At 38.9% G+C, this 60,948-nt stretch overlaps 1 protein-coding gene across 1 annotated transcript; it reads left to right on the top strand.

Moving 5' to 3' along the window:
• The first annotated feature begins 14,258 nt into the window (after positions 1 to 14,258).
• cotl1 (coactosin-like F-actin binding protein 1) lies at positions 14,259 to 37,737 on the top strand. Its single transcript, XM_073070335.1, has 4 exons — positions 14,259 to 14,597; positions 14,681 to 14,763; positions 16,329 to 16,486; positions 37,259 to 37,737. Exons 1-4 carry the CDS (start codon positions 14,521 to 14,523, stop codon positions 37,367 to 37,369), a joined length of 429 nt encoding a protein of 142 aa, XP_072926436.1. The 5' UTR covers positions 14,259 to 14,520; the 3' UTR covers positions 37,370 to 37,737.
• Positions 37,738 to 60,948: the final 23,211 nt, after the last annotated feature.

Below are 60,948 nucleotides of genomic sequence, written 5' to 3'. Positions count from 1 at the left end.
AAAAGTGAACAACTGACTGTTAATGTAAGCTTGCGAGAAATGTATATAACAGCCATATTTAAGGCGTCAGATTATAAGTTATACATCTAAAATTAAAAAGAAATACACAGCAGAAATAGATCAATTGGAAAAAGATATTATAAAGTTAGAAAAAGAATCTCAAAGCCATATGACAGAAGAAAAGCGAAGACAACTTGTTAATAAAAAACTACAATATAATACACTTCAGACATATCGTACAGAGAAAGTAATTATGAGAACTAAACAGAAATATTATGAATTAGGTGAAAGATTGCATAAAATTCTTGCTTGGCAGTTGAAAACAGAACAGGTTTCCAAAACAATAAATGCAATTAGAACAAGTGTAAATAAGGTTACTTATAAGCCTTTAGAAATTAATGAAACTTTAAAAAAATTTTATACTGAACTATATCAATCAGAATCACAAAATAAGATTGCTGAGATAGATAAATTTTTATCACAAATAACCCTTCCAAAATTAAATTTGGAAGAACAGAAAGGATTTGATATGCCCTTTACATTAAAAGAGGTTGAAGAAGCTTTAGGAGCACTTCAGAGTAATAAATCCCCAGGAGAAGATGGTTTTCCTCCTGAGTTTTATAAAAAATTTAAAGATTTATTAATTCCTCCTTTTATGGAATTAATATACCAAGTGGAAAGAATGCATAAACTTCCACAATCTTTTTTAACAGCGATCATAACTGTATTGCCAAAAAAAGATAGAGACCCTTTAAAACCAACAACATATAGGCCTATTTCTTTGTTGAATACAGATTATAAAATATTAGAAATTTTTTTATCTAATAGAATATCTAACTATTTACCAAAATTAATACATATGGATCAAACAGGTTTTATTAAAAATAGACAATCAATGGATAATATAACTCGGTTACTTAGTATAATTCATTTGGCAAAAAAAAGTGTGGCAGTTGCTTTAGATGCAGAAAAAGCATTTGATAGGTTGGAATGGGATTTTTTATTTAAGGTATTGGAAAAATATGAGTTAGGAAAATCTTTTATACAATGGATTAAAACTTTAAATACTAATCCTCAAGCTAAAGTAGTTACAAATGGTCGGATTTCAACACCATTTTGCTTAACAAGGTCAACTAGACAAGGCTGCCCATTATCACCTGCTTTATTTGTATTGGCAATAGAACCATTAGCAGAACTAATTAGAACAGATTCAGATATTGGGGGCTTTAGAGTTAATCAAGAAGAATATAAGATTAATTTATTTGCTGATGATGTTTTGATTTATTTAACAAACCCATTGCAATCCTTGCAAAGATTATCCTTTAGATTGGAAGAATATGGGAAAGTATCAGGTTATAAAGTAAATTGTGATAAAAGTGAAATTTTGCCCCTCACCAAAAGAAATTATAATCAATGTTGATTAGCAACTCAATTTCGATGGTCAATGAATGGGATAAAATATTTAGGTATTAGAGTTGATAACGATGTTAAAAATTTATATAAACAAAACTATTTGCCATTATTAAAAAAAATAAAAGAGGATCTAGATAAATGGATGATGTTAACAATAACATTAATAGGTAGAGTTAATGCTGTAAAAATGAATATATTTCCTAGATTGCAATATTTATTTCAAAATTTACCAATACAATTGCCTCAGAAGTTTTTTCAAGAACTGAATAAATATGTAAGGAAATTTCTTTGGAAAGGTAAGATGTTAAGAATATCATTGGAAAAATTGACATGTAAATTTGATTTAGGGGGTTACAACTTCCAAATTTTAAGAATTATTTTATGCAAATCAACTTAGATTTATTGCGTCTTTTTTTGATGAAGAAAAATCGGCATGGATTATAATAGAATTAGATAAGATAGGAGAAAATATACCAGAGGATTTTATATATAAATGGGAATCCAAATGGATACGGGAAAAAAAAGAATCTCCTATATTAAGACACTTGATTGATTTATGGAATAAGGTAAATATGGACGATGAGATAAAGAAATCTTTATTAGCAAAAAGAACTTTAATTCAAAATAGGCTTATTCCTTTTACAATGGATAATAAACTTTTACATAATTGGTTCCAAAAGGGGATTAAATATATAGGTGATTGTTTTGAAGGAGGTATATTGATGTCGTTTGATCAATTAAAAAATAAGTATAAAATATCAAATAATACTTTTCTGTTATTTTCAATTAAAAGCCTATTTACGAGAAAAGTTGGGACAAACAATGTTGATGCCAAAACCTAGTGAAGTAGAAATATTAATTCAGAAAGGAAAAATTTAAAAAATTATATCTTGTATGTATAATTTGATTCAAAAGCAAACAATTAAGTTAGGAATTCATAAATCTAGGCAAAAATGGGAATCTGATCTGAATGTTAAAATTGATGGAAAAAATTGGTCAAGATTATGTTCTGATAGTATGAGAAATACAATAAATGTTCGACTTAGATTAATACAATATAATTTTTTACATCAATTATATATAACACCACAGAAAATAAATAGATTTAATTTAAGTATGTCTGACCAATGTTTTCGATGTAGTCAAGAAATTGGTACTTTTTTACGTTCTACCTGGTCCTGTTTTAAAATTCAACCATTTTGGATAAATTTAAGACTTTTATTGGAACAAATTATTGGAGTACAACTCCCACATAGTCCATTATTATTTTTATTAGGAGACATTGAAGGGACAATACCGAAACTTAAATTGAACAAGTATCAGAAAAAATTTATAAAAATTGCATTGGCAGTAGCCAAAAAAGTTATCGCAGTTAGTTGGAAATCTGATTTATATTTAACTATGGATCATTGGAATAATGAAATACATAATTGTATTCCATTTGAAAAAATTACGTATAATCTAAGAAATGAATATGATATATTTTTGAAAATTTGGCTCCCATACTTACAAAAGATAGGATTAAATACACAGGTCCTTTGAAGATAAAATCATAGTAACTGGGGAAAGTAAAAATAAATATCAAAATTATTTTGAACTCCATGAAGCATGTGGGGGTCCGCCGATATCCAGGCAATCTTTTTCTTCTTTCTTTCTTTCTTTCTTTTTCTTTCTTTTCTTTAGATAAGGGTTGGGGGTGGGAGGGTTAAGGGGAGGGGGGAGGGTCAACATTATTTTTCTTACTATTTTATTATTACATTTATTCCTTGTAATTTCTTAAATTTAATAAATAAATAATAATAATCTTTAAAAAAAATAGAAATGTATTTAACAGCTTGAGAAAACTTTGAAAGTAATCACAGTCCGAAAAAAAATGAATGGAACAAACTAATCAGAAAGAGACCACAGGTGTTCACACTGTGCCCTTATAGAAAGAACTTAGGATTTGGCGGCCTATACCAAACTTCTTCAACCGTCTGAGGTTGTGCCATTTTCATCTCAGAGCCAGTATGTACAGACCTTGTGAGATCCCCAGTGATGTTTATACCAAGGAACTTAAAACTGTTCACCCTCTCAACCCCAGATCCATTGATGTCAATAGGGACTAGCCTGTCTCCATTCCTCCTGTAGTCCACAACCAGCTCCTTTGTTTTTGTGACAATTATATTATATTAATATAATTATATTAATTATTTTTCTTTAATATAATTTTTCAGTCAGATATACCTTTAGTAGGAGTCAAGTTTCTTGTTTCAAATGTGCAAGAAGATTTGGAGAGGTCAAGGATGGCTTCTTTGGCAGCAAAATCTAGGGCCTGGAGCAATCCACCGGTGCGGGATCCAGGTCCTAGAGTGAGGTTCGGGCTATTTATACGCCAGCCCATATAGTCTGGGGGCTCCTCTCTCTGTGACACTAATGCTGTGGGACTGCCCCCGGCTGCTATGCTTTGTGTCTGTGAACTTTGCTGCAATTTGTTCCGCTAATATGATAAACTGATTGCTGAGGCTTTGGGCCTACCCCAGGCTGCTCCGGAGATTAGGATCTGAAGACTCATTTTGGTTCAGAATGCTATTGTTGTTGCTTGCTTCTATTGCTTGCATGATTTGTTTGTGCTTTTTTTCTCTCTCTTTCTCTGTGGGCACTGGGGTTATTTTTTTAAATTGTGTTCTTTTGGGTTCCTTGCTTTGCAATTACTTGTAAGCAACAAGTCTCAGGGTTGTACATTTATACATTCTAAATGCACTTTGAAACTTTGAAAGCTGCTTACTAAAGCAGTGGACACAAATTTAGTAGAAACAGAAGTGTCTTTTTTACTTCATTAGCTGCTTCTTGTTTTGGAGTCCGAAGTTTTGCTTTATTTCTTTGTCTTGATTCCTATAAAGACACATAAAAAAACCTCAAAATCTCCCAGTACATACAGGTATGAGATACTAATCAATCTATCACTAAAGAATATCAACCAAAGTATTTACTACATGCTGTCTTAAAACTGTTTTTCTTTAACTTTAACATATCTGCTGTGATCCAATTGAAAACAGAATTTGGGGCTGAAATATGATATTCTGCATTCTTTCATTGATTTCTAAAACTTCTGGAAAACTGTTTGTTTGTAAGCAAGTCAGATATGCTCATCTGAATCCATTTTGACAACAGTTTACTGGTTCTATACCATGAATGGAGATCTCTTAATTTTATTCCTGATAGATTGAAATAAAAATCTAAAACTGTATAAAACACTGATTAGATTTCAAATGAAGAATTGTGTTCAGTTTTAGCTACCATGGTTTATGAATCATAGTATGAGCTTAGAGAAAGTTCAGAGTTATTAGCCACATTGATAACCAGGGATATCAATTATGAGGATAAACTGGAGAAACATCTTCATCTGCGGTAATGACATGTTTTTGAGAGGTTGGTTATGGCTAGAATTAACTCCGATCTTAGCAAGGATCTGGACCCACTGCAATTTGCCTATCTCCACAATAGGTCTACAACAGGTGTAATCTCACTGGCTCTTCACGCTGCTTTGGATGACCTGGACAATACAGATAACAACGTCAGGATGCTATTTATTTTCTACAGCTCAGCATTTAACACAATCATTCCTACAATTCTGATTGAGAAGCTCCAGAACCTGGGCCACTGTACCTCTCTCTGCAACAGGACCCTCGACTTCCTAACTGGTAGACCAAAATCTGTGTGGATCAGAAATAACATCTCTACCTCACTGAATATCGACACTGCCACACTTCAGGGATGCATGCTTAGCCCACTGCTCGATTCTCTCTACACCAGTGAGTGTGTGGCTAGGCTCAGCTCAAATGCCATCTATAAATTTGCTGAAGATACGACCATTGTTAGCAGAATTTCAGACAGTGACAAGCGGGCGTACAGAAGTGAGATATATCAGCTAGTTGAGTGGTGCCGTAGCAACAACATGCACTCAACGTCAGTAAGACCAAAGAACTGATTGTGGAGTTCAGAAAGGGTGAGATGAGGGAACACACACTGGTCCTCATAAAGGGATCAGAAGTGCAAAGAGTGAGAAATTTCAAATATATATATATATATATATTTACTGTAATTCACAGTTTTTTCCCTCTATTATTATGTATTGCATTGTACTGCTGCCACAAAGACAACAAATTTCATGACATATGCCAATGATATTAAACCTGATTCTGATTTTGAAACTGAACACGACAGGAAAGGTTGTAAGAAGATGTTAAAAAATATTCAAAAATCATTTATAAATCTGATACAAGAAAACAAAATGAAGCTGTTTTCATTACCACATGTATTGCTAAGATAAATCAATATTAAAGTGGAATTTAAAATGTTCTTTAATCTGCTACCTGAACTTGTATCAGAAGCTGATCCAATAGCGAATTATAAAAATGGATCAGGTAAATCGCTGAGCAGAAAGAAAAACAGGTTTGTGGGAAGAGAGCAGAGCAGAACAATTAATTGTTTACTTAACCATAGAGACAGCAAATGCATGATAAGCTAAATGTCTTCTTTCTGTAGTCCACCATTCAATGATTATATTATCATTAATTAGTATTGTCATGTAACTGCTTCTTATTGAAAATAGTACTTGGATCAATCTTTGAAGATTTCTCATATTTCACTGTTTCAATCATAGAGATTACCATAAATCTCTTTGTTCTTTTTAATGCCTGGAGATTAATTTTATTCATCACTGGGGAAATATTTGTTTTTATCCTGTTAACAAGACTGGAACTTGCATCTCAATCATTTAGCTTGAATTATTAAATAGTATGTCCCTATTTAAAATACATGTTATCTCCATGAATTTTGGAAGCAAATAATCACTTTATATTATTTTAAATAAAATGCATTGACTAGGTTATATATAATTTCATTGCATTGGTCATTTTTAACTCTGCTGACATCTTTTATAGCCAATACTTACTTACTTACTGCTGTTACACCACTTGTATTTAGGGCAGCAATGAAGGTCCTCCATCTCTGTCTGTCCATACTGTTACGAACCCCGTAACTGGGTCACTTACCAACAAAGATAGAGAGGTCTGTTGAAGTCTGATGGTACTATCTTTAACAGTATTTATTGGTAAAAATACACAAAAATAATATCAATGCAAACATACAGATAATATACGTTGTCAATACTAACTCTAAAAGTGCGGGTATAATAATAATCAATAAGAAATAAGCTCTATCGTTGTCTAGGGGATAATGTATTGTCCGATGGAAATATAAAAGTCACTCAGTTCATTCAGGCTGCAGCTTTTTGGTTGGAGAGAGATTTTTAGAACTTGCTGGGTTTTCCTTTTATGATTTTGATCCTTCCAGAGTTCCGTTGGTGTTGGTTTCTCCTTTAGCTAAAGCCGTTCTTCTGTGGTAAGGCCCCAATCCCGGCAAAGGGAAAGGACGCACGCGAGCCCCCCACCGGCTGTCGCTATTAAACGCTGTCACGGGATTTCTAGCGTCTCTCCTGGTGCGTCTGAAGGGGTTGTTCCCCAGACCCTCTTTTATCCTTACTCACGGGGTCTCAGATGTCAATCAGGTTGGGATGATGCAATCCCTCAACCAGCCCACTCTGGTCATTCCCTGAGGGCTTCAATGAATAGTACAGTACTCAATACACAATTCCGTCTCCAAGAGACAATAGTCGTTATCAATGGTTCTGCCTTTCTGGGGGCCAGGACACATTCCAAACCCTTGTGGATTCTGCGTGTCTCTCTCTCTCATTTCCTGGGTCCCAGGCCTGAATTAATAGTGATCTTGTGATTCTCAAAAAGGAGGGGGCTACTTTGTACCCTTCGGCCCCTCAGAGTTGTGGCACGTTCGTAACAATACACAGATAAAGAAGGATTCTTCATTGTTGTTTCCATGACAATTTTTTTGACCAATCACTGAAGCCCTGAACCTGGAGGACTGGTAGACCGTTCTTAGTCTGGCCTCTACCCTTTGACCTGTTTGGCATGGGTGACCTTGACAAAAATTAAAACACAAGGCCCTCTGGGTCATTGATGTATGCAAGCCTTCAAACTCTACGACAAGGTTGTGGTCCTCTTGGAGGTTTTAAAGTTATTGCATGCATTATATTCCTGAGCTAGAGATGACACAAAGAAATCAGCCAGGATTCTGTAAAATTGACTGATAAATCTTGCTGCATTGGGTTTGGTTGGACTGTTTCCTCATGGCAAGTCAGTCTGCTATCTGTTGGCATCCCTGTGGCTGAGATTGTGAGAGACTGTGGTGCAACCCTATAGAGGTCTGGCAAACTGCAACCATGGAAATAGAACAGTAGAACAGTGGTTATGTTGTTGGACTAGCAATCCAGACCAAGACACTGATGCAGAGATAAGCATTAGAATTCAGTTTTGAACAGAAACAGAATTAATCTTTAAGATTGAAATACATTCATCAGAACTCACCAATTCCTTCATAATGACCACTGATATTGATATGAATCCACCAATGCACCATAGCATTTCTCAATCAGAGCTATACTGTACGTGATTCTAGACCTGCAGCAAGGTAGTTGACCCTTAATACCTTACTGAAGTGGTCTAGATAGTGAATAATACATATTCATTGAATGAATGTAAAGAAATCTATTCTATTCGCAGGAAGATATGGTAGTCTTGGAGGCACTTTGGTGAGGGGTCACCAGCGCAATATCAGGAATGAGTTTGTTAAATCATGAGAATTAGTTGTAAGCTAGACATATTTCTTGAGTACGGAGTCTAAAAAAATGAACTTATTGAGGTTTTTATGACCACTGAAGGATTTAATAGAAAATGTTTTGTATTAAGAAAACACATTTCAAAACCTTAAGAAATCATCCTTAAAGAAATGTAGTGTATTTTCAGTTTGTAATCATGCTTTTATTCCCACCCAGCACCACAGATTTTTCATCCAAAAGGATTACATACCTGACATTGAAAATAGGTTAATAAAAAAAATGTGGGTCCCCAAAGTCAGAATTAGGGGAACTTATAATTGCCAACAAACAAATGGCAGATCAAATAAATAGATTGATTCTGTCATGAAAAAGAAGAACACAAATAGTGCCCGGTGAGAGGAAAATTGATGGGATTGAAGCCTATTCATTCCCTAGGGTGTAATAATCTACAGCTAGTATTATATAAAGAAGTGGCCCTTGAAATAACAGATGTGTTGCTGGTTAGACTCTAAAACAGTTTGAATGGCTGGATGGTACTAATGTAACCTCACTAGTACCTCACTAATGAAACTTCACTATTTATGAAGAGGTACAAAGCAGACAAGAAATTATAGTTCATTTAACCTGACATTGGTGATGGGAAAATACTACAGTCCATTATACATGATATAATAGCAGAATACCTGAAAACACTGTCAGTATCAGATAAAATCTGATGTTAATATATGATAGAGTATTTATGCCTGTCAAAATTACTAGATTTTTTTGAGGATGTATCCAGCATAATATATAAGAACATGATCTCACAAGAAGACATTAATATTCAGAATTAAAGCACATGAGATTTGGAAAAGGTACTAACGTGGATAGAAAACTGGTTGGCTAACAGAAAATAAGGAGTAGGAATAAACAAGTGTTTTGGAAGTGATGCGCATCAACTAGTGAGATACTGCAATATTTAATGTTGGGACTTTAGCTATTCACAATGTATATTAATGATTTGGATGAGGGAATTAAAAGTAATACTGTATATCTAAACTGCTGATGATGCAAAGTTAGGCAGGAGCATGAAGAAGATTGAATGAAGCTTCTTTTTGATTTGGTCAGGTTGATGGACTGGGTAAGTTGACATGTGGAAAAATGTGAGGGTTATCCACTTTGGTGACAAAAACAGTGAGATAGACTTTATTATCTGAAGAATGAAAGATTGAGAAAAGGGTCCAGAAAAGATAGCTGGGTGTTATTGTGTGCATTTGCTGAAAATAAGTCTGCAAATACAGCAGTCAGTTAAAAGAAGTGGAAATAGTATGTGTACTGTATGGATCTATTTCTTTTAGAGCAATGACCCCCCCCCCCCCACCTTAGCACAACTGATCTGTTGTCTGTGCATGTGCTGTTGTCTATACATGTGCATTGTTCTCTCTCTCTCTCTCGCTCGCTGCAATGTAAATACACCAGTTAAAGCCATCTCCCGCATATGTGCCTTTATTGATATGTTGTCATGCACAGACACAACAAATTGGCAACAAGTATGAACCTGAATGTCAGAGAATATCAAGAGCTGCACTGATAGTTGAGTGACGAAACAGCGAGAGTTAATCAGCACCAGAAAGTTGAAGGATGTGTGAGTAATAGTGAAGGACAGTCTGAATCTAAAGTGAAAATAACCTGATGATGGCTTTAGTCAGGAAAGTTGATGAATTTGATTTAATTAAGGCGAGGAGTTGTTTACTGAGAGGGTTGAACTGGATTGTAATGTGAACAACGTGGTGGAGCAAAAGAAAGCCCCTACACTTCTTAGCTAAATGGGCCCGAGAACGTAAGTCTCTTACGCAACTTCGCAACCCTTGCAAAGCCAGCAAGCAAGACATTTGATGAAATTGTCACAATTTTACAAAATCACTTCAGCCTTAAACTGCTAGTAATAGCTGGGAGATTTAGATTTTACAAAAAGAGCCAGTCAAAAGATGAAGGCCTTTCTGAACACACTGCAGAAAGGCACAAATTTTCTCAGTACCGTGACTTTAGGGATGGACATTCTGATGCATTAAGGGTCAGGCTTGTATGTGGCATGCATAGTCAAAGCATTCAAGAGAGGCTATTATCTGAAAGAGACTTAACCTTAGATTCGGGGTTGACCATTGCAATATCACATGCGTGTGTGGAGCTCTTGCCCCGAAGTCCAGTGCTGATGCCACAACGCCACCAGCCGGATAATATCATTGGAGACTACAGCAAAGGATGCAGTAGAACTACAGAAAAGGAGATTAGAATGTGAAATGCACAAAATATCCCTGAATCATGCAAATGCCAAAGAAGCATTCAATGTGGCAAATCCTCCCATGATGCAGATGTCTGTTGGTTCAAAGGAAATGTTTGCAGGGAGTGTCACAGACCAAGTCAAATAGAGAGAATATGCAAGCAGACAAAAGTACAACTGAATGAAAAGGCTCAAACACAAAACTAATCAAATGCATAAAGTTACTAAATGTAAAACAGCATCAGACAACATAGAGTCTGACAAAGGTGAACTGTCATGCCCTGAACTGCATAGTATTACTGAAGCATATTGCAATATAATATGGACCACGATGGATGTGCCTGGTGTAAAACTGAAAATGGAGCTGGATACAGGGTCAGCTTTGTCTATAACTCCAGAGGCTGACTTCAACAGACTGTTTTCCAAGATACCAATAGAGAAGACCTCAGTGATGCTAATGACTTAAACAGGAGAAAAAGTGTCTCCCAAAGTCAGCTGAAAGTGAATGTGACGTTTGGAGGTCAAACACAACTGTTATAGCTTTATATATTAAAGAAGTGGAGAGGGCCAGCACTTTATGGACATGAATAGTTGAGAAAAATCCAATTAGAATGGCACTCAATCAAAGCTCTCAGTGTGACATCAACAGGCAATGACAGCCCAGATGGTAGCACTAACTAGAGACGGGCACAGCTGTTCGATGATAATGAGAAGGTGTTTGAGAAGGGGATTGATAAACTCAAAGGCATTAAGGTCCAAATTGAACTGGATGAAACAGCTACACCAAGATTCCATAAAGTGTATCCGATGCTTTACATGCTATGTCCTAAAGTGAGCTGCTGAACTGCAGAGCTTGAAGGCGTCTGGAATTCTCTCCAAGGTTGAGTAGAGCGATTGGGCTAGGCCCTTTATCCCGGTGATCTAGAGAGGTAGAAAGGGAAGGCCAGAGCTGAGTACTGTGCAGTATTCCCTGCAATGAAAAGAAGACACTTCTGCATCTTTGTCCGGTGGGGAGAGGTTTTCAAAGATTGACTTGTCACTAGCCTATCTGCAAATGGAGATTGAGGAGTCAGGCAGGAAGTTCCTCACAAGGGGCTGTTGCAGTATAATTGTCTCATCTTTGGCATTGCATCAGCTCCAGCAATTTGACAAAGAGCAATGGACTAAGTGCTCCGAGGAACACAATGCTACTTTGATGACATCATCGTGACTAGCAAAAGTGATGAAGAGCACTTCCAGAACCTTGGTAAAGTGCTTACCAGGCTCAGTGAGTATGGTTTGCATGCAAAGAGAGAGAAATGTGAGTTTTTCAAGAATGAAATCTCGTATTATGGACATGTAATTGACAAGCCTGATAAGATTCAGGGAATCTGTAATTTAACAGAATGACACAAGAGCAGAACAAAAGCTGGAGCAGAACAAAATGCAGGTGCTGGAGGGACTCAGAGACCAGTTGACATCATGTGGATGCTCAACTGAAAAACATACCTGAGTTGACTGCATCCAACAAGTTAGACACATTACAGGTACCAGACTTCCCTCTCAGTGATGATGTCACTGACAGCAACGTGACACCGGAAATCGAGAACGTTGTCTTAGACAAGACACCTGCCTGACCTGATGCCACTCCACTGATCCAGAGATGCTATCCTGAAAGAAGCAAAGCGCCACCCAAAAGATTGAACCGTTCAAGCTGGGAAGTTAGTCATGGACTGTTACTGTGAAAGCATTTTTATTTGGAATACGGGTTTATGAAAGGGAAATTGAATGTTTATGTTGCATCAATCTAAAGGAGAAGCAAGTGTTATGTATGGATCTATTTCTTTTAGAGCAATGACCACCCCTCCCCTTAGCACTACATATTGATCTGTTGTCTACGTATACATATTGTTCTCTCTCACTGCAATGTAAATGCACCAGTTAAAGCCATCTCCCACCTGTGTGCCTTTATTTAATTGATATGTAGTTGTACACAGGGACAACAGTATGCTGACCATCATGGTGTGATAGTTTGAGCACAGCAGCAGAGATGCCTTTCTGGAAATTTATAGGGTCTCCGACTTTCAGTGGGACCATTCCTGGAGTATTATGCATGGTCTTGCCATTTTCCAAGGAAGCTTGTTCTTGCCATGGAAGGAACGCAACAAAGGTTCATCAGACTGATTCCTAGGCTGCCAGGGCTAACAGACAAGGAGGCATTGGGTGAATTAGGTTTATATTCACTAGGAGAATGAGATGATCTCTGCCCAAAATTCTAGCAGTACCTGTCAGGTAAGATACAGGAATGATGGTCCTGTATCAGGGAACACAGCAGTTTGGAGCCTAAGTATAAAGAATAAGCCATGTTGAACTGAAGTGTGGTGCAATTTTTCATCTAGAGAATGGCAAACCTGTGGGATTCTCTACCATAAATGTCAGTTTTCTACCATAAATATATGTAAAATTGAGTTAAATGTAAATGTTAGGGCTAAAGGGATTAAGCATTATGGGGTCTGTGTACTGAATTTGATGATCAGTCATGATTATATTGATGGTCATCAGGCTTGGAGGATTGAATGGCTTACTCCGCTTATTTTACATTTCTCTCAAAACAAAACAGTCTGTAGTACCTGTACTAAGTATCAGGAGAGAAATCTAGGTATGGCTTTGAATGTCTAACATTGTTAAAATACCTCATGATATTATTACAACTATAAGGATTTCTTAGATCCTGCTGCCGTCTGCAAGATGTTTGTACGTTCTCCCCATGATGTTGTGGGTTTCCTCTGGTTGCTTTGGTTTCCTCCCACGTTCTAAAGATACGCAAGTTAATAAGCTAATTGGTCACATGAGTGTAATTGTTGGTCCAGAAGAGCCCATTAACATGTAACTTAAAATAAAATTAAATTTGAACACATCTCTTCCTAAGGAAGAGCACTGTTGTGGAAACCACCTGCTGAGGCGTGGCATTCAGAATAAGGGGACATAACATTGATCAGCCCATTCCATGAAGGCAGAAAGCACTTCTTCACACAATGAATTGTAGAATCTGAAATTCTGTCCCTCTACAAAGCATTTGAGAGTCAATCCATTGAACATTTCAAACAGAGACTAATAGATTTTCTGAGACATTATTATCAGGGATATGGAACCTAGTCAGTTAAGATTCAGGGAATCTGTAATTTAACAGAATGACACAAGAGCAGAACAAAAGCTGGAGCAGAACAAAATGCAGGTGCTGGAGGGACTCAGAGACCAGGCAGTGTTTGTGGAGGGAAAGGGACAGCCAGCATTTTAGGTGGCTAGAGAGCTGCATGGTTTGCTCCTTTCTTCTACTTGGCCAATGTAGGTTTATTATCAGCACCAAAAAAAGAAGCTAATTATCTGGTCGATCTCACCTAGTTGACTGAAGGGGCTTGCAGAATGCAAATTGGCTGTCGTGTTCCCGACGTAACATCAGCAAATACATTGCAAAATGGTACAAATTGCATAAAGAGCTTCAGCATTAGTTTAGGCTTCTAAACCCCTTTTTTTTCTAGGAATCTGTAACCTAGCATTTAATATTCCACAGCTCGTCGAAAAAGTACTGTATTATCTGTCAAGCCATTAGGATTGTCCTTAAAGAGGTGATCGAGACAATACATGACAGCTCTTCTCTTCAAATTGAACGGGGCATCAAATGGTTGTTGGCATCAATAGAATTATAAATACGAGAAACCATATTTGGAGCAGAATTAAACAAAATGCCAAAAATATAGTGGAAACAAAATAGCCTACAACCTAACATCTTAACGCACAGCACCACCTCACAGCTGAACGGTTCTCCCTGCTGAATTCCTACAGGGGGAGACAATCCTTTTCCGCGGTCACTTCAGAGATCAGCCTTTCAAAAGCGAAGATCACGACAGACGGAAATACGACATCAACACGCCCAAAGCCGGTAAAAAAGCGGCTGAAATGCATCCGCTGAAGCTGCCTGCATTTATCTGCAGCTTCATAGTGGGTGCCTCCTAACGTATGCCTGCGGCTTGCTATTAGGAACTGTGGAAGCTGCCGTAAGCCGACCTCGAATAAAACCCCAGTCAACAGCCGTGCTGCAGACCGTTATTAATTTTGCCTCCGTTAGTCCATTGATTGTCGGATCAGGGATTTATTGCGCATACTTTCGCCAACCGATTTACCTATCGCTCAAATGGCCACGAAGATTGATAAAGAGGCATGCAGAGAGTCTTATAACATGGTCCGGGATGACAACACCGATGTGAATTGGTTAGTTTCACTACCAAATTTGCAAGTATATCATTCACATCTACTGTATATCTATCTAGAGTGTTTCTTTCTCTTTCTTTCAGGGTTGTTTTTAAATACGATGGGAGCACTATTGTTCCTGATTCACAAGGCACGTCGTACGATGAATTTAAACTCCAATGCACAAGTAAGGTTTGGGGCTTTTTATGACTGTAAGCGTTTTTGTTCCTTTATTTGATGTGTCGAGGACCCACTGAGTGAGAACGCAGCTCACCCTCCTATTTACCTTGAGCCACAGAAACCCAACCTAGATCATCTCATCATCTGATGGCTCCCCATGAGGAACTACCCGCTAGAAATGGCCCCGTATTTAAATCTGAAATTATCTCCTGATTTTCGGGACATTATTTCGGACGAGGAAACCGGATGAATTGAAATGCAGCAATTTAATTTAGCTGTATTCCGCGTTACAATCGGGGGGAGTATGTGGGGGGGGGGGGGGAGAGGGAAGGGTATAACGAGAACGGGAAGTAATTGATTTGGATTGGTCTAAGACAGTATATCGATTGAGGAACGGTATTTCAAAGCTGACTACCCAAGAAACCGTTTGGAGACTGTAAATGATTAAGTAAATCACCCCAATCAATTGCCAAGTTGAACAGAACTCCTACAATACAAAGGCAGAAGTTGTTTAATTAGAATGTAGATTGGTGGTTGGGTTTTATTTCTTGGCTACACTGCGTTACCGATTGAAAAGTAAGCGTAGAGATGCATTCCCTTTTTTAAAGGTGTGGTACCTATTTGTTACATTTATTCTCTGTTTGCCATTTCTGCTCGCTCGTATTTAAAGATTATAAACTCAAAATATCAGCCATTATACTTTACCATAGTCATAATAGGTAACTAGTTAACGTAAACCCATTCCAAAGAGCGCTAGATTTCACACTCGCGATTCCCTACGGAATAATTGGCTATCAATCTGAAATAGTTCTTAGACATAACAGACGTTAGACCAAATTTAATCATCACCATGGGGAACTTGGAGATTTTTGCTTGAAGAAGATGGATGGGTATAATTTAATAATAAGTTTACTTTTGTCTCAAAGCGGCGTATCTTTTCAGACGCAAGAAACCTTGATTTTTAAAATTCATCCAGATATTTGAAAAGTCGCTATTAACTGTTTTATTGGACGAATAGATTTAGTGCAAGATTTAGATTTTCTTTTGGTTTTGCTTGTTTTACATGGCTTTCCTTGTGTTCCATTCGTCATTGTTGGGTGTGGCGATAAAGGGCGAGGTTCTGGCAAATGCTCTGTAACGTGTTCTCTCGATCTGGGGATTTATTAAAACGCTCGGAGCTCGACCATAGTTTGAGCTTGGATGTTATGTATCCTGCGCCACTGGAACACAATATTTTTCTCCACTTCATTTTAAATTAAATGTTTTTTTGTTGGTGTGTGTTAAAATACCACCTGATTTTTTCCCATTATTTGAAAGTTGTATGCGGCACTTTAATCTAGGTTAGATCCAAAGTTTGATTATTAATGCAAATGGCTGTCTCCCTGAGGTAGAAATAACTGGAAATCTTGAACAGGCAGCTGCACAGTTGGCATCCATAGAGATTTTTAGGTGCGACCAAGGTCCACATCTTAATTGTTAACTTAGTTGTTAATTTGCAGCTGCTCATTGAACAGTTGCGTGTTTAGATGCACAGTTATCCTGGTTGTAATTTATTGCCATTCTGGCTGGCAGATGACCGCATAGTATATGGGTTTCATCGGATCATCACTGGCGATGCCATGAGTAAACGTGCTAAATTTGCTCTGATTACCTGGATTGGAGATGAAGTCACTGTACTGCAGAGAGCCAAGGTCAGCACTGATAAAAGTTTGGTAAAGGAAGTAGTACAGGTAAGTTTTAAACTTGTTTTATTTTTGAAACCTTATCAAATCTTACATATGCCGTCATTGTCCCAGTTATTCATCCGCCATTCAATAGGTGGCGTGGCTTCTATTGGTTTTAAATATTGTTGCAATATTTTTAATCATTGTATATTCCATAGTAACATTGAGAGATGAAGCAGCACATATAAGATTAAAGGTGTACATCTATTAAAATTATTTTGATAGTATAATGACCAGTACGTGATTTTTTTTTTCATGGAACAAGAAAAATCTGTAAATGCTAATAATCTGAGATAAATACAGAAAATTTGAGAAATATTCAGCAAGTAAGGCAGCAACTGTGGAGGGAGAGAGGGAGGGGGAAAATTTGTTTCATGTTAAGAGACCTTTCAGAATTAACATAATTAGAGACCACGTATTTCAAGTTGTTGAGAAACCCATCACAGGAATGCCCTTCACTCCTTATGAAACTTTAATCTGGTTAGATTTCTAATAGTCTTGGAAAAGTTGAAGAGAACAAAACAAATATCAGTGGTATACTTTGCAATTTGAATTGTTTTGCTTTCCTAGTATCTATGAAAGTTTTTTTGACATGAAGCATTGGTTTCACATGTCAGGCAGCATCTGTGGAAAGAAAAAAAACAAAGTTTGTACCCATTTTGTCCTTCTTGTTTTTGGCGCAATTTTGCAAACAATTGTAATGCCCAGTCAGTGAAATTGACTGCTTTTCACTCTTGGTCTATGGTTATTGTAGTTGCTGTGGTATAAGTGTGGAAGGCCATGATTTACTCTGTTGTAGTGTATGGCCTGCATGCTTGATGGCAAACTGGTAGAGTTGGTACTGCCTTGCAGTTCTTTCTTCACAGGTTCAATCATGACTTCTGCTGTCAGTGTAAAGTTTGCATATTCTTCCTGCAACTACATAGGTTTCCTCCTATATCACAAAGATGTGTAAATTGGTTACTGTAAATTGCCGTAAGTGTGCAAGGGACAGGTCAGATATAGGGGGACCTGATGGAAATGTGGGGAAAATGAATCTGAAGAACATTCATAGATTTAATGGACCAAAATGGCTCCCACGATCTGAAAAAGGTTTTTTTAAAAACCTAAAATGGTGTACATAAAATATTTAATATTAATTTTCTGTTCCATTGTTAATATGGACATCACTGTCAGATTTGGGGGTTAAAAAGTAATAAACTGGTATGTATAGGAGAACAGAGCTTTCCATTAGCCGTGTCTCCTGTGACTCAAGACCTATTCCCTTGTTGGAAAGCATGCATTGGGGATGCTAATGAACATATAGTTTCTAGGCTTTGCACTATAATTAGAATTGTTGTTGCCATGTCTGCCATCACACTTGGGTCAAGCACACGGATGGTACAAGAGTTGATAACAGCCCGGTGTAAAAGTCCCTTGTAATCAGAATGTATTTCTTGCATTAGTTATCTGAAATGTTTACCCATTTGTATCCAGATGCAGTCATACATGAATAACGCACTTTCTTTCTTGATTCTGAAACTGCATCACGACATTGAACTTGTGATGCGGCCAAACGTGGTTAGGCCCAAGCAGGTTCTGGATAGAGAACGGTTAATTGATCAAGTTCAAGGGTAGTAATATGGCATGCAAGTCTCCCAGACAAGTTAATATACATAATAATTTCTTGTGACCTTTTAAATATCTGTTTAATTTTAAACAAATGAAGGCATAAGAAGAAAATGTGCAATACCATCATTTCTTTATCTGGTACAAATAAGTAACATTTTTGAATGTTTAAAATCTTTTTGAGACATTCAGAATACAGTCCATTCAAACACTCTTGTGAGAAATTAAAGCCATTGATTTGGTTTACTGCTATAAAGCTATTTTTTATGAGTTGCTGTTAAAGTTCAGCTTGGTTAATCTTCAAATCTCTATGTTGCAGATGGTCTGCACCTCCATTCAGCCATGATATGCAGCAGACTAAGTGGCTGAATGGCCAAATTCTGCACCTATACCCTGCGGCCTTAATTTTGTATGAATAAAGAAGGTTTTATCTACTGCCAAGACCCCCAATGGACAAAACAAAATCTTTTCAAGGAGATGCCTGGGCATTTTGCACCACATCTACATTATTACCTTTCTCCCACAAATGGTCTCCCCTTTTTGACCTGAGCTGGAGTGAAGAAGTATTTGAGGATACACTTTGCCATCTCCCCCAATTACCTCCCTACAGGAACCCAGATTTCTTGTGGGTGACTCTTTCTTTAGATTGTGAGTGAACAGATGTAAAATGGATGAAAGTAAGGAGAAGATGGTGCTTTATTCATTTTTCTAATTTGTCATTTCTTAAATTTAGACCATAAGAGATAGGAGCAATAAAGAGCATTCAAACCATCAAATCTTCTCTGCCATTCAATCATGGCTGATTTGTTATCCCTCTCATCCACGTTCTTTGTAATTTACAACAATGTTTGGTTGGTGACAACAATGATTGCCATTTCCCACTGGTCCCATTGTTAAGGAAGTTTTCAGACTTTATTCTTCAATTAATTTGCAGCAGAATATAAAGAATGCTAAAGACTTTGTTTGAAAAATAATCATATTTGTTGATGTCATACAGCTAAACTATCTATCAAGTGTACAACTGTTCAAGTATGCCTTGTATAAAAGCCAGGTCAAAATATGGCCAGTTACCATCCCATAACTTAATCATATGATTTAATTATACATTGCTCTGTTCTATTTGCAACTTCTTGGATTATGAAGTAGACTTGCCTGTATATGCTAGAGCATGGATAATTATTGGGATTGTGGCATTGAGTGGTAAGTAAAATTTGTCCTAGATAATGAAGTTTTCCAATAGCGATTCCAATCATTACTCTCTTGATATGAATAATGCTGAATTCCTCACCGAGATCCTGATCAGGAACTAGGCTAGGCTAGTCATAAAAATAATTGACACAGTAATTGAAGGATATTGTAGGGCAATCAACCTTAACCATTTACACTATATCTATATGGTACAAAGACTGTGATAGAGTACCTATAACAAAAAAGGTTCTGCAAATGCTTGAAATCCAGAGCAATGTACAAAATACTGGAGGAACGCAGTGGGTCATTGAAGAATCTAAACTTGTCTGCATGGTTGCAGCTCCAAAAAAGAATTCTGCTGATTTGATAGTTCACATCCTCTTGATGCTTTCATTTCCTTCATGTTGGAACCATAGAATACTAGGGCATACTCTTTACATGAGACAGTGCTGCATCTTACCAAGATTGGTTCAACATCATGATGTAGTTTCATGACTTTGTCTGAGAGAAGAGATTAGAATCCTGGAACTACTTACCTAACACAAATGTGGAAATACTTTCATTGCAATTATGGAACTGGAAGTGCCAATGATTGATTCATTCATGAAAGAATGAACATTTGTGTTATTAGAAAGCCCTTGAATGTAGCAATCTACTTAGTTTGGCTTCTGATAAAGGAGAAAAAGATTTCCCAATGGTATTTGTGCAATTTTGTACTTGAGGGGTAGCATTCCACATGAGGTGAATACTTTTTATTGGGATGGTGGAGGGATGTCCTGCATTCTGGATGGAATGAAGACCATCTTCATTAGTTTTATAATAAGAACTTTATATTTATAAAGTGTCTTTAAGCTTGTCAATCTTGCCAGGCCTTTCATAGGAATTTGACATCAAGTCTAATAGAATATATTGACCCTAAATTTTAAGGTAGCGTTTTCAATACAGAAAGATATGTAAATAATAGTGTGATGTAGAATGAGAATTCTACAGTTTTCTGGTCTTGGGAGGAGTGGAATGGCTAGTTTGGGATGTTCACACAAAGCAGAAATGGCTGGAAGGTGCCAGTTGCAAGGAAAAAAGAATTAATAACAATTTTAGAATGGAACTTAAGAGGTCACAAGCACAGGATGGGTAGAGGGGGAAGTTGGTGAGACTTGCTATTAGCATGCAGTATTTGAGGTGTCCTCAAATTTCAGGAAATTATAATCAAGCAAGCAAGGTGTGTACAGGTATCCCCCGCTTTACGAAAGTTTGCTTTATGCCACTTCGCTTTTACGAAAGACCTACGTTAGTACCTGTTTTTGCTAACCAAAAGAAATCCAGAGGATTTTTGCTTTTACGGAAAAAGGCGAAAAGCAAAAATAGCATTCAGCGTTTGTTTTGCTCTCAGCAAAACACTCAGCATCAAGCCGCCATAGCTTTGAACTGCGTGAGATTTTCGCTACGATTGATAGTGCTGCAATGATTGCAGAAAAGTATGACTTTAATTTTGAAAGGGCATGTAGGTTTAGGGCAGGTTTGCAGGATGTTTTGAGTGCTTACAAAGAACTGTATGATAGAAAAATGCGTGAACCTTCCAGTGTGCTCGCTATCTTCCCGATTTTGGTAAATGAAATTACACTGAACATATCTTATTTCTACTTTATATAGGCTGTGTATTTATCATATCATTCCTGCTTTTACTATATGTTAGTAAAATATATGCTCAAAAATTTTTCCCATACAAATTAATGGTAATTGCTTCTTCGCTTTACGCCATTGCGGCTTACGAAAGGTGTCATAGGAACGCTCTACTTTCAGATAGCAGGGGAAACCTGTATTAGGATCCTTAAGTTTAAAGTAGAAGCACATGTGCTTTTTCATCAGCAGATTAAATGAGATGGAGTTGAGAATTGACTGGAAAATAAATTTGTAGCCAGAAGCTTGGGTTAGATTTCACACCTGGAAATGCAAACAATTTCAGATGTCTACAGGGAAGAGGATGAATTCTGTGAGGAATGAAGACTCTTGGATTTTGGCTTCCCAAAATGGAGATTATTTCTGCTCAGTTTGCACTGGTTATAGAAATGTAATTATATTTTTTCAATCTAGTCAGTAAGGTAAAGTGCGAGCTGTGAGGGAGAGGAGTGAGCTCTTGGTGCCCTTATTGAAATTGTTTTCTTAAAGATGTTGCCAAAGGGCATTTTGAAATTGAGAAATAGACTGTTATCTCTGCTTACCACCACTTGCTTGTGGCCCAGCCATTCCAAAACTGTTTTATGTAAGTCAGACTGCAGATTTGCACAGGGTTAGTTTTGCTTTTCTTTGTTCTTGATCTGCCTTTCTGTAGATGAGTGTCATATTTTTGGGATAGGAAATCCAAAGCAGATTCATTTATTTCATTCTCAAGCGTCCATGCATATTTTATGATGTTGGTGTTTGAGTTAGCTACCATTTTGTGCTTTCTCCAGGGTGAAAGTTGAGCCTAGAGATGAGACATTTGGAATTAGCATTTTAATCTGATGCCCTTGATGTATCGTGTTTCTGTTCAATCTCAATCTCAATCTCAATTTGTACTCATTTGACAGATCTCTTATTGACAAACGTTTTTTTCTCGGTTCCATCCTTCTACTTCACGAAATTGATGATGTGGAGCTTGTTGCTTTAAGCTTGAAACATTATTTGGATAAAGGCTGGTACAGATGTTGCCTCTAGTGGAACAACCTTGACATTTCTGCTAGTTGTGATGTTATGCCTTAAATGAAAATGCACTTGATTGTACTGCGGCGTGGAGCATAGAATAGTACGGCCCAGCAACAGGCTGTTTGGCCCACGCGCTGAACTAAATCGTAATAGCAGGGCATTATACACTACTGAAGTTTATTCCATTCCCTTCAAGTTTATACCTGGAAATCCATTGCTTAATTTTCCCATTGGTATTTGTTAACTGTATTTGCCAAAGTTGTAACATTAATTTCAAAATTAGGTGCCTGGCTTTGATTGGCTTTGGGACATTGAGCATTCACCCTCTAATTACTTCACAATTACAGAGACGTTTACATATCTAATGATACCTAAACCATTGAGACCATTGGAAACTTGGAAGATTTTCAGTTCTTTTAATGTTATTAGGATAAGAGAATTTTCTTACAGTGAAGGAACTACCATCCATCAACTATACCCATTTCCTGTTTAAACCCCCTAATATATTTGGATCTGTTATGCTAGTCAGTTTATATACTGGAAAGTAATTAAATATTTGTATAATCTAATGCATTTTGTCTGTTCAAGCTTCTTTTAAGGCCAGCAACGTAAATACATTATGGTAAAATTAAGTGACTCCATCTTTTGTAATCAATGTTTGCAGATCTTTACTAGCAACTCTACTGCAGTGAGATTACTTTTGATGTTGGACATGCAGCTCAAACATTTGCTGGAATGCTCATTTATTTATTTAGATACAATGAGGAATAGGCCTTTCCAGCCCTTTGAGCTGTGCAGCCCAGTAACCCCCCCCAATTTAACCTTGGTCTAATCACGGGAAAATTGACAAAGAACTATTAACCATACGTCTTGGACTGTGGGAGAAACTCAAAACACCCGAAGAAAACCCATGCATTCCACAGGGAGGACATACAGACTCCTTACAGATGATATTGGAATCAAACTCTGAGCTCCAGCATACCAAGCTGTAACATCATTGCGCTAACCACTATGCTACCATGGTGCCTAACTTGCCAATGAGAACCAGGGCAAATGATAGCTTGTCCTTAGTGAATTAATAGTGATTGCTAATTCACATTCGATGAATATTGGCTTTATTGTTTTACCATTTGAAGAAATATTCAAGAAGTGTGAACATTAATAATTCCATTCAATTGATGGAAGAAAATGTATTCAAATTTGTTAATTTAAAAGTCTGGCTAATAGAGAATGTTTTAAAACTAGTCAGTCCATCTGTTTCATTAAGGTTTGTATTATAACATGTGGAAGCTATATATATCCTTAAGGCAAGAATAATGTAAGATTGCTAGCTGGTCACATCAAAAGAGAAGTGGACTTTATGAAAATATAAAATTCTATAAAGCAGATAATTAGTAATCTAAAGAGGAGCATGATGCAGTATTTGGGGGAAATGAAAGCTGTTATCAGCAAAACCTTGCTGGAAGCTGAAGAAAACAATTACAGCATTATTAAGCCATGGTTAAGAGTAAATGGAGCACAAATGCTGTATTGGACCATAGAGAGATTCCCAAGATATTAATTTCTCCTTTCAAAGCAAAACTCAATCAGGAAGCTGTATTAATTATTAACAAAGCAGTTGAACATGCGATTATCCTTAAAATAGATGGGACTGTTGGCCCAGATGAGAACAGCCCAAGAGTTTTTAAATAAATGGGACAGTGCTTGTGTGTGCCCTATACACTTAATGGCTTAAGATCTCAGATGATTGAAAGGAGGTTAAAATGTTCCAGTTTGGAAAGGGAAAACGAGACAGTGCTAAGGTAACTAGAACCAGTTTAGTTTTACTTTATTGGAGCTATTTGAGTTGATTTACCATGAGAGATGGCCTATAATGACTACCCAGGTAAAGTAATTCCACGTAAACTAGTCATTTAAGTTGAAGTTCTTTGCTTGCAGTTGAGTGCAATCTTTTGGGAAGTTTCAGTGCAGATGTTACACTGAAAATAGAATCTTGTGAAATTAAAGAATTTGTTTTGTGAAATAACAATTGGTGAAAACTCAGAAGCTGAAAACTTGTGATAAATTTTTCAATCTGCAGGGAAATTTGTTAGTACCAGTGTCCTATAGGAATCTATATTGATCCTTTTGTACTCTATTAACTTTAATAGTCTTGGCATTGGTGATGGGGATATAGTTTCTATCCAGTAGGGTGTACCTTCAGTAATGCTCTCCAAAATTTGTTAGATTGTGCACATTACCCCATTAATTGTTATGAAAATTGTAATGCTATAAATTAGGAGTGAACAGGGAAGATCAGTTGCTTTTTAAAATTATTATGCTTTGTCATATTCTTTAATTTTATTTTTGACTTAAATTACATGATGTTCATATACACTTGATAACCATTAAAGATCACAGAGCTAGTAAAGTTGGGGGCTTGTTCTTTGCTATCTGTTAAAGCCTTCAGCTGAAGGTAGAACATCTAACATTCAGACTTGGATGTAGTCAGACTTCTAGAGATCACCAGTGATGCAAGGTTCAAACAACAGTAGACGTTAGGTGACTCTTTTGTCAGAGGATGTTGTTCCAGTAGAATACATTTCTGTTTGCAATGCTGAATGGTATAATTGAATGAGAACAAGAGACTGCAGATGTTGGAATCTGGAGCAACACAAAGTGCTGAAGATTGAGATTAATCTGGATGAGTGAGATTGGCCTCATTTGTAATTGGCTTAGAGATCACTTTGTACGCTGAAAATTAGAGTGTTTGTGGTTTATTGGACTAGTTTAATTCCCCTTGTGATTGGATGGTTTTTACAATGTAGGTAGAATCATAGATGTAGAATAGCAAGAGTATAGGCCCAACTTGTCGATGCTGAGTACAGTGCCAACAAAGTTAGTCCCATTTTCCTGCCTTTGAACATAGACCATAGAACAGTATAGCCCAGTAAAGGGTCCTTTGGCTAACAATGTTGTGTTGAACCAAATAGGTTAGTAATCAAATGGCCAACTAAACTCATCCCCTCTGCCTATACAATGTCCATATCCTTCCCTTTTCCTCACATACATGTGCCAAACTAGATGTCTCTTAAAAGTCACTAATGTATCTGCCTCTACCACTACCCCAGGCAGAGTGTTCCACGTATCCAGCAGTCCCTGTGTAAAGACCTTGCTCCTTTGAAAGCACCTCCTCTCACTTTAAATGCATGCCTGTTGGTTTTAGACATTTCAACCCTGGAAAAAGATGCTGTCTGTCTACTCTACCTCCACCTCTCATAATCTTATAAGCTCCCTCAGATCTCCCCTCAGCCTCTGCCATTTCAGAGAGAACAACCCAGGTTTGTCCAAGCTTTTGTTATAACACATGCCCTCTAATCCAGGCAACATCTTGGTAACCCTCTTTCGCTCCGTCTCCAAAACCTTTCTAGAATGGGGTGACCAGAACTGTATGCAGTACTCCAGATGCAGCCTATCTAGAGTTCTTTAAAGCTGCAACATAACTTCCTGACTTCTGAACTTCATGCCTCAACAAATAAAGGCAAAAATGCCATATGCCACCTTAACCACCCTATTAACCTACTTAGCTATGAACCTGCACCCCAAGATCCCTCTGCTCCTCAACACTGTTAAGGGTCTTGCCCTTAACAGTGAACTGTCTCTATACATTTGATCTACCATTTCACATTTTGCTGGGTTAAACTCCATTTTTCATTTCTTCGTCCATACCTGCAGCTGATGTATATCCCACGTATTCTTTGCCAGTCTTCCGTGCTATCCAGAACGCAACCAATCTTCGTGTCATCTGCAAACTTACTAACCCGCTTATCTACGTTTTTGTCCAGGTCATTTATACATGTCACAAACAGCAGAGGTCCCAGTACAGATACCAGTGGGACACCGCTAATGACAGTCCTCTAGCTAAAATAAGTCCCATTGATCACTGCCTTCTGTCTTCTATAGGCAAGCCAGTTCTGAATCCAACTAGCTATTTCATTATGGATCCCATGCATCTTAATCTTCTGGGTGAGTCTCCCATGAGGGACCTCGTCAAACATCTTACTAAAACCCATATAAACAGCATTCACAGCTCTACCCTCATCAATTGCCCTCACCATCTCATCAAAAAAAACTCAATCCAGTTAGTAAGTCACAACTTGTCCCACTCAAAGCCATGCTGGCTTTCCGTAATTATGCTATGGTTTTCCAAATGCTCATTAATCCTATTCCTAAGAATCATCTCCAGTAACTTCACAACTGATGTAAGACTCACAGCTCTATAGTTTCCAGAATTATCTCTGGTTCCCCTATTGTATAATGGAACAACATTAGCTGCTCACTGTGCTCATTGTTCTCTGGGACCTCGCCTATGGCTAGAGAGGATACAAAAATATTGCTCAAGATCACAACAATCTTTTTTCTTGCCTCTCTCAATAACCTGGGCTATATCCCATCAAGCCCATCCACTTTGATGCTCTTTAAGTCATCCAACTCTATTTCCCACTTTACATCAAAATCCCCCCATGTACTGTATATCTATACTCTAGGCACTGAGCTCACTAATTTCCATGTCCTTCTCCTTGGTAAATACTGATGTAAATATTCATTAAGGACCTCACCCACTTCCCTTGAATCCAAGTAAATGTCCTCCCCTTTATCCTTGAGCAGTCCTACCTTCTTAGTAATCCTCTTGGTCCCGACGTACGTATAGAATGTCTTTGGATTTTCTTGCCAAGAACTTTTTATGGCCCTTCCTGGCTTTCCTAATATCCTTGTTCTTCTGTTTTTTTTTATAATCCTCAAGGTTTCTGTTTGATTTTTAGGTCTTGAAGATTTACACACTTTTCCATTTTCTTTTTGGCTAAATACATCGCCTCCCTTGACATCCAAGGTTCTCTTGCGCTGCCATTCCTGTCTTTCTGAGTGGAACATGCCCGTCTGCATTCTGTGCACTTGGTCCTTATGCACTCTCTACATGTCAGAATGTGTATTTGCCCAAAAACTCTGTTTCCCAATTAACTCCTTAGTTCCTGCCTAATGCTTCCGCAATTTGCCCTGCTCCAATTTAAATTTCTCCCACAAGGTCCATAGTTATCCGTATCTATGGCCACCTTAAAACTGGGGAACAGTGACCACAATTCCTTAACTGCTCACCCACTGAAAGATTGGTCACCTGGCTAAGCTCATCACCCAACATCAGATCCAGTATAGCCCCTCTTCTTGTTGGACTATCTACAATTTAAGAAGCCCTCCTAGATGCACCTAATAAGTCAGTGCCATCTAAACCTTTTATTAAGAAGGTCCCAGTTTATATGAGGGAATTTTTAGATCCCCATGACACTTTAACATCTTAATCTGCCTGCATATCTGTTCCTCAGTATCCCATATCTATTGAGGAGGCCTACAGTACAATCCCATCAATGTGATTGTGCCCTTCCTATTTTGAGTTCTACCCATATAAACTCAGTGGACTGCCTCCATTATGTCCCCGCTGGGTGTAGCTGTGATATTGTCTCTGATTAGTAGTGCAACTTCACCATCCCCCCTCCCCCCACCACCACCTCTTGCCTCTCTCTATCTTTTCTAAAACATAGTATTCCCAAAACATTAAGTACCCATTCCTGTCCCTCTCTCAACCAAGTCTCTGAAATGGTCACAATATCATAGTTCCATGTACTGATCCATGCTCTAAATTAACCACTGTTATCCACAATGCTCACAGCATTAAAATACACACACTTCAAAGTATCTGTTCCATTGTATCCATTACTTTTCTCTTGGTTGTTTTTATTGACCTTGACCTTCTCTGCATCCTATCATTTTCTGACCTGATGCTTTAGTTCCCATCCCCTGCCAAACTAGTTTAAATCCTTCCAAGTAGCTCCTTCTGGCTGGGATATTGGTTTCTTTCCAGATCAGGTGCAACCTGCCCCTCTTGTTTGTACAGGTCACCACTGTCCCAGAAGAGGTTTCAATGATTCAAGAACACTGCCCCTGCACTAGTTCCTCAGCCACTCAGTTATCTGTGCTATCATCCTATTCCTGCCCTGACTAGCATGTGACACAAGGAGTAATCCAGTGATTACTATCTTGGAGGTCCTGCTCTTCAGCCTCTTTACTCACTGTGCAGACTTCTTCCCCACTTCTACATCTGTCATTGGTGCTAATGTGTATTAGGATCTCTGGCTGCTCCCCCTTCCCCTCCGAGACATCCTGGACTCTAGATGTCTTAACATTAATGGCCTGTCTGCCACCGTAACTATTGAGTTTCCTGTCACTATCACTCTTCCTGACTTTACCCTTCCCTGCTGAGTCTCAGAGCTTGCCACTGGCTTGGTTGCTGCTGATGTACCCTAATCGATCATCTCCTTCCCCCCCCCCCTCCCACCCCAAAGCAATATCCAAAGAGTATGCTTGTTGCTGGAGAACAGCTACGGGAACCCTGTTTGGAGAGTGAACAGTCAATGTAGAGTTCTACCTATCTACTATCTGAAGTCTGCACTCTGGGTATGTGAGGTTTTAAGCCCCCTGGATGGTTCTCAGTACATCTAGCTGCAGTTCCTTGACTTTGTCAGTCAGGAGCTGAAGTTGGGTACCTTTCATATGGATGTCGTCATCAGGGAGACTGTTAGGAGCCCTGAAATCCTACATCCCACCGAAGGAGCATTCTGTCACCTTAACCATCCTGCCTAAACTGAACTAAGGATTTACAAACAAAAAAATGCTTACCGGTTCTAACATGTACCTTCTTTCTGAACCTTTTGAGTTTCATGCTCACCTAAGTCACTTGTGCAGCCTTTCTCACTGAGATGTTGTACCTTTGGCTCTAACTTCTCAAACCCAAGATTCTGCTTTATTCTAACACCTCTTGCTTTTAGTTTTTAGTTTTCTTTCTTGGGGTAATGACGTCTTTGCTATAACAGGGTAATCAAAACGATACACGGTTTTCTAAGTTTGGACTCACTAATGTCTTGTGCAGCTGCAACATACTGACCTAACTCCTATACTCTGATTGAAGGCCAGCATACTGAATGCCTTCTTCACCATTGTCTACCTCTGATGCTACTTTTAGTGAAGTATGTAGTTGCCTTCCTATTTTCTCTGTTGCACAACACTTCCCAGAGCCTGACCATTCACTGTAGGAGTTCATTTTATCTCACCAAAATGCAACAGAGTTCACTTGAATTTGCTAATCCTCAACCCTTTAATGTAGCTGATCAAAATCTTCTTGTAATTTTTGATACACTATCTATTAGATATTTTATTGTAACAAAGTGTGGTAAGGGTAGTTTTAGAACTTTTCAATTACAGTACTGTGCAAAAGTCTTGATCAAGTATATATAGCTAAGGTGCCTAAGACTTTTGCACGGTACTGTATATTATGTCTTTCCAGTTACCAAATAACACTTGATACTACTGAGCTAATAAAAAGCTAAGTAAGTTTATTTCTGTTTCCCAACTTTCTTCCTATTTTAACCAATATTCAGTACTGTATATAAGCCTTGGGCACCCTAGCTATACATATGTGCCCAAGTCATTTGCACAGTATTTACATAGCTATTTTGTTCACCCACTGCTTTCAGTTCACCAGCCTCCACATCCAATACATTGCTACTTTCACTAAAAGGATCCTAAGAGTAGCCATATCTTCCCCTCATGTCTTTCTGCCCACCACAGAAATCCCTCCTTGACTCCGGCACTACAATCTTACAACTACAGGGAAGTACAATACTTGCCCTTGGATTTTCTTCCCACCAACAACCAGGGACCTAGCCAGCCTTTTCTGAGTAACGCAAAGGTTCATTTGTCTCTCCCCCACCTTGTCCACTGCATTTGGGGCACCTGATGTGGTGAACTCCAGATCAGTGAGACTGTCTTGAAGAACATCTGCAGTGACCAACCTGAGCTCCCAGTTGCATCCTGTTTCAACTCCCTTTCACACTCTAATACTGACTTGTCCATCTTCTGCATTTGCCACTGCCAGAGTGAAATTTAATGGAAACAACACCTCAATCCTCCTGGGTAGTCCATAGGCCAATGGAAGGAACAATGAATTTTCCAATTTCATGCATGACTTGCTTCCTATATTCCCATTCTCTTTCTCTCCATGCTTATTACCCTTTAGCAGCTGCCTCCATCTGTCTATCATCCCACTGCTCCTCCTCAATTCACCAATCAAATCAAGGTTATTTCCCTCTTGGCTCTACCCTGATGCACGGTCATAGCTCAAAACTTTAATAATTCCTTCCCCATCACAGATACCACTTGACTACTGGGTTTTATTTTACAGATAGGGTAAATCTACAGCTTCCTTGAAAGGTACTTAATTTTAAATATTACTCTTTTAATTCTGCACAGGCAATCTATGCTCAGCAGGGTTTCCCTAACAAATTACCAATGTTCTGAATCCTCTTTATAATCCAAAAAATCAGTCACAATTTGATTGAGATGAGCCAGTTTCATTGTACTATCTTTATCCCTTTGGCTTGCTTCATGAACTTCAACTCTCTACTATAGAAATGCTTTGTTTCTTCATTGTTGCAAACATAATGCTTTGAAAACCGTAAGCTTATAAGCATTCTGAACAAATTGTGAATGAATCTTAATCTGATATCCTGATGTTTGGATATAAAAGACTTGGCAGGAGGAAAATGTTTTTGCTGCACATTGCTGTTATATGTTGATTTGTAACCTTTGGTGACATTGTCACATTGCAAGGCAGGTTCTATTTGTGAAGACAAGTTCAAAATTTTCTGTTTGAATCTTACAGCACAGACAGAAGGTTCATGCAACATCTTGGGATATAATTTTAGTCAACTTTGAAATGTAATCATCAAGAAATGCTGAGCTTATAGTGAACCAGAGTCATATTCTACTGTTCTTGGTAATGGATCTGTGGATACTTAGATGGATGTGAACAGTTTCAATTTCAGTAGATGTACTGTACACTTATGATCAAGGTTGGATGTTTAGAGCTAGCCTTGCAACATTGGTTTCACAGTGCTTAAGACCTCCATTTGACACTTATTTACATGATTAAATATTCAAAATCTGCTTGAACATTATTTGCTCTTGCCGTTCTTAATGGACAGATGGGACGTGCTCCCAAGTGTAGCTGCATGTTTTGACAATTCTTAATGATGAATAATTGCTAGGTTTGCAAGCCTGAAGGGCTATTGAAAGGCCGAAAGAGAAAATGGGGCCTGTGGCACCTTTTTGGAATTGATTGCAAAGTACACAAGGATGACAGCGATAGGAAGAAGTTTTCAGATGGCTGTAAATGCTGGTTTATACAACAGCTGAAGAACTTCAGGGGATGTTCACACTAAAGAACATAGAACTTTACAGCACAGTACATGTCCTTCACCCCACAATGGTGTATCAATCTTTTAACCTACCCTAAGATCAATCTAACCATCCCATACCTCCCTACATAACCCTCCACTTTTGTTTTCTCTCATCCCATATGCCTATCTAAGAACTTAAGTGCCCCTAATGCTATCTGCTTGTCCCACCACCCTGGTAGGGCATTCCACGCACCCACCACTCTGTGTTAAAACATCAACTTCCCTCTAACATCTCATGATACTTTCCTCCAGTCACCTTAAAATTATGCCCCCTTGTATTAGCCATTTCCACCCTTGGAAAAAGCCTCTGCCTATCCACTCAATCTATGCCTCTTATCATCTTGTAAACCTCTAACCTCTCTCATCCTCCCAGAGAGAAAAGCTTAAGCTCGATCAACTTATCTTCATAAGATATGCCCTCTCAACCATAAGAAATAGTACTAGAGTTGTATTACTTGGCCTATTGACTTTGCTCAATTGTTCTGTCATCACTAATCCAAGCAGCATTCTGGTAAATCTCTTCTACACCCTCTCCAAAGTTTCCACAAACTTCCTATAATGAGGTGACCAGAAACTGAACACATATTTCAAATATTGTCTAAGTAGGGTTTTATAGAACTGCAACATTACTTTGTGGCTCTAGAACTCAATCCCCTAACTAATGAAGGCCCACACACCATACACCTCATTAAGAACCCCTTTAACTTCTGCGCCAACTTTGAGGAATCTATGGATGTGGACTCTTGTACCTCTGCACTGCGAAGAGTCCTGCCATTAACCCTGTATTCTGCCTTCAAATTTCACCTTGTAAAATGAATCACTTCACACTTTTCTGGGTTGAACTCCATCTCACACTTCTCAGCCCAGCTCTGCATCCAGTCAATATCCCGTCAACCTACAATAACCTTCCACCAAGATTTTGGAAAATGTTGATTTTCAAGGGTTCTGAAGGTTACCAATTGATTTGTTTATTTTTGAGTTAGTCTTGTTCAAGATCCAGTTAGCTTCAACCTGAGCTTGAAGAAAAGAAACTAGATGACTAAGATTTAATGAATTCCCTCAGTGATTAATGAGTAGTGTTTTCATTTGGTGGGAGGGGGGGTGGAATGGGAGAAGAGGGAAATGTCACCATAAGAACTGCAGGCTTGCTTCTGATCCTGACTTGTTCACTATTTAAATACAGGTGATGTTCTCTCCCACACTCTTGCAGCTGGTGTTTCAGGGTACAGCTACTTCGAATGGTGGCATTTGCTCATTTGTCTTTCTAAAAAATCTACAAGCAGGCTTGTGTTGCATTGCAGATGTTTGCCACTCAGTGGTTTAGATTTTGCAGTCACTAGAAAATGTTGCTCAATGTTCACTTGACGCGGAGCTGCAGAGCTGAGATATGGAATCGGCCACGATCTTGCTGAATGGTGAAATCATCTGTGAAAAGCCTATTTTCAGCTTCAGATTCTTGTCTTCAAAGACAGCAGTGCTGAGGGTAATGTGATCATTATAGACTTTGGGGGCATATAATGTGGATGAGATAATAAATAATGGGGGAGAAAAACAAATGCAGGGCTGATTATTTAATGGTTAAGGAATTGCAGTATGATGTTGTGCGGAGGGAGGTGGGAGTGCTTGTGCATGAATCACAAAAGGTTGATTTGCAGGTGCAGCAGGCTATCAAGAAGGCAAATGTTGGCCTTTATCGCTAGCAGGATTGAATTTAAGAGTAGGGAGGTTATGCTGCAACTGTACAGGGTACTGGTGAGGCCACACCGGGAGTTTTGTATGTAGTTCTGGTCTCCTTACTTGAGGAAGAATATTCTGGCTTTGGAGGAGGTGCAGAGGAGTTCACCAGGTTGATCGCAAAGATGAGTGGGTTAGACTATGAGGAGAGATTGAGTCGCCTGGGACTGTACTAGCTGGAATTCAGAAGAATGTGAGGAGATCTGATAGAAACTTATAAAATTATGAAAGGGATAGATAAGATGGAGGCAAGGAAGTTGTTTCCACTGCTAGATGAGACTAGAACTAGGGGACACAGAAGATTCAGGGGAGTAGATTTAGGACAGAGATAAGGAGGAAATGCTTGTCCCAGAGAATGGTGAAGCTGTGGAATTCTCTGCCCAATGGAGGCTACCTCAGTAAATATATGTAAGACAAGGATAGATTTTTGAATGGTGGAGCAGACTTGGCAGATGGTCTACTCCTGCTCCTATTTCTTATGTTCTTGTGTTCAGAAGGTGATTGGTTAATCTGCCCAAGGAAGAGTCCTACAAGAAAACAATTCTAATCTTTATTGAGAACAAGAGGCTTAACCACACAGTATAGGAATTACTTCCAAGTGAATGGTGAAATCCTGACATGCTATTGATTTTATATATTTGCCTCCACATTGGGTCTGGCCATCCATGTGGTGAAATTCTGGGTGACAATCATGCATGTGATTGTGTTGGAAAAATTGGGGTCAACATGCCTATTTTTTAAGACCATGAAATCAAATTTCTGTACCTTTTGGTAATTAGAAGCTAATATCACTTGGATCTTCAATCTAGTTAGATTGGAGTTATCTCTTTACAATGCAAATACAGAAGTCAGTTGGATTGGGAAAGTTTGTCCATGTTGGAAGCAAACAATTGACATTTTCTACCCAGTTTTGTTATGCATCAAGACTCAAGAATTTTATATTCTCTCAAGGTAGAGTCTTGTGTAATAATTAACCAGCTTCCTGGTTAGTGTTCATATTTATTTGTTCATTGACTGAATATTACTGACATTTATTTTTTGACCCATAATTTCCACTGAATTGAGGAGACTATTAAGAGTTGACTCTACAGATCAGATTGGAGACACTCGCCAACTAGTCTGGGTAAAGCTGACAGTTTCCTTTCTCTGAAGGACCAATTCTTTTGTTATGACAATATAATGGCAAGTGAGATCTCTAATTCCTTTTTTATAATTATTTCTCACCAGTTGGGCTGGAACTTACATTTGGATTGATGATCCAAGATCTCCTCTGGCTACTTAAGTAACAAAAAACTAATCTACTAGTGTAATTTTCGGGAATGTTTTGAGTGTTGACAAGGGAAAGTTTAAATGTCCATGACCTCCTTTACTGGTTGGAGGAACAACAACTTGTATCCCGTCTGGGTAGCCTCCAACCTGATGGCACAAACATTGATTTCTTGAACTTCCAGTAATTGCCCACCCCTTCCCTTCACCATTCCCATTTCCATTTCTCGCTCACCTTATCTCCTTACCTGCCATCACCTCACACTGGTGCTTCTCCACCTTCCCTTCCTTCCATGGTTTTCTACTCTCTATCAGATTCCCCCTTCTCAAGTCCTTTATCTCTTTCATCTATCAGCTTCCCAGCTTCACCATCCCCTCCTGGTTTCACCTGTTACTTACCACTTTGTACTTCTTCCTCCCCTCCCTGCACCTTCTTACTCTGACTTCTCATTTTGCGTTCCAGTTCTGATGAAGGGTCTCAGCCCAAAACATCGATTGCTTACTCTTTTCCATAAATACTGCCTGGCCTGCTGAGTTCAAACAACACATGTAAACTGCTGGAGGAAAAGTTTAAATGTTTGTGTTAATGTGTATGATGTGTTGCAAGCTTTTTCTGGTAGACTTCTGTGGTGTCTTAAAAATGCACTACATTTCTCCATTGTGATTTAATCAATCCTACTCTCACTGGGATTGATTACCTTCACAAAAACTGCAGAAGGACATTATCTTCTCAGACATTTGGGATGGGTATTCAATATTAGCAATGGCATATCCTGTGTGCAAATAATTAAAAAAAAATATTAGTGCCACTGTAGTTGTCACTTTTAATTGCTATTCCAAGTTTTTCTAATTTAATTGGAATAATGCAGTCTTTTTGGGGCATGGAGTAAACAATGAAAGACACATCATTTTGTAAAGTAAATGACTATGCCAGAAATAAAACTAGTTTCTTGCATCTTGGTTATGAACTGAGTATTGTAATGGGGGAAAAATCCTGCAAACAGCTTTTGGGAACAATCTGTGTTCAGTGTGCAGAGTAAATTGGCATGAATGTCAAGCATCAGCTAACAAAATGCATCCATTCTAACACTTACAATGCAACTTTTGTAAGCTGTAATAAATAGGTCTAAAAGCAGATGGCTTGAATTTATAAAGGCCTCAGCTTCACTAAGTGAAGAAAATGTTATGTACTAAATGACTCTATTAGTATTTCACACCGATTTACCACTTGGGAGTGTTTTCTTAAAATACTGAACACTGATTTATGGCTGCAAGCTTCTTGACAAAAGACATCTACATGAAGTGGAAACACTTGTTTAGTCCACTCATTACAATATATTTGGGGAACGTTATAATGCAAATTGTTTTCAGTTGTATTTTGGGTTAAATTTGCCTTCGTGATTACTCATGAGCATTTTGACTGAAAATCAACTTTGATTTGGTACAGTGTAACATCGAATATACTGTAGAATCTTTAAACTGATATAATGAAGATTTTACAAGTTGTGTTCTACTTTGCATAGCAGTGAACTTTAATTTTGATTCCTACTTTAGCAGAGAATGAAATGGTCAATATTCCTACTTGATTTTTAGATACAAAGTGAGCTGTTGAAAATTGTACTATGGAAATCTTAACACTTGTCAAGTTATCAAATAATGACTTTGTATGTTGGGGATGCCTGTCTCATACAGAATGAAAAGACCACTGTATACTTGCAATGAACGGGTGGGGGAGTGTATAAGCAGACACTATGATCATCACTTGTCTTACAGTGGCAATTCAGAAGCTGTACTGGTATTTGGGGTGCACAAACAGTTCAATATTTTCCCCATTTCATAAGTTTAAGATTATAACTTTGTAGGTGTATGATTTTTAAACAAGTTGAATTGTTACTGGAATGGTTGAGAAATCGAATCTACTACTTGGGCATGACATTGACCTCCCCCTCCCCAAGAAACCAATGCATTGAGCATTTTAAATGAACAACCACTACAGGTCTGACTTATGGTAGTACTCACCAGTAGAGAAATATGCCAGTGTTACTCGGGAATGTTGTTCCCGTATCTTGGTAATTCATAATATTACTGAGACGTGTCAGGTTAGTTTACTTTTTATCAATAAATCTTTTATAAGCTGAGCTATTTTCAAACTTTTTTACTTAGAATGCTAGCAATAAAGTACCTTATTTAGTAATATTTTGTGAATTTAACATATCCAAGTTTAAATCTTATTCTGCAATTAACTTTTTCTATCTTGAATGCCGCTTGGGAGAAATTAACCAATTTTCAATGTTTTTTTTGTTTTTGTTTTTGTTGTGATTTTTATTTCTGTCCATTTGTACCTTGCATTTCTGAATGCTGATATACCTGTGTAAACTGAGTTTTAAAAAGACACTTATTTTTACAATTAAGTATGATAAATTGAATCTTTGAGGAGAAAGGAACGATTCATCTCCACTTCCTTAAAAGGATATTCTATTAGAAATTGAAGAAAAGTATGGAAGTGAATTGAGGTTGCTATGGTACAAATTGGAGTGCAAGCTTTGTGCTGGAAAGTTAGAAGGATGGACGGTTCTGGATGAGCTTGCTTGGGAAATGTATGGAGAAACAATACAAGACAATCTTATTTTGAAGGTTACCGTTGAAACCTGAGGGCTGCTGTGGAACAATCACAATGCAACAAAACATTGCAGGTTGCTGAGATTGTAACTGACTGTAAAGAATGTCCATATTTTTCATGTGCATTCTCTTTGCTGTTTGATATTATATATTTTCAGAACTGTTGATCATTCTGTTTTAATTGCATCTGAAGAAACTTGAAATATTTATTTATTTTGAGAATTTTGCTGTGCAGTGAACTTTCAAGGGCCATTTATAAATGCTTCAGTAATTTTCTTCTTAGATAGGGTGCAAAGTGAATTAAATTTTGTGCCATCAGCTGAAGTGACTCATACATTTTTCTTCTGTCTTGTAGAACTTTGCTAAAGAGTTTGTCATCTGTGACCCACATGAATTGGCTGAGGACTACATCAAACAAGAACTAGAGAAAACTGGAGGAGCTAATTATGATGCACAACTCAAATGAAATAGGAGCTAACTATCATCAGCTTTGCTAGGGTATGGAGAAAAAAAAAGAATGGCCACATAGCTGCATTTCCACCCACAGCAGCCCCAAGGAACTTGTACTCATTCAGCATCATGAATGCCCTCCTTAAATTAGTTCAGAGGTGCATGTAAGAGCCCGCAGGCACAGTCAAAAGCTTATCATAAATTTTTGTTGTTTGCATTGTGGTTGACTTTTTTTCCAAATGGTCCCAGGAGGAGAATTATGATTTTGTTTCAACTTTTATATGCAAGTTTCCCAAGGCTTTGTTCTGGAATAAAGGTTATGTAGTGGGTGTGGGTGACTGATAATGATAAAGCATTGTCAATAAATTTTTTTCAAAAATAGAATTTGTGTTTTGTTTTTTTTATCTAGAGCAAATTTTGAACATTCATTTTCAATCATGGTGAGACTTGTATAAGTAACTGAGGGTAGTTGCTGCAGCAGTTGTCACTGCTGGGATTGGGTTTCCTAGAACAGTACCTAGATCACAGTTCACTCGTGAACAGTCTATTTTGCTGAACCATCACGATGGGAGTGTTTCATGTCTTTAGCTGTTTCATTCAATAATGCAGCTGAAAAAATTGGGTAGCATTCCAAGGGTTGCAAATTCACATTCCATCCGCTGAGGTAGTACTAAATGAAGATTGTGAAATAGCCCGGCTACAGGATCTATAGGATAAAATATCCTGCAAGCAAGATTTTGTTTAGCTTTGGATTCGTTCTAATAAATTCAGCTGAAAGATGGCCTTTCCAGTATTATGCCATTATTATCCTTGGTAATGTGATTATTCAATGAATGTTGTAAGTAAAATTACAGCTTTTCTTTTTCCTGGCTTTCATGCCAGTGGTGCTACAAATGAACTGTTTCTTTATTCGTATAACAAATGTTGCATACTGACTGAAGAATAATTACAGCTTAGTTTTGATTTAGAGTTGGCAAATGGTGACACCGACTACGTATGCAAGAGGCTCTGTGGTTTTAATTACTTTACTACAAAAACTCCAGTCATGCAAGTGACAATTCGCAGTTGCCTAGACAGAAAAGGCTGAGGGAGAGAAAATGCAGCCTACTAAGCAGGCCTCGTGCAGACTGTGATGCAACACCACTGTGTAGCAATAACAACCTTTATTTACAGAGCACATTTCAGCAAAATGTTGTTCCATAGGAAGCATGTTAATAATCTCTCTGGAACAGTAAGATCAAATGTTCTAAAGATTGGCCTGGTGAGGTGAGTTATAAAAAAGGATGGGAGGGATGCCCACGGATCAGAACGGGACTGCAAACAGAATCCAGATGGCTTACAGGGCTAGGGCAGGTTACAGAAATGGGGAGACAGGGAAAATTTGAGGTATCTTCAAAGCCAAAATGGGAATGTTAAAATGTAAGTTATCACTGGATACCTGGTCCTGCCCCAGAAACTGGAGAATGGGGGGAAATAAAATTGGTTTATGGTTTACCAAAAGATTGAAATATTGTGGCCGTGTTCACAAAAAAATCTCTAGATACTCTGCAAAACTTTACAATCATTCATGCTCTTGCAGATGAAACAATATGATCATGGCTAGGATCCAGTGTGAAGAAGATGGTGAATTCAATTAATAATTTTAAGCAATTAGCCAAATCGTTGCAAAGGTCTCGATTCAGTGGTCGTTTTCAATGAATTTGTTTCCCCTCATAATTTTGTTTGCAGGCTTCCAAGGAAGTTTTCATCAGCTTGTGCATGAGCAGTAGTGATATAATAAACAATTTATCAACAGCCATAGGTACTGTTCGCTATTGCACATCGCATTGCAGTTTCTGGTTCTGGAAGGATGCCATTTTTACATTTTGCTGAGTGGATGCTGATTTTTGAATTGACTGCAAATAAGTGGGGGGGAGGGGAATGAATTTTAAAAATACCCTTAGCCTGTGTTTCAAATTGCTCGTTTACTTATTCATAACAATCAATGCCATATTTAATTCCAAGGCAATCAACCCGATCATAGTGTTCTTCAAAAGAACATAGCTGATTCAGCCTTAATGTTGTAGTTATATGGCATGGAAAGAGGCTCTTCGGCCCGACTGATGCATACTGACCAAGATGCCTATTCCAGACTAGTTTCATTTGCTTGTGCTTGGCCCATGTTCCTCTAAGTCCTTCCTGTCTATGTACCTGCCCAACTGCCTTTTAAAAGCTGTTAGTGAAAACTCCTTAACCAGATCTTCAGTTCATTCCATATTTGTATCACCTAACAAACAAAAAAAGTGATCGGAGGGGAAACTTAATCTTTCTTCATTCATCTTCAGCCGATGCTTTCTTCTTCTTGATTCCACAAGCCTGTGTAAAGGACAGGTTGAATGCACTCAAGCTACTGTATTTCACCCATGACTTTATACACAGGTTTTGCAGAGACGTTAGTAAGGGGTTCACTTTAGAGTTCATGAATTGAAGCTCAAAAATATTTAACATTTTGATTGAGAGGTCTGGCATTAGTTTTTGATTTATAGCAGAACACCAATTTGTCATTACATAATATGTATGTTTTGAAGTGTAAGTATGGAACAGATCTTTCTTTAAAGGTCATAAGTTTTGTTCTATTATAACCAGCTGAGGTTTGTCTTTGGTTGTGGAGTTGTATGTTGTCAACACACTTATAAAATAGTCAGCAGCATAGCCTTAAAATGCTGTCCTGGCAAATTTATTTGACAGTTGTTGGCTTTGACTTTTAGAACAATATTGATAGCATATGAAATTTGATTTGAACAAAAACGTGATCCAGAATTTTTGTATCATATTTCACCAAGTTTATAGAACATTAAAGCTTATTGTTTTTCTCACTTGAATAGGATTTAGGCTAGGTGAAGCTGTCTTACAAAAATCAGCCTATTATTTATCAGAATCTCTTCTTTATAGAGAGGTCAACTTTGAATAAACATTGCTAAAATTAATTTTGACTATTTCCTGCCCATTTGATTGCCTGTGGGGAATTTAAGCATGATCCTCTACTAGTTTACCTGAATTAACTATTTATGTAGTTAGGGGGAAAATAGCAACATTTGCAGCAAAGCAATAGGTCATTTCTCCCAAATAGTCTGTTAGTTTCTATATTTTATTCAAGCATTGTGCAAGTTGCATCAAACCAAACCAAACTAGAACCCTCTTTACGCTGTGGGTTTTCAATCACAATGCCCAATCTATGGTTTTGTATTTTGACCCTTACAAGAAGAAGGCAGAAGTTCGGTTATCTTGATGCAAGTTCATAATAAACAAAGGTCAGTTGTGTATTTGCACAATCTAGTCTGAGAAATGGCTGTAACCTGAAGACGAATCGGAATAAAGTGTTTATTTAAAAGGCTACAGTTAGCTGATCAGCAGAGAGCAATGCAATCAATAATACTTTGCAATTGGTTTTTTATAAATGATTACCCTAAGAATTAAAAAAAAAATTACCATTGTAAAAATGGTCCTTATTTAATACTGTCCACAATCAAAGAAAAATAACTTGGAAGTGATTTGGCCTTTAAGAACATTTTACAGGAGAATGTGCAATTCATCACTTGTGTCTCCGCTGTTAGTCAAACCATGTTACTGGTTATGACACTTTTCTAGCACAGAAGCCATTTAGTAACAAATTTTAAAGTGCAATACAATCTGAAGTCTATGATATACAGGAAGAGGGCAGAATATTTGTATGCTCGAAATTCTGTTATTATGCTGGACATTAATGAAACAGAAAAATTGCTCTTGGAGGGGTGTAAAAAAAATTGCTCAGTACATTACATCTCACTGAATAGGTTATTCATTATAGAATGCTTGCGAGACACTGGTGTTAACTCAATCTATAGTCCTATTTTGTAATGTCAGTACTCAGTCAAAACACACTAGAGTAGAGTGGTGGGTGGGGACGGATGATAATAGGCAAGAAGCTCATTTCTTTTCACCCTTCATTATTTAGTTTTGTTCTCAGTTATGACCTGTTTTTAAGACCATAAGATATAGGAGCAGGTTTAGGGCATTTGGCCCATCGAGTCTGCTCTGCCATTTCATTCACGCCTGGTCCAATTTTCCTTTTGGCCATAATCTCCTACCTTCTCCCCATATCCTTTCATGCCCTGACCAATCAAGAATCTATCAACCTCTGTCTTAAATATACATGAAGACTTGGCCTCCACAGCTGTATGTAGCAAAGATTTCCACAGATTCTCCACTCCCTGGCTGAAGAATCTGAGTATATCACCATCACCAAAAATGATAAGGTGGCCTACAGAGAGGAGCTGGAAGATCTCAGGCCCTAGCGTCAGGCAAGTAACCTTTCCCTCAATTTCAACAAGACAAAGTGGAAGGCTAACAACTTCAGGATAATTTGCACCACTCACACTCTTCACATCCCACATAATCTCTCATGGTCCCAGAACACATTATGTCTAATCAGGAAAGCTCACCAATGCCTCTGCTTTCTGAGGAGGTTGAAGAGAGCTGGACTATGCGCATCTACACTTGTATCATTCTATAGATGCACAGTAGAGAGCAGGTGGTACGGAAAAGGCGAGTTAATGGTGGCATTAGTTAGGGCAAATCCCTTTGGATTACCTCCTTTACGGAATGGAAATCTCTTTCTGGTCCTGTAGAGTGACAGCTTTTCTTTCAATTGTGCTTGGTATGAATACTCTAAAAGGGAAAGCTCCATGTTTATAAAGGAGTTTGCTCACACAATGAGACTGGACAAACTGTGACTGGAATACAATCTAAAACTACAACTCACTATTCATTGGAAATAAGTTTATTAGTTAAATTTTTTAATTGGTATTTGGCAAATGAATTAAAGTAGTTGACAAAAGTGTGTTTGCATTCAAGGGATGGGCAATTTAATCTTGTAGCAGATTGTTTTTGATTTGTGTTAAAAGCTACCAGGAAGCTTCAATATTGGCCCTGTGGGGCCTCAATGAAAAAGGGAGGGGCTCCAAATACAGGGAATTTCCTTCTCATTTTCCCTGCCTTCCTACCTCTCCAACAGTCTTTCAGAAGCAGTACACCCTTCTTTACTATATCCAGGGGTTCGATGCACCCAGAGACTTAATTTTAAAATGGCAAGACCTTTTGCCTTCTGCAGACACAGGTTTAGCTACGTGCCTGTACTGATCCACCCTGCCATTCAAGCTGAATGCCACAAGAGCATCAGGACCATTGCAGAACTACTGGCTGATGAGACAGCAGATGCAGCAGACTGCAGTTTTCTCAATGGTTTTGTGGGAAAGTGCCAGGTCCGCATTCAAGGAGAAAGGCACAGAAAACAAAGCGAGGGGTCACGGGATAACAGGAGAAAGAGAATATGACGAGGAAAGGGAAAGCTGCTGATGATGCATCTCATATGAACGACACGAGTGAGAATGAAGGTGAGTAAAGCATTGGAAATGGAGAGTGAAAAGGAAATGCAAAGAGTGAGAAGAGAATGACAGTTATATAACTCAAAAAGAATCCTTCAACACATTCTATTATTTATAGGTTTATTGAAAAAGGGTAGGGTCTACTGAGAATAAAGAAAAAGATCGCTGTAGAGATGCAGAAATAAAAAGCACATTGCACCAATCTAACAGGGAAGGGAATACTGGCAAAATCTCTGGAAAGAGGGGGAGTAGACTTCACGAATAGGTGTAAACTGATGAGTGGAACCGGGGAAAACCTGCCTGCACTTTAACTGCAGATAGTTGAGCAGGTGGGAGTGGAGACAGCAGTGGAGGATTTTATAATCTCCTCATCTTCCCTGCATACAATTGAAATGGCAAATGTATAAAAACTTGAAGCATGTACCACTAGGCTCAAGGACAGCCCCTACCCCACTGTTATAAAACCATTATGTGGTACCCTAGTATGATCAAATAGGCTGTTGATCAAATAGATAATGACACTATCTATGTCATTATGAACTTGTTTACCTGTGCTGCATTTTCTCTGCAGCTGTTACTCTTTATTCTGCATTATTATATTACTTTGTCTACCCCAATGCACTGTGTGAACGGTATGCAGGACAAGCTTTTCACTATCAAAGTACATTTATAATTTGTAAACTCAAGGACATTCAGAACTCCACTACAATATTTCAACGTGTTAAATCCAGTTCAGCGCACCATCTTATTCTTGCAGATTTAAACTGCCTGCCAATCAGACGACGGGTATGTTTTATAAATTTTTGTTCCTAATTTTGTTAATAATCACGGTAGCGTAGCAGTTTGTGTGACACTATTACAACTTGGGGCATCCGAGTTCAGAGTTTAGTCCCGGTAGTTCAGAGTTTGTCTATAAGGAGGGTCTGTATGTCCTCCCTGTGGAATGTTTTTTTCCTCTGGGTCCTCTGGTTTCCTCCCACAGCCCAGAAACATATCAGGTAGGTTAATTGGTCACTGTAAGTTGTCCCGTGATTGCGTTAGGGTTAAATCGGGGTTGCTGGTGATTGCTGGGCAGTTAAGCTGAAAGGGCTGTGAATAAAATAAGTAAAATCCCCAATCCTTCAATGCTCCTGAACGTCTGTTCCATTTCTTGTCCTTTGATCACACCCAGTACTGATCATATCTTGCTCAAGCCCCAAGCCATGTGATAATCTAACTAAATATCTGAGCCCTCTGTTTTTCTCTTTTGCATTCCTTAAAACCTATCTCTGCCATTTGCCTCTCAGTTATCTTCCTTAACATCGGTGCAAGCTATATAATGAATTATATTCAGAAATACTTCTGTGAAATTCCTTGTAATTATATATCACATTTAATAAAGTGAAGGCTCCAAATTCTTACCGATGAACTTCTTTTGCAATTCCTAATGATAACATCCTTTCACTCTAATTTTATGGTTTCTGAGGTGATTGCTGAAGCCTGTGTCGGACCTGTGGAATCTTGTACACTTGAGATAGTGAATGCCTAATATTTGAGTGACTGTGTAGTTACTGAAGCACGGGGACTTTTTTGCATTCCTGAAGCACAGATTCAAAGTCTCGGCACCATGCTGCTTCTCCAGTTTGATTAGTCAGAGGCCAGGCCGGGGATTCCCAGGAGTCAGTGGGGAATTTGCATTTGTCTCTTTTCCTACCCTCATCCCCACCAAAGTCAGTACCTGCAAAAAGAGGAACAAAAAGCTATTGGCCTAAAATGTTAACCATTCATTTTTCCACAGATTGTGCCTAACCTGCCGTGTTTACAGCACTTGATATTTTTTATTTGTGAATCTAAAGTGAACATAAGATTTCCACCATGAACATACTTTGCTGGAATCATCAACTTACCCACTGAAGAAATTACTACATACACCAGAGTTAACAGAATTGAAACCAAGCAGAAGCAACCATGACAAGTCAGCAATAGGTTATTTTAACTCCCTCCGAGACAGTCCAATCCACTCACTTGTGGGAATGTAGTGATCGTCTCTTATTTATTTTATTTTGTTATTGAGATGCAGTGCGGAATTGGCACCTCCAGCCCTTCCACCCAGCAATCTCCGACTTAACACAAGCCTAATCACTGGATAATTTACAATGACCAATTAACCTACCAACCAGTACAGCATTAGACTGCGGGAGGAAAACAGAACACTCAGAAGAAATCCACGTTGGTCACAGGGAGAACATACAAACTCCTTACAGGCAGCGGTGGGAATTGAACCTGGGTTGCTATTACTATAAAGCGTAGTACACTACCATAGCAGCCTACCTAACAAATGGGCCTGTGATTATCTGCCGTGTCTTTACACCCCTTTTTGAATTGGTTTATTATTGTCACATGTACTATAGAGGACATTGCAATACATTAAAGAAAGTTTGTGGCACTTACAGAAGCCATTCAGCTCAAGATGTGTGTGCTGTTAAAAAAAGAACTAACTGGTCTAGTTCCATCTTCCATTTCTTGCTCTATAGCTTTGCAGGTCTTCAAGTGAATATTCAAATTCTTTATAAAAGTGCCTCTGCCTCACTTTCAGACTTGATTTCCAGACTCCTTCCATCCTCTTGGTGAAATAACCATCTCTCTTATCCTTTTGCAATTATTTTAAATCTAAGCCCCTTGGCTATGACCTCCCAGCTAAAAGAAATAAATTCTTCCTATTTACACTTGGCTGTAATAACTTTATATGCTCCAATTATGTCCACCTCCAATCCTCTTGTTCCAAACATGACAATGCCAGCTTATCAAATTTTCCCTCATTCTTACAATTTTCTTGTGCTAGCCAAATCTTAGTCAATACCCTTTGCATCTTCTCCAGTGTAGTTACATCTTTCATATAATGTGGATCTGTATACTATGCACAAACTTCTGTTTAATGATATGGTGTACTTAGCCATTAAGTAATTGCAAAAGCCCATGTAATCCCCAGTTGCAGAATTTGTCAGTAGACAAATTGGATCAAATACTTTGACCAAGCCTGCTGGAGTAAATCTCATTGTGGAGCTGCGGTGAGAGGTGAAGAAAATTATTATGTCCAATTGGCTTGATGTTCTTTTGGTGCTTTTGAAACAGTTTATAGAAAGGACTTTCACTTATAAAATGAACAATTTCAGGTCATGGTGTAGGAGTAGATATAACAGTGCAAGTTCAAACTCAAAGTTAAATGCAAAGTACATTTATTATCAAAGTATGTATAAATCATACAACCTTGAGATTTGTCTGCTTACTGGCAGCTACAAAACAAGAAACCAGAAATTTAAAAAAAGTTCTTCTCTTGACATTTTAAAAAAGGTCAAGAGAAGGAGAGAGAAAAAAACACAAATCATGCAAACAATAAAAGCAAGCAACAGCATTCTGAACCAAATTGAATCCATAGGCCCAGAGCCTGGAGCAGCTGGTGCAGGCCCATAGCTTCGGTCTCAGGTCAATATAGCGGGGCAAATTGCAGTGAAGCTCGCAGACATGAAGTGGATCAGCTGGAGCAGTCTGTAGAGAGAGTAGTAAACGTCCGCGGAAGAGCGAGCAGAATCATCCTGAACCTCGGCTCCGGTTCTGACACCTTGCCTTTTCAGTCAATCTGGGCCAGCGTTTAAATTGCCCAGACACCGTGTGGTGCTGCACACAGGCCCCGGGCCCTGCCGCAGCGATATTTTATATGTTTCATGAGCACTCATGAGGCACGTTATAAGAAATGCACGCTAATGTTATTCATAAAATTCTGCTTTTTTTTTTGAGAAGATGAGTCTACTTTTCACTCTGAATTGTGTCTTTAAAACAAAAGGTAAAACGTTAAATGCCAAGAAGATAAGGATTCGTACTTCAGTCCTTTGTTATTGGCAGAGTCAAACAACAGCTTGTTAATGTCTCCAGAGACACACATGGTGCCAAACAAAACAGAAGCACGGCAAGAATCTTTAAGCAAACACATACTTGAAGTCATTACTGAGAGGAAGGGTCCAGCGTTTTAATGTTTTCATATGATATGTAAAAATCACTTTGCAAGAAATGCAATAGACACACACAAAAATACAGAAAATATGCCTTAGCATTATATGAAGCAAATTCAGAAATCAGAGAGCCAAGGCACTTGGGAATCCCCGTGCATGATTCCCTGAAGGTTAACTTTCAGCCTGAGTCAGGCTAATGCAACATCAGCATTCATTTTGAGAGGATGAGAATATAAAAGCAAGGATGTCATGCTGAATCTTTATAAGGCATCGGTCAGACTGTACTTGTGAGCAGTTTTGGGCCCCTTTTCTAAGAAAAGGTGTGCCAGTAATGCAGAGGAGGTTCACAAGAATGATACTGGGAACTAAAGGGTTAACAGATAAGGAGGGTTTGATGGCTCTGGGCGTGTACTCACTCAAGTTTAGAAGAATGAGGGGAATTTTATTGAAACCTATTGAATATTGGGTATCAAAGGTTACAGGAAGAAGGCAGGAGGATGGGGTCGAAAGGGGTAGGGTTGAGATTGAATGACAGAGCAGACTCAATGGACCGAATGGTTTAATTTTGCTCCAATGTCTTATGGTTCTATGGAAGTGCCACAAGCATGATGCATTTAATCAAGATTTAGTAATGAATTTTTAAAATCTTACTGGTATTCATGTTATTCTCTTATGTTGCTATGCAAACAAAAGACAATTATATTTGCCTTGTAATGGTACTCATAAAGACAACAAAATCCTATAACAAGTGACTGAAGTTCAACCTAAATCTGCAGAGTAAATGTACCCAGAGTTGCCCCATCACAATTGTGTGATGTAAAGAGTACTGGGACAGGAACAGCATCGCTAGCAAACAGCGCATTACCAACCTGATGAAAAGGCTGCCAAATTCAAATTTCCCGTGGGGAATATGGGCATCCATCAACCAATGCAAGACAGTTTATGAGAGAGGCAACTACTTCCTCAACCACAGAAAAACCTAATTTATTCCCATGTGGGCCATCAGACAAATACAATGGATAGTGAACCATATTGTAGAGCACTTCTCAAGTATGTAATTTGTTGGAGGTTTCTTGAACATCAATAGATCTCTCCCATATCTTTAGGCTGGTTTTGCAAAACTGAATATAGAACTTTAATGTTGTAGATCTAATCATCAGACAGAAGATGAAGTGGTGGCATTTTCATTTCTGAATCGAAAATCACTGTTTTGTGCACTTTTCATGCAGTCCTAGGTAGGTCTGTAGTCTAGTGTAGTTTTTTTTCCCTGTGTTGTTTTCATGTAGTTCAATGTAGTTTTTGTACTGTTTCATTTAGCACCATGGTCCTGAAAAACGTTGTCTCAATTTTACTGTGTACTGTACCAGCAGTTATGGTTGAAATGACAATAAAAAGTGACTTGACTTGACTTGAAATACACAGTTTTAAAAATTGATTCTAGATGTTTAATAATGAGATTGTAAGGTGTTATATCCAAAATATATAATTTTCCAAATGAAATACTAAATCATGGTTCTGTAGTGTGGATAAAAGATCTCAGTGATGAGAGTGTCATCTAGATCTGTGTTGGAAGCTTTGAAATGAAAGATGATTTCAAATGTGATTGCTACCAACTAAAAACTCAATGAAGGAGTGCTATATTTCTGTTGGAAGAATCATTACCTGGTTACACCACGTAATGATTATATTAAAAAAATTATTTAACCATGTTATGTTCAAGGCAATCTAAAAAGATGAAACATGCTATATGAATGTAAATTACTTTTTCATTCATAGGCCATTTAGTCATAATAAAATATTGAACCTTAAACCGTGAATCCTCATAGTTCTGTGCCCATTCCCACATGATGCATTTGCTGTTTGAGCCTTCGGGATCTGGCAGCTAATATGGGTCAGAAATGAAGGCTTCATGCATGAGCAACATTGAGATAAGTTAATGGATAACAGCAGATGGGAATACTGTCTTCAGGACATTCAAATAATTTGTTCTGGGAGTGACCCATGCATGTCTGGTGGCAGATGGCTTGAAACAGTGGAGATTTTGACTAATTTTATACAAGGTATACATGTATTGTCTTTATGAGGGGAAGGATAAAAGGCCAGAAGTTCAGTCTGGGACTAAATGGGACCTTTTGTATCCGTCTCAAAGAGTAGATGGAGGCAGAGTATTGAATAAAATTAGGGTCTCATCTAATTTCTCAGGTGGATCTAAAAGATCCTGTAGCAGTTCTCAAATAAATTAGTAAAAATTGAAAATTAACAGTCACAACTTGAAAGCTTGCAAAATTTGCAATAAGGTAGATGAGTTCATATCACAGATAACTTATTAACATGATCTATTAGAACCTGGACACATAGCTGCAGGACTGAGAGCTCAGTATTCCAGGTCATATGAGAACAGGCCAAGAGGGAATGGTGGTGGGGTGGATTTGTTAATCAAGGAAGGTGCCCAAGTGGTATTGAATGGTGATATAGAGGCAGTGGATAATGGTTTAGAAACAATTTGAAATCAAATCATAACAAGTGAAAGAAGGCAAGTCAGGGTAGTCAATGGAGCCCCCAAAATGCTTCTTAATATAAATGGGGAAATATCAATGGGGAAATAGGAAACTGCATTTGTCATAGGAGATTTTAATCTGCATATATATCAACTGGATATTCAAAACTGGCAGGAGAATTTGTGGAGTCCATCATGGACTGTTTCTTAGATAGGTTTGTTATAGGACCTACCTGGAAACAGGTTATTTTAGATTTGGTCTTGTGTAATGAGGAAGTATTACTAGGAGATCTTGAGGTTAAAAGGAGAAGAGACCACAATATAATAGAATTCCAGGTTCAATTTGGAATGCATGCCACAGGACCAATGTCTTCAGCTTAAATAAAGGCAATTATAATAGCATGAAGAAGGAAATGTTAAGGTGGAGTGGAATGCTAAGAGTCAGCTCAGTAGATGAACAGTGGTAGATATACAAGCACCTGGTCTATAATGCTCAGCAGAATTTTATCCCAATTGGAGAAAGGGTTTCCATGAGTAAGAAACATAATCTGTGATTAACAACGGAGGACAAAGATAATGAATGTTAACATGAAAAGAAAGGCATACTGAATTGCAGGGGCTGCTGGTAGGCCAATGGATTGGAAGGTTTATTGTATTTATTTATTGGGAGGTTTAAAGATTGAAAACCTTTAAAGAAAGAGCAGGACCTTGTCCTGCTGAAGAGTCTCGGCTCGAAAAGTCAACTGCACTTTTTTCCATAGATGCTGCCTGGCCTGCTGAGTTTCTCCAGCATCTTGTGTGTGTTACAAAGAAGGGAGGAAACAGATTTTGAGAGAAAACTGGTAGGCAATGTCAAAAACAGTAAGTTAATTGGATATACAAATATGGAGGTAAATATGGAACAGAGAATAAACCTTGTGATTTTATAACAGCAAATGAAAACAAGGCAGATATATTAGATGAAAATTTTGTATTAGTGTTCATTGTGGAGGAGACTGAAATATTCTTGAGACAACAGATGGGTTAATTTCCAGCAACATGGATAAACTTGTAATAATTCCAATCACAAGGGATTAAGTATTAGAGAAACTCACTGAGCTAAAAGCAGGCAAATCACAGGCACCCAATGATCTACACTCAAGGGTTTTGAAAGAGGTGGATGAAGAGAGACTATACCTGTTGATTTTTTTTAATGAAACCTGTTAAATTCTGAATGGGGACCAGAAAAATAGAAAACAGATAATACTTTCCTTGTTCAAAGTTACAAAATAAGAGGCTAGTCATCAAAGACTGAAGAAGACAGAGTCAGGGACCTGTAGACCAGTTAGCTTAAAATCTATTTTTGACAAGATGATAGAACTAATAATGAAGGAAGAAGTAAATAATAAAACACATTTAGTCAACATTTTTTCTATGAAAGGCAAGTCATATTTGATACACTTGTTCAAGTTCTTTAAGAATGCGACAGAGAGAGTTGATAGAGGGGAACTGGTAGGTATCTAGTATTTAGTTTTCTAAAAAGTTGTTGCATTTATTATAGCCCAAGATATTCACAGAATGTAAAGAAATGGAACCTTTTGTATGCCTTGTCACTGCTGACCCTGATGCCTGCCTATGCCACCCCATTTTGTTTGCATTAGGCTCTTTTCTCTGTAAGCCTTTCGTAACCAAGTACCTCCACAAATGTCTTTTAAAATTTGGGCTCCATCCCTTCCCTCCACCTTTTTATAGTAGGTATCTCCGCTCTTTCATTCAAGTCAGATGAAGTTTCTTGACCCGAAGTATCGACTGTCTATCTCCCTCCACAAATGCTGCTTGACCTGCTGAGCTCCCCCACCATTTGTATGTTCCCCTGGATTTCAAGTTCAAGTTTAATTGTCATTCATCGATACACATTTGTATAAACAGCATTCCTCCAGGGTCAAGCAGCAAAATCACAGTACATATAGTTACGAAAAATAGTATTAGCTCAAGTCCCCGAGTGGCATGGCCTGACGATTGGTGGTACATGGGAGTCAAGGTTGTGCAAGGACACAAACACAGCAGTTCCTCACCTCACACTGGTTCACCAGACGCAGGCAAAACAACTTGTTATGGGCTGGGTCTGCCACAGGCAGTCCAGCTTGTCGTCCATGGAGCAAACGCTATCGAGCAGCACCGACAGCAAGGCCAGCCCCCAACCCAGCATGGATTCCAGTGCACCCGCTGTGGCTCTGTTGTCTCCCACACCACCCCGGTGCCTCCTCCCCTGGGTGGCTGCAATAGGTGATGCCACACAATAACCGAGGCCACACAGTTCTTCCTCTGTTAGTCTCACCAGAATTGCAGTATTTGATATTACCAACGTCCAACAAGGTATTGCAATCAGAAGGAAAACATTTAAGACACACACTTGCACCATTTAGAAACATAGCAAACCTGCAGCACAATACTGGCCCTTCGGCCCACAAAGCTATGCCAAACATGTCCCTACCTTAGAAATCACCTAGGCTTACCTATAGCCCTCTATTTTTGTAAGCTCCATGTACCTATCCAAAAGTCTCTTAAATGACCCTATTGTATCTGCCTCCACCACTGTTGCCGGCAGCCCATTCCATGCACTCAGCCCTCTCTGCGTAAAAAACTTACCCCTGACAGCTCCTCTGTACCTGCTCCCCAGCACCTTAAACCTGTGTCCTCTTGTGGCAACTATTTCAGCCCTGGGGAAAAGCCTCTGACTATCCACACGATCAATGCCTCTCATCTTCTTGTACACCTCTATCAGGTCACTTCTCATCCTCCATCGCTCCAAGGAGAAAAGGCCAAGTTCACTCAACCTATTCTCATAAGGTATGCTCCCCATTCCAGGCAACATCCTTGTAACTCTCCTCTGCACCCTTTCTGTGGTTTCCATATCCTTCCATTAGTGAGGCAACCAGAATTGAGCACGGTACTCCAAGTGGGGTCTGACCAGGGCCCTATATAGCTGTTACATTATCTCTCGGCTCTTAAATTCAATCCCACAATTGATGAAGGCCAATGCACTGTACGCCTTTTAAATCACAGAGTCAACCTGCGCAGCAGCTTTGAGTGTCCTATGGTCTCAGACCCCAAGATCCCTCTGATACTCCGCACTGCCAAGAGTCTTACCATTAATGCTATATTCTGCCATCATATTTGACCTACCAAAATGAACCACCTCACACTTATCTGGTTGAACTTAATTTTCCGCTTCTCAGCCCAGTTTTGAATCCTATCAATCTCCTGCGGTAACCTCTGACAGCCCTCCGCACTATCCATAACACCATTGTGTCATCAGCAAATTTACTAACCCATCCCTCCACTTCCTCATCCAGGTCATTTATAAAAATCACGAAAAGTAGGGGTCCCAGAACGGATCCCTGAGGCACACCACTGGTCACCGGCCTCCATGCTGAATATAACCCGTCTACTACCACTCTCTGCCTTCTGTGGGGCTTGGAAAGGTCACTTGACCAAGCAGGCTACCATCTTACCACTGTTTTTCCAGCATCTGCAGTTTCTTTTAAACATTGTATTTCTTCCTGCATCAACTTCTCTGGCACTCGTTCCAGGTATTCATCACTGTCCGTGTGAAAAGCCTACCCTTCTGGTGTGCTTTAGAGGAACTACAGTATATTAGCATAGTCTGAAAACCAGCTATCACATAGAAAACAGAGAGTTGGAATAAATGGCTCTTTTTCAGGTTGCAAATATGTAGTTAGTGGAGAACCACAGAGTTTAATTATTGGTCCTCAGTTGTTTACTATTTATGTTAATGACCTGGGGGAGGAGAAAAATCTAACATCTCCAAGTTTACCAATGGTACAAAAATAGGTGGAAGGGTATGTGGTGATGAGCACATTGTGATTCTATGACAGAATATGTACACTCAGTGGCCACTTTATTAGGTACACCTGCTTGCTAATGCAAATATCTAATGAACCAATCAAGTGGCAGCAATCAAAACACAAAAGCATGCATGCATTATCAAGAGGTTCTGTTGTTTTTCAGGCCAAACATCAGAGATTTCACTGTGGAATGATTGTTGACGCCATACAGGGTGGTTTGACTATCTCAGAAACTTCTGATCTCCTGAGATTTTCACATACAGCTGTCTCTAGGGTTTATAGAGAAACCCTGGTGAAAAACACAAAAAAACATCCAGCGAGTTGCAGTTCTGTGGGCAAAAATGCCCTATTCATGAGAGGGGTCAGAGTGGGCAGACTGGTTTAAGCTGACAGGAAAGCGACAGTAACTCAAATAACCGCGCATTACAACAGCAGAAGGGCATCTCTGAGTGCACAGCACTTTTAACCTTGAAGTGGATAGGCTACAGCAGTAGAAGACAACAAACATAGATCATATGATTGAGCAAAAACCTAACAAATTGAGATTAATGTGGACAAATATGATGTCATGCACTTCAATAAGAGGAATCAAAAAGTGGATTATTATCTAAAACAGAGAGGTTCAGAGGCACCTAGGCTTTCTAGTTCATGAAGCACAGGAAGTAGGCAGGAAGGTCGAAGCAGCAAACACCCTGTTGCCTTTTTCGTGAAGGGCTGGGGTTTAAAAAGAGGAAGATCTTGTTACAGTGGTATGGGGTGTTGCTGAGGCCACACCTAGAATGGTTTGCACAGTTTTGATCCCCTTAAACAAGAAAAAGATAGCAGCATTGAAAGTGGTCCAAAGGAGATTCATCAAGTTAAATCCTGGAATGTGAGATTTGTCCTAAGAAGAGAGACTAGACAGCTTTGGTTTGCACTCCCCTAGAGTTTAATAGAATGAGGGGTGATGTTTTTCTAACATACGATCTAAACTGCAGCTTAACATAATGCATTTTGAAATGTTTTCATGAGTGGGAGGCCTGGTCACATGGCATATTTAAGATGGAGATATGACTGATTGAGCAATAGAGAATTACAAGGGACTGGTACATAAGAGGAGTTGAGATCAACACAGACCAACTATGATGGTATTGAATGGTAGGACAGGCTTGATGGTCTTACTGGCCCACTCGAGCTTCAATATTCCTTTTGATTCTCTTTATGAAACTTAAAGCATTCCAAAATCAAGAATGGTTTCAGTTCTAAACGTTCCTGCATTACTTTCATGGTGTCAGCAAAGCTCATTTCAGCTGGTTCGGCTGTAGCAGTTAAACTTCTCAGCAAACTGTACGCTGTTCTCTCAATGCACTCAGCAAAACTGGCAATTACTTTGCACTGGCCATTTAAATTGTTTCAAAATACTGCTCAATTCGCTCAGTATGCAACTAAATGGATGCATTTAATTGCACAAAATCTTTCTGATTTAGTCAGCCATTTTGGCTCCTTTTATTTATTTATGGTTATTTTTCACCTAGTGCTCACTGTTAATGAACCCGTGGTTTTGTCCATTTTCTGCATTGACATAGCATTATGTTTATGCAAAGTAAATGATGCAAATATCACAGCAGCTTTTGTTCTTGGATTATATTTCTCAATGTTACTAATGCATTGTTGCCATGTGTGTAAATGAAGCAATATTGTTTATCACAGAGCTGGTAAGATTTATGGTAACTATAGCAAATGGAACACTGGGTAATATTTCATAGCTGCAATCCAATCGGAGTGGTCAAATTTAACCCTGAAGTTGCAGGAGGCGAGTAGCTGGGTGAGTGTCAGGAGAAACGGAAATGTGAATAGATGGTTAGCGCAGAGCACCCCGTGGCCATTCCTCTCAATAACAATATACCGTTTTAGATACTGTTGTAGGGGATGACCTCCCAGGGGAATGCCAAGGAGAGCATTTTACTGGCATTGAGCATGGGTCCATTGTGCAGAAGGGAAAGAGGGAAAAGAGGGCAGCAGTCGTGAAAGGGGATTCAACAGTCAGGGGAACAGAGAGGAGATTCTGTGGACTTGAACAGGACACCTGAATGACATGTTGCCTCCCAGGAGCCAGGGTCTGGGATGTCTCAGATTGTGTACACAGCTTCTTGGAGGGGGAGGAAGAGTAGCCAGATGTTCTGGTACATATTGGTACCAATGACATAGGAAGGAAAAGCAAATAGGTCCTGAAAAGAGAATTTAGAGAGCTAGCAGAAAACTGAGTAGCAGGACCTCCAGGGTAGTAATTTCTGGATTTCTGCCTGTGCCACGCACCAGTGAGGGCAGAAACAGGATGATTTGGCAGATAAATATGTGGCTGAGAATCAGGTGCTGGGGACATGGCTCAAAGTTCTTAGACCTTTGGGATCTCTTCTGGGAAAGCTATGACCTGCACAAAAGTGATGGGTTGCACCTGAATCCCAGGGGGACCAATATTCTCATGGGCAGGTTTGTCAGAGCTGTTGGGGAGGGTTTAAACTAATTTGGCAGGAGGGTGGGAACTGGAGTGAAGGGATTCAGGGTAGGATGGATGGTATAAAACCAAAGATAGCACGCAGTCAGACTGTCAGGAGGGACAGGCAAATGATAGGACAAAAGTGCAGCCTGCAGGGTGAGTACCAATGCATTAGGGATGCAGAGTCAAAAAGGGTAGCAAATACTGTACTTGAAGTGTTATATCTTAATGCACAGAGTATAAACAATAAGGTGGATGATCTTGTTGTACTATTACAGATTGTCATGTATGATGTTGTGGCCGTCACTGAATCATGGCTGAAGGATGGTTTAGTTGGGAGCTGGATGTCCAAAGTTATACATTGTATCGGAGTGATAGGAAGGTAGGCAGAGGGGGTGGTGCGGCTATGCTGATAAAGAATGACATCAAATTAGCAGAAAGATGTGACGTAGGTCAGAAGATGTTGAATCCTTGTGGACTGAGTTAAGAAATTGCCAGGATATAAGGACCCTGATGGCAGTTATATACAGGTCTCAACAGTAGCTAGAATGTGGACCACAGGTTACAATGGGAAAAGGCATTTCAAAAGGGAAATGTTATGATAGTCATGGGAGATTTCAACATGCAGGTCGATTGGGAATATCAGGTTGGAAATAGATCTCGAGAGAGTGAGTTCATTGAACACCTACAAGATGGTTTTTTTTTTAGAACGGTTTGTTGTTGAGCCTACTAGATGATCAGCTAAACTGGATTGGATGTTATGTAATGAACCAGAGGTGATTAGGCAGCCTCAGGTAAAAGAACCCTTAGGAGGCAGTGATCGCAATATGATTGAATTCAACCTGAAATTTGATAAAGGGAAAGTAAAGTCTGACATAGCAGTATTTCAGTGGTGTAAAGGAAACTACAGTGGCATGAGAGAGGAGTAGGCCAAAGTAAATTGGAAGGAGATGCTGGCAGGGATGACAGCAGAGCAGCAATGGTGTGAGTTTCTGGGAAAAATGAGGAAGGTGCAGGATAGATGTATTCCAAAAATGAAAAAATTCTGAAATGGCTAAATTGTAGAACTGTGGCTGACAAGTGAAGTCAAAGCTAATGTAAGAGCAGAAGAGAGTGCATACAACAAAACAAAATTTAGTGGGAAGATAGATAATTGGGAAGCGTTTAAAAACACACTAGAAAATGAAGCTGGTGAAATAATAATGGGGGAGAAGGAGATAGCAGTTGAACTAAATGAGTATTTTGTATCAGTCTTCACTGTGGAAGACACTAGCAGTGTGCCAAATGTTGAAGGGTGTGAGGGAAGAGAAGTGAGTGCAGTTACTATTACAAGGGAGAAGATGCTCAAAAAGCTGGAAGACTTAAAGGTCCATAAGTCACCCGAACCAGATGAAAACCCCATTTTTAATATCTATGGAAACTCTTGCTATCTGTATTTTTAAAAAAATTCTGGTTATCTATATTTTATACTCTATTTTTTCTTTTAACCTTCCTTATATTTCAACATTGACTCCCAATGATTGGTGTTTTTTTAAGCTACTTCATCCAAGCTACTTTGGCCCACCTGACATTTCCAATCTATGTGCAGACTAAGATCCCTTAAGGCTATTGCCACAACTTTTTTAAAACATCCTATTATTTCTCCTGTTATGCTGTGATCAATCATATAGATTATGTTCTGACGGTCTTAATGCCACTCTGATAAATAATTTCTTGTCTTTATTATTTCTCGTGTCCAACCAAAACAGTTCGCTAACTAGCTTTTCTTAAGTTAGATCATCCCTCTCTATTGGACTAAGAACATCACATTAAGTAACTAATCTGCTTCTCTATCTTTTCCTAAGTTTCTTATTCTTCCGTGATAACACTAGCACTTCAATGATCTGGTCCCAGTCTTACCGTGCTACAAGGTAAGCAAATGATAATTGATTTAACTCTCTGGTGAAAGGCAACTGACCTGAAACATTAACTCTACTCCTCTTTGTCCCTTTGTTTTCTGACATCCTGAGTATCCCCAGCACTTTCTGTTTGAGGTACACAGAATCAGCTGAAACAGGCCCTTGTGCCTGACTTGCCCATGCAGATCAAGGTGCCTACCTAAGCTAGTCCCATTTGCCTGCATCTGGCTCAGATCCCTCTGAACATTCCCTATCTATGTATCTGTCCAGGTCTCTTATAAAAATTGAAATTATACCCACCTCAGCCTCTACTTCTGGCAGGTAATTCCACATATCCACTGCCCTCTGTGGCTAAACTTGCCTCTCAAGTCCCCTTTAAATATTTTCCCTCTCACCTTCAACCAATGCAGTCTAGTTTTAGACTGCTCTACAGGGAAGGAAGGCTAGGACCATTGCCCTTATCTATCGCTCTCATGGACACAAGAAATAATAAAGATAAGTAATTATAAGCCTTAGACTCATACATTCTGGAGAAAATAACCCCAGCCATTCCAGTCTCTTCTTTTAACTGGGCCTTCTAACAACATACGTGCCAATTTTTTCTTCACACTTTCCAGCTTATGGAATTCAGGTGGAATTCAGAAGTTCTGTTCAAGATGGCACCTGCATCGACGTCTTCTGGATAGATCACAAAACCATATATTTCATATCTTTTATGTCTCTTACATTTGTTTTTCATCTTGAATGTGATTCTGGAACTATTGGAGCTTGTGATTAGCAGTTTGGAGATCGTTTGAGTGTTTTTGCTCTCTGCAGTCTATGAGGGGATTCCGGGTAGCAGAGGTAGCAAGCAGGATCCTCATGATGAGAAGGCTGCGAGCTGATATTGGACACCATTTCACTGATTAAAGCTTCCGTTGTTCACTGATTAAAGCGACGAAGGAGACTGAAACATCTTGGTGAACCTGGAGGATGAGTGCTGGCTGCCTGCTTTTTGATTGCTAGTCGGACTGCTCTGTTGCTGGAGAGGGGAGACTGCCTTTTGATCACTGATGAGATCACTCTGCTACAGAAAGGGGAGACTACCTTTTTAATTGCTGGTGAGATTGCTCTGCTACAGAGAGGGAGACTGCCTTTTTATCACTGTGGGATCGCTGTGATATGGAAAGGGGAAACTACCTTTTTATCACCGGTGAGGAGAGGGAGAATGTTGCCCAGGTTTTCTGTGTTTTGGATGTGGTCATGGACTGCAGACTTTTCCCAGTATTATAGTTTGCTTTGTATTCTGTGTTTTAAGCTTGATCTTTCTCATTTTTTTTGTGTGCTGGGGAGGGGGACTTGGGGGTCGATGTGCCTATTCCTGAGAGGGATTTGGGGGTTGATGATCGTGCTGCCATTCTTTACTTTCTTGGTTTCATGGCTATCTGGAGAAGAAGAATTTCAGAGTTGTATACTTTGATAATAAATGAACCTTTGAACCTTTAATAAATTCCTTCCTATAGCCAGACGAGCAGAAGTACACTAAGTGGCATGGTGGTGTAATGTTGACCGTACTCTTTTCCATAGATGCTGCCTGGCCTGCTGAGTTCCTCCAGCATTTTGTGTGTGTTGCTTTGTAGTGGGTTTGTACATTCTCTATGTGACTCCGTAGGTTTCCTCTAGATACTCCAGCTTCCTCCTACATTACAAAGACATACAAGGTAGAGTTAGTAAGTGATGTCAGAAGCATGGTGGCATTTATGGGCTGTCCCCAGCACATCCTCGAGTCATACGATTCATTTCACTGTATATTTCATTGTTTCAATGTACATGTGACAAATGAAGCTAATCTTTACTCTTTAAGTATGCTCTCACTAATAATTTGTGCAGCTGTAATGTGATGTCTTAACTCTTGCATTCAGTGTCCTGACTGATGAAGGCAAATGTAACAAACATCTTCAGCACCCTCTCTCCCTGTGTCACTACTGTCAGTGAACTACACACTTGTACCCCTCGGCCTTGCTATTCAACAGCATTCTCCACTGTGTCTGTTCAGCCCTGGTTTAACTCCCTAAATACAACACTTTGCACTTGTATAGGTAAAGTTCCATCTGCAAATCCTTGGGGCCCATTTTTCTTGTTGATCCACATCCCATTGTAATCTTAGATAACCTTGTTCCATGTCCACTAATACCACCAATTTTGGTGTCACCTGCAAGCTCACTAACCTTGCCACCAACATTCTCATCCCAATCATAAATGCGAGGTCCTGCAGATGCTAGAAATCTTGAGCAGCACGCACAAAATGCTGGCAGACCTCAACAAGTCAGGCAGCATCTATGGAGGAGAGTAAAGAGTCAACGTTTTGGGCTGAGATCCTTCAACAGGACTGGAAAGGAAGGGGGGAGAAACTAGAACAAGATATTAGTGGAAGGAGAAGAAATATAAGTTGGCAAGTGATAAGTAAAACCAAAAGAGGGATAAGGAGGGTGGTTGGAGAGTGGAAGATGATGAAGTAAGAGTCTCTGAGGTGATAGGTGGAAGAAGTAAAGTTTTGAAGAAGAAGGAATCTGATAGAAGATTATAGTAGACCATGGAAGAAAGGGAAGGATGAAGGGGCACCAGAATGAGGTGATGGGCAGGTGAGAAGACAAAGGATGAGAGGGGAACCAGAATGAGGAAAGGAAAAAGAGAAAAGGGGAAGTGGTAAGAAATGACAGTAAATTAGAGGAATCAATGTTCATGCTGTTAGAGGTTGGAGGCTACCTGGATAGAATATGAGGTGTTGCTTCTCCACCCTGAGTGTGGCCACATCATGGCAGTAAAGGAGGCCATGGTCAGACATGTTGGAATGGGAACAGGAAGTCAAATTGAAATGGCTGCTACTGGAAGATGCTGCCTCTTGGTGGCGGTTCATCCAATCCCAATCGTTAATTTATATGATAGACTACAGGAAGGCCCAGCACCAGTCTCCACCTGCTGATGCACCATCAATAACTCTTGGAGACGTGAGGTGAGATATAGGCTTTTATTCGCTGGAAGAGAGCAGTCAGCAGCAAGAGACCATCACACAACATCCTGGAGACTGAGGGAGGAGCCGTGCCTCCAATCGCCTTTATACTGGGGTCTGTGGGAGGAGCCACAGGAGCTGTCAGCGGGGGGGGGGGGGGGGGGCGTGTCCAGACAGGTATATGTAGTTCACCACACCTGCACAGATATGTAAAGCAAAGATAAATGCATTCTGAAATAAACATTTCGGTTTTATGCTGTAACTATGGAAAAATACAGGAGCTGATGCTACATAGTATGACAAAACAAATATTTTGTGAAGGTTAGTTTAAGTGACATGCTACTTTATCGCAAGCCGTGTCATATTCCACAGCTGAGACATCAGACAAACCTCAGTAATGTTAGAAGGTATATTTAACCTTTTGTCATTGGTTGAGTTTTTCTGACAAAACTTCCTGGTCTTGCAAGCTCAGTAATGTTGTAACTCAGCCAGTGAACAG

The sequence above is a fragment of the Hemitrygon akajei genome, chromosome 17 (genome assembly GCF_048418815.1).
Source record: "Hemitrygon akajei chromosome 17, sHemAka1.3, whole genome shotgun sequence".
In the NCBI taxonomy this organism is placed as follows: domain Eukaryota; kingdom Metazoa; phylum Chordata; class Chondrichthyes; order Myliobatiformes; family Dasyatidae; genus Hemitrygon; species Hemitrygon akajei.
The sequence above is the reverse complement of the archived record's forward strand: the minus strand, read 5'-3'. Positions and strand labels throughout refer to the sequence as shown.

What these genes read in the sequence shown, in the direction of transcription:
- cotl1 (XM_073070335.1), top strand. Translation starts at nt 14,521, where the DNA reads ATGGCCACGAAGATTGATAAAGAGGCATGCAGAGAGTCTTATAACATG. An exon ending in GACAACACCGATGTGAATTG is followed by an intron (nt 14,598 to 14,680) that starts GTTAGTTTCACT and finishes TCTTTCTTTCAG; the next exon opens with GGTTGTTTTTAAATACGATG. An exon ending in ATTTAAACTCCAATGCACAA is followed by an intron (nt 14,764 to 16,328) that starts GTAAGGTTTGGG and finishes TCTGGCTGGCAG; the next exon opens with ATGACCGCATAGTATATGGG.